At 38.4% G+C, this 72,089-nt stretch overlaps 2 protein-coding genes and 1 pseudogene across 3 annotated transcripts; all 3 read right to left on the bottom strand.

The window, feature by feature from the left end:
• Positions 1-4,023: 4,023 nt before the first annotated feature.
• On the bottom strand, positions 4,024-7,534 carry LOC113349746. Of its 2 annotated transcripts, none has more exons than XR_003360349.1 (2): positions 5,088-7,534; positions 4,024-4,910 (listed from the first exon to the last, which is right to left on the bottom strand). XR_003360349.1 is itself a non-coding variant. In XM_026593776.1 (2 exons), the coding sequence occupies exons 1-2, from the start codon at positions 5,182-5,184 to the stop codon at positions 4,253-4,255; spliced, it is 690 nt and encodes a 229-aa protein (XP_026449561.1). In that variant the 5' UTR covers positions 5,185-7,534; the 3' UTR covers positions 4,024-4,252. The 2 variants fall into 2 exon arrangements, 1 of the variants encoding a protein (XP_026449561.1); XM_026593776.1 differs by having other exon boundaries at positions 4,024-4,845.
• A 16,982-nt stretch (positions 7,535-24,516) lies between these two features.
• Positions 24,517-26,208, bottom strand: LOC113352408. Its single transcript, XM_026596228.1, has 5 exons — positions 26,192-26,208; positions 25,871-26,087; positions 25,401-25,770; positions 24,667-25,019; positions 24,517-24,540 (listed from the first exon to the last, which is right to left on the bottom strand). Exons 1-5 carry the CDS (start codon positions 26,206-26,208, stop codon positions 24,517-24,519), a joined length of 981 nt encoding a protein of 326 aa, XP_026452013.1.
• A 1,511-nt stretch (positions 26,209-27,719) lies between these two features.
• On the bottom strand, positions 27,720-41,592 carry LOC113349745 (annotated as a pseudogene).
• Between the last annotated feature and the right edge of the window lie 30,497 nt (positions 41,593-72,089).

Here is a 72,089-nt window from a genome sequence, read left to right as displayed (position 1 = left end):
CCCAGGAGTTGAAGCTGAGGCAGACCGCTCTTAAGAACATGAAAGACGCTTTTGCCAAGAAGGACGAGTTTTTTTTTGGACGATTTCCCTTGAATAATTTATGCTTTCTCCTTTATCTTTAGTTGTCTTTGAGTGATGTGAGGAATTCCTTTCATGGTTTGATTTTTTCGGTTTTGAATTTAGCAAGTGATTGCTTTCTTTATGAGAATATTTGAATTTGATTTTTAGGATAATTCATTGAGTAGCTTTTTTGAAAGGAATTATGCTTGGATCGACTACTCAGACTGAAAATCTAATTTTTGAATGCAAGAAATGCAACCTAGAGAAATTGTGCACGTTGCATGAAAATTGCAAACGTTGCATGAAAAAGGAAAACATGCAGAGGAATATATAACATGGAGATTGAGAATGATATTGACTTCATTCTAAAAATGGGACGCGTGTGTCGAGTCCCCAGAAAATTTCCAAAAGATTTCTCGTACAAATAATTGTTTAACGAGACTTACTTGTTGACGAGGTCCTAGAGAACGAAATTGGGCTCTCCCAGACAATTGCTTAAAGTCCAAGTTGCGACCTGAGTTACTGTAACACGCCTCTGCTAATGACCTCTGCTAATGAAAAGTACCCAGCTGATTCGATCTATCTTATGAAACTACGCACGTTGGCTTGTGGAGAGAGGAAAGATTCCCAGTTCATAGGCGCAGCTCCCCTAAATTAATTTTCTCCCAGACAATGCGTTTCAGGCCGTTGCATTCACTGGTGGGGTGATGGATGAATCTGTGCTAATGGCAATATCTTCGATCAGTCATCTCCTGATCAGTTTATGGACGCCATATAGGAGGTAGTTGAACTACTCCGTCTTGCACCCAAACTTCTAGTAGCTCCAGAACCTTCCTCATAGGAAATGGGAAATGCGGGTACCCCGGGTCTATCTTTTCTTGTGTTTGCAGCTGTTGTCGTGAGAACTCTTGCGGGATTTGATACGAGGCTCGTTTCGAGAACGGAGTTGAGGCGTGAGTATGTGTCGACATAGACGCATATCGCTTAGCTTGGCGGTTTTTCTAAAGTGCAACTTATCTCGAGGGCCCTGCATCGATGACCACAGCTCTGCGACGTGGTTGAACTGAGTATCGTTCATTAGTGAAGCTCTTGTCTCCATGGGGATCTTGGAAAATTTCCCCTTCTTCAGGCGCTTCTCTGCTTGGTAAAGTCAGGGCGGTCGTGGTTGCGGATTGTTGAACATCTCTCTGAACTTCCGCAAGTGTCTTGAGATATAAACTCTCCAACAGAGTTTCGTAAGCCGGTTCCCTGCCCTTATTCTGCGGATATTGTGATACTCCTGATGAGTTCTTTTCCTTATGAAACTACTTCGGCTCTTTTTTATCGGCTGGATTTTGTTGATCGTTTCCTTTCAGTTCATGTTCGATGCGATTACGTATTCCGTCTGCATCACTGTTGGCGGAAACACAGACTTCAGATAAAGATCCGGTGTCATCTTTATCGTTGATGGTATTCTCCGGGCGGACGCTTGCCGACTCCTTCCACAACCGGTTTACTATACTCCTTAAAATACATAGCATCTTGTCTTGCCGTCTTGCGATTTCAGCCTAGTTTGCGAGGACATCTTCTAATATCCTAGTTATGCCTTCCATGGTGATTGTGCTTCGATCGTTTACGGCTTTCGGATAATTTGGCTGGCGGAGATACATCACAGAGTGGAAGTTGAAATTCATGACTGAAATGAAATCATGTTAACGAATGTGTTTAGACCTAAGATCCTCCCTCTTGAATTCAAGAAAATTGAAATGAAATCGAAAATTGATCTCGCATCCGATAGATTAATCTCCCACTGTGGTCGCCAGTTGTTTTGGGGTAAAAACTGATTCTACTGGTTTTGGTAAATTTTAGGTGTTGATGAGAAACGAATTCAAACCCTAGAGAAATGCACTGCACAAGAGTACTTTTAGATTCGAGAGATCAATCTGTAAGACTCTGGCCTAAACCAAGAAATAGTCGTTCCATATTCAACTCGGTCGTAAGGTGAAGGAGAAGGGTTGATCTTAGGGAGGGGGGCGAAGAAGGTGTTTGAGATCAGAATGTTGAATTATGAAGGTGTGTCTGTTTATGACTTGTATCATAAAAATGGTTTTTGGCTACTTGTGTTCCGTCTGTCGAAATAGATTGAAAACCTATTTATACAAGTCATTGAGCGCACCTGATCTCATAGGAGGTGGAAGAAGTTAAGTAGTGGAGAATTGGGTTTGTGCGGAAAGTGGTGATCATCGTGTTTCCGTTATGAGGGAAGATTAATCACAAGTTCACCCACTATCTCATTGCTGTTAACCGTTTGTTCTTTCGATACATTTTCTCGTAATGGGCCCGTTGCACGCCGCACGTTGTAAACCGCCAGACCAATACCCCAGTGAGCATCCCCCAGTTTGTGACATGTTTGATGTCTCGAGTAAGTGGGTCGAGTCGTGGGACTCGTTGCTGAAAGCAGCACACAGTGATTTTGGTCAACTAATAAATTATTTGTGAAACCACTATTTATAAAGCATTGCTTATAATCAATGTATGTAAAGCATCGCTTTCGAATAAGCAGCTGAAAATAATCGATGTGTTAGATACATCGCTGTTTTTGAGCTCGATTGAATCAGTCACGGATTGAGCGTCTTAAAAGTAGCACGACCGGCCATCTTTGGGTGATCGTTTGAGGACCCTATGGGTGTGCTATGACTTGGTCGATCACTCCCTGTGGAGGAAGAGTGGCCAGCGATCACAATGTTGCTTTGTTAGTTTTATGAAAATAAATCTACACCGTCCGACTAGGCTGGCGAAGTTGGACGGTCGTGATTTATTTGCGGCAGTTGTATATTGTCGTTGATATAATTTAGGGTTTAAGGGTCGTGTGGCCCTCCCTATTTTGGCTAGTCGAATCAAAGCACTGGTGTTGATTCGAACAGGTCGATTGTCCATGTGTGAAGATGAGCAGCTAGAGAGTGCATTGACATCTCCTGGGTCATCTAAGGTCGGATCTTAGATACTTGATTCGGCTGGCGAAGATGAGTGGTCACGATCGATTTGCGATAGTAGCATACTGCCGCAAACATGAATTAGGGTTTAGAACAGCCGCGACTACTCTAGTTCAATCGAGCGATTCGATGCGTTATTGACTTCTCACGGGCAAGTCGATCGAATGGTAATGAAGTTGGACCGGTGGTGAACTCATGTCCACCTTCTTGATCGTCTGAAACACAATCTAAGCCGTCCCACTATGCTGGCTAAGTTGGACGGACACGACTGATTTTCGACAGTTGTATACTGCCACGACCTAATTAGGGTCTTTAGAATAACCCGTTTGCTCTAGTTTGGATAAACGTTTTGGCATTCTCTGGACCTGTTGTGGGCAGGTCGATCGACCAAGGGAGGAGTTGGGCCGCCACTGAACATGCCAATACTCATTTAGTCGTTTGTAGGAAAATCTAAGCCGTCCAACTAAGCTGGCGAAGTTGGACGGTCGTGATGTTTCTGAGACCATTTTGGTCGGTCTATCTCGTTTGATCTCTTTCCTTCAACAACGCGATCACCCATGTTTGGGTCAATCATTCAAAGCGCCGCGTATGTACTAGGTAGGATTCGATCAGCTAGGGCACTAATGGGCCCGCCGATGGTCACTACGGTGTTTGCCTAATTCCACAAAAAGCGATCTAGGTTTGCTGAATCGTACAACCAAATCATGTGGCCGTGATCACTCTTGAGACTGATATTGACAGTCTAGATCTTCCTTAAGGAATTTAAACATGTTTGACCGAGTTATCTTTTTAAAAGTGTGTCGATACAAAAATATCTTTATCAGAGGATGATGCAGCCTGTGTGAGTATTTTTGTGCAGATCTCAATACTGACACTTCGGGAGATTCACGCTACTCTGCTGAGAGTGAACATTTAATCGTCATGTCATGCCAATATTAAGAGTTCGGTTGAGAACATAACATAGGAAAATACTAGGCGTGCAATGTGTTAGCAAATAATGCCGGTAATAGATAAAATTCACAGAATATTTGGGATCGCTATTACACGCATCATTCTGATTGAATTACATATATATATCGGAATATATCGGGTTGCTCAATACATCCGTGAGCGAAGAGGTTTATGTACTCATCACCCTCATATGGCTTTCGTTCCTTTGCAAGATGACAGCGCATTAAATACAGGGTTTGACAATTTTGACCCTAAACTAAAAACCACCATCAACACCAGGTAACAGTAATGGCTAGTATCAGCCCAAAACCAAATGGAAGTGTATCAAATCTTTGATGAAGAATACCAAAACCAACTCCATCACCGGTAACTATATGTTGTAAGTATCCCAGTAGTTGCTGATCATAATGTTCAGTAACAGCAGGTAAGACTTGAGGGTTAATAGTGCGAAGAGTGAAATATAGTTTTGAGACACCAGTGCAGTTGCGTAGTAACAAAAGTTCACTCTGTGGGTCCTTCAACTTTTTTACGGAGTTCATCAGATGGACAGTTTTATTGGCTCTGAACTTGACCATATCGCTGCAAAATTGGATGTCAAGGCTAACAGGTCCTCCAAGAAGTTTAACCCCATTAGAGGGCTTACTAATGCTCACAAGGAAGACATATGCCATGAGGCTTCTTGGATCTACAGCAGGCCATGAAATCTCCATCTTCCTGATGTTCAAATGTAGCCCATGTGAAGCACCTTCTTTCTGAATGATCTTAGGAGCTTTAGACACCTCCATAGTATCTCCTATGATAGTGTCATCGTCGAGATACCACGCGTGCATATCCAAGGAGAAGTGCGTAGCAATTTTGCGAACTAGTGGATGTAGAACCAAAGAAAAAATAAGTGGTCCAAGGGGTCGCCTTGTTATACTCCTTGAGCTGATACAAGATTAAAGTCGTTATAATATAGTCTTGCAGGTTGAGCATAACAGAACTCAACCCACCTGTCTATACTAAGACATTTAGCCCTCACCTCTTTAATTAAGGTTGTCATATCCACTAAGTTAAAGGAATTTGTAAAGCCCACAAGCATCATAGTGATAGTATTTTGCGTACCTTTCAGTTTTAACATCCGATTGGCAGCGTGAAGAATGCTTTCACCACCACAAGGGATCCCAGCGCCAAATTGATGATCACCAAGATAATTGGCCATTTCACTTTCAACTGTGGTAGCTGCAATTTTAGAATAAAGTCGCCTCCAAATTATCCCTACTGCGGTAGGACTGAGTTCACCATCAGGCTTAAGCAATGGGGTTAAAGGTGCATTGGAAATGTATGGCCCTAAAACAGCAGGACAAACTCTAGATAACCACAAATTAACAACACCAACAATTGAGGTGAGCAGTTCTTCAGAAACTGCCGCTCCAGGACCACTCAATGCGTCCAATAGTGTTGAGCACGGAGACCATCTCTCCTGCAAGAGGTACCTTTAGAAAAACTCCGAATATCCTTCAAAACTTTTGACTACCCACAACAACAGATGCAGTCGTAATAGTGTCTATAGGGATAGTAGGGAGGGTGCATGAGGGTGTTTCTGTTGCGGTTGGTATAGGGTGTCTGGGTTATCATGTGCAACACCGTTAGAGGATAAGATCCTAATAGCCGCAGTATAGTGACCATGACTGAGCTTCTTTTTGCAAGCCTCGGCATTGGTTTTCCGTTTCTGTTTACCCTGTTTCCTGCTCTTTTGAACCTCTCCATGTTCTTGCAGAACTTGTTGTAACAAAGCAATACAACCCTCTGGTTCCTTCCATCTGGCTAGGGCCTGATTCACTGAAGCAGTTTGAAGTCTTTTCCTGTTGCCAGACTCTCCTCTTTGGAAATTTTAGGAAAATAAAGGTTTAGGGTGCAGTTAGGCAATAGGAGCAACTGAAGCCATGAACATAAATCCTTGGGGTGGGCTAAAACTTTATCTAGAGAGGATTTTAGGGTTCTAGAGAAATTAAGCCTGCATTGTGTAGGGATGCTGGAGATTATTGTTATCTGTTTCTGGTAAACCAGGTTGAGAATCTCCACTGATATACCCAAAGAAGAATCTTCAAGGGTTGAACCGACAGGAATGTTATTGTCACTTACAGGTCTGGCTTGCACAAGAGATGCATGAATTTGTGGTGCGGGTTTATCAACACTGTAGATGAGAAAATCTGCACCTCTGCCATTAAAAGGACCAAAAATAGCCTCACCAGCATGATCTTTGCAGGGTTTTTTCCAAGAATAAACCTGCATGCATGGAACACACAACCACATATGCAATTGACGCAAAATCCTTTCCCAAGCTATGTATACAATTACCACTGTGTGTATTCTATCCTGACAGACAGAACTGTATTTGGTGCTTGGGTTGTGTCAATCATGTATATGCCTGAGGATGGAGTTTTTTACGTAACCCCTTCCCCCTACACCATCATGGCAGTCATCGAAGTGCTTGAAAGGACAATGGCAGTATACGTCATCATCAGGATCATTATCTGTGCCGGTTGATGGAGATTGAGAATTGGTAGAAGATTCAACCTGCACTGCACTAGATGAACCCACAAGATATTGTGAAGATAGAGGACTTGATCTTGTTCTTGGTTGTGAAGATACAGATCTTGATCTTTTACACGACATCTTCACAAGATGATGATGAAATAACTGACCTAACCTTTACTTCAACTGTCGCAACCCAAGAATAAATCGCAACTTAAAAATAAAAATTAGAGTTTAGTGTATGGGAATTTAAGGTTTCAACATCACTGAAAACTCAAATTACCATACAACAAAACACTAATTACACCTTCACAGAGGATGGTAAAACAATCCACAAAGCAAGCTCTTCAGAAACTATAGAATCTCCTAAAAAATCACTCAGAAACTCCTTTCCAGATTCCTAAAAACAAAATTGCATCTTCAATCACATACAAAAGAACAACCCCATTCAGAATCCTAGTTCACAAAATACAACACCACTGATTTTGCTTCTTGAAACTCACATAAAAGAAAAACCCACAACTTCAGAACAAACACGGAATCCCTACTTACAATTCTTCCAAATTCCTCAAAGAAACCCCCCAATTCAATTTTCCGCAAACACACACTAAAGAAAAACCCACAGATGCAGAACAATCACAGATCCCCTACTTCCAATTCTTCCAAATTGCTCAAAGAAAACCACCAATTCAATTTACCCAAATCCTAAAACTGCGTTGTCAATTACACCGAAAAAAAAAACTAGGGTTTATGTGCTAAGAAAGCACAAAAATTTACAGAGAAAGTAGGGAAAAAAGACCTAATCACAAAATCATAGAAACAAATTACTACAACACTGATTCTGAAACAACAATCACTCACGGTTACAAAAAACCCTCTACCAATTGAGAAAAACAGGATTTCAGAACCCTGAATGAACAAACGGAACCCTAACTCTAATCGACGAAATCCCCTCTACAATCAACACCAAAAACGCTGAAAAATCGAATAAAGCTAACCTTGATTTTGTTGCTTCAATCCACACGGAGAAAATTGCTGGTGAAGAACGGGAGAGAGAGAAAAACAAATTATTATTTTTATTAATATTAATATTAATACTATAAAAAGGATGCCGCCAAAGGCTTTTATTGAAAAACAAATAATGTTATTTACACGTGAATGGGTAGGGGTATGATCGATTGCTAAAAATATTATAATTTTCATCGTTATAATTTTTTTATAATTATATTTATCATTTAATAAATAATTATATGATTATGGTTTGCTTCAAAAAAAAAATGTTATTATTTGTTGTTAAAAATAATAAATAATGTTATTATTTATTCTACGGGTAAGATTTGTCTTTATCATAAAATAATAAAGTTAAAATAGAGAATCATTTAAATCAAATCACGTCATGCTTCAAAAAAAAATATTCAAATCATGTGGGTCCACGGCTTCTGCTTTCATCTTTTAAAAGCTAGTGCTGAGTAGCTTTTAAAAGCATGCCTAAAACGGAAGTGCTTTTCTCCAAAAGCACTTTGAAATTCTTTTACCAAAAACAATTTTAGGTAAAAGTTTGCTGCAAGTTTGTTACAAAGAGCTTTTGATAGGAAAAAAAATCCCAAACGGGGCTTAACTTTATAGTATGGGAAAATGCTTAAGGATCTTCAAGATGAAGGTTTGGATTTGCAAGTGTTGGTGGCTAATCCTAACGTTACCGTATATGAAGTTTATAGCGAAAGGACTCATATAAAGTTGTTGATGATGGTTTTTAGTTTAGGACGAAAACTGTAAAACTCTATTTTTGTGCCTTTAAAGAATTTGAGCAACGTGTAAAAACCTAGTGAGTGGCTATGCCTCTCTTGCTACACGTAAGTGACTATATTTATGAACTTCATCTGGATGATTCAGAAAATATACGTATGCATGTACAAATTATATTTATAACTCAATACCTACGTGTATGAAAATTATTAGAATAATACTGGTGCATGTTGCAACATTCCCAGGTATTCTATAGTTTTACTATATTAAAACTCAAGTTCCTAGTTGAATTGTTCACTAATGTGGAGCATGTTGAGTATCTATGCAATGCTATGTTCCAAACTGAACTCTTAATACTGACATTAAATTCATGTTCATTCTCAGCTGAATAACATGAATTTCCTGGAATGTCTGAATTGAGATATGCATAAAAGGCACAGCAAGTCGTGCCAAGGTGTGCTACATGTAAGAGCAGCCAAAAAATTAATGATTTTGTTAAACGTGCAAAACCCATCTAATTTACTCAATTTTGTGCCAATACACAAAATTTAAATATTTAACCTAATTTTGCGTCAACTCGCAAATTTTGATTTTTTTCCTTAAAAATGGAGCATGTAGGATCTTGATTCCTATTGGTCCAAATCAAACCTAAGCAAGATAGGAATTATCCTATCACAAGGCCGGTAAAATGAAAATCCTAATGGAAGTTGGAAAACAAAATTAAAAGAAAACCATAATTGAGTGCACGACCAAGCCACTTGGCCGGTCAATTCAACTCACGCCTCCTTTGGCCGACTGAACATGCTCCATGTCATCTACCCTATGCTCCTCTTATTAACAAACCAATCAGATCGCTCCTAGCCTACATGCTCCGTCCTAAATCGTTGACCAAAGTAGATTGGTTGAGCTGCTTAATTTCTTAAGGATTAAATCTTGGCCGCCCAAGTTAGTCTGAAACTAATCACGACTATCCAACTTGGAAGTTTGATTTAGCTAACCTAAATCTCTACATGCTCCGCTCTGGCCAATCACATCCTTTATAGCCTACATGCTTCCATTCTGACCAATCACATCTCTTTAACTTGGTCGGACGATATCCAGAAGATTGGCCGAACATATGGAAAAAATTCGTAAAGAATTTAAGTATGAGTTGTATGCCAAAATTTTAGTATGGATGTCTAGTATAATATACTAAAAAATCACATCAATCGGATTAACGAGCTAAAAGATACAGCTTAAAGAACGATCTAGGTCATGGCTGAAAACTGACAGAATTCCTCCTGAATTTTACTGTCACGCTGTTTTCGCCTCCTAAACGACCTCAAAACTTAAATATTCCCTCGTTGGAAGATAGGAAATTCTTTTATGATAAAAATGGAGGGGTCAACCATCAAAATTTGAGTTCGTACTAAGATTCTACAGCAGTTTCAGTAAAAGGTCTCACATCTGAATTTTTTAACTACGAAATTTCACGAATTTCTTCATGCATTAACATAAACTTCCAAGAGGTAGGTTAATGTGATTATGAGACCATATTTCATGCTACATATGCGTGACTACTTCCATACTCAGATATCTTTTTCTCCACTCTTTTATAACCACCCATCACCTCTCATTGATATCATGAGTGCTTGACTTTCCACTCATGACTCACATGTAGCATAACTCACACGTGATTGGTTCATTCCTTACATGCATGATCAACACCACATATTTAGTTGGTTAAACAATCACGCCTAGTTATCGGCATCTCAAAACTACTCCTCAGTCAAGGATAGGTGTAAGGATAACCACGTTCCATACAACACAACTTTTCGACCTAGTCATATAAGTCAGTCTAGTCATGCATGACAAGCTAGTCATGCATGACAAGCTAGTCATGTAAGATGACTTCTTTCATATTTTACCCAAGACATCAATAATGTCACAAATAGGGGATGTTCATCAGGATATCGGTCTGGCGACCTACAACATGCAGTGTACAATACACCTATTATAAGAAAGTGACTGGAAGAGCGGGAAGTTAACGAGTAGAGGAGAAGTGGGTACACAACCATCTAGTCCTACCTTCACAATAGGGGTACGGTTTCTACCACCTTCACACGATCTCCACCACATCACTACTCCACAACTCCCACTTCATATGAGATCAGGGTGTTCGACTATGACTTGATATAAATAGATTATTAATCTATTTTTTTCAACAACTAACGCAAGTATCCAGAAAACATAGAGAACTTACAGCTTACCATTCTTGCAAGCAAGTTCCATCTTCTGAGATAAGTTATAAACAACCACACCTCACGGAGTCTATCTATCTGATCTCAACACCTTCTATGCTTCCCTCCCTAAGATCAACTCTTATCCTTCATTTTATGACCGAAGCAAGACTGGAAAGATTGTTTCCTGGTTTAGGCCAGAATTGTACAAATCGATCTCTCGAATCTAAAGTACTCCTGTGCAGTACATTTGTTTAGTGTCCAGAATCGTTTCTCATCAACCTACCCATTATAACTCTTTTCTCCAGAATCAGTTTTTACCCTACTATAAATGTGGACCTTAAGCACTGTACTTGCACATGTCAGAGTTTTCTTCTTCTTCTTCTTCTTCTTCTTTTGTGTTTTTTTTGTCATGCTAACATAGCACACTCATGTTTTTCATTTGGATTCACCTCTGCTAATTGCCATTAGCGTATAACTAACTCTGTTCTGCATATGAGAAACATCGAAACTGAGATTTATCCTGAGATTTTTGTTTTTTCTTTAGATGTTGCGTTGTCATTGGAAACGAGCTGACCACCGATTTTGCGACCTTTTTTTCGCGGGGTGATTTCTCTTTTTATTTTGATAGTGGGATGAGGTAGGCTGGTAGTGACTCTTTTGACTCTCTCGGGGTTTCGTACAATACCGCGCTTGCATGTATGCTTCTTATGGCCTAAAAGAAGTGTATTTGAGAAACGGACATCACGGCAGTCATCATTGCGTTCTACTGTTTGAAGGCGAAGATCAACCGAAGCTTTTGGAGAACTTCTTCAACAAAAGGTAAGTGAATACTGAACCACTTATTTCTCAAGTTATATTCATCTTTCTATCTTCGATGACGCATAACTAATTAGACTATCATAAGCATATCAAGAATTTCGAGTCGAGTTTATCTTGGTAATTAATTCTCGAAATATGACTAAGCTTAATGAACATTTTTCATACTTGATGAATTTTGGTTAAGGACAATTTATTATTCATAATCAAAATTATGATTTAAGTTTTATCATTCGAAAATAGTCTGGAATAATGATATGTGTTATTGATGTTATTCGGTAATGTTTGGAATTGGTGAGTTTCTTTATTAGTATTTAATTTGATGGAGAGTAAAGGAAACATTGAAAATTGATAAGGGAAAATTAGGCTAAGGCCAAATCCATGGATAACCCATAATATGAGGCCCTTGATTAAAAGAAGTTTAAATCTAGACTCTGAGCTATTAAAAGACATTCATGCCCTTTTATATATTGTCAAACCCCAAATTAAATAAAATTTAAATTTAAGCCCAAAATTATTAAATCTAGGCCCAAAATTATTAAAATATAGTTGAATGTGTAAACAGAAGTTACACATGCATATTCCATGTGTATCCAAAAGTTACACATCCTTATGACATGTGTAATGCAAAGTTACATATCAAAAAATAGACATCAAAAAGAATGCATAAAAAAATACACGTATTACTTTAATATTCATTTATAATAATTTCTTAGCATGTGTAACTACACGCATCTGTCCAGTGTAATTGAGAGTTACATATGCATCTATCCAATGTAATTGAGAGTAAAACATGCGTCTGTCTTGTGTGTTCAGCGTCAACTCCAGTTCCAGCGAGACCAATACCACAAATAACCTCTATAAGCTTCAGGAGGCATAAATAGCACCATAAATAACCGAATCATTAACACCATCTTTCTCCCCATCTTGTAGTACCCTGCTAATACCACCACTAGGTCCATACCAACACATCCTCTCTGAAATTAACAGAACTACCACCATCAGCTTCTTCAGTAACTATACAGACACAAGCACTGAATGTCATATTCAACAATTAGTCACCAAAATCTTTAAATGTAAAACAAATAAACTCCTATTTCTAATATGAGTTTTAATAGAGGTCTAGAAATATCACAAAATCTTAACTAGTATACATTACTCAGAAATGCAGTTTCGGTAATTAGTTAGAGAAACATAATATGCTAACAATGAACGGCCTGTAATGTGAATGATGCACCAACTAAATACGTTCATTGTAGTATGTGTAAGTAGGAGTTACACATATTTCTGTCTAGTGTAATCAGAAGTTACACATGCGTCTGCCATGTGTAACTAAGAATTACACTTGCATATAACGTGTAATTAGAGATGCAAGATAAGTATCTACAAGTTAACCTAGATGAAACAATTTCAAAACCAGATTGTACTGGTTAATTATCAAAATATCATACAAGTAGCTATATATATTCTGTAATTATATAGCCAATACAGGTATACAATTTCACTATATATTTTGTTAGTTAGAATTCATAGCAAGAAAAAATAGAAGCTACCTTACACTCAGAAAGTTCTCCCTAACAAATGAAATAAACTCGAAATATGATCGAATCAACAATCTTCCATGAGAAATATCATACGAAACAGATTAGCCGCATTCTATCGAAATATGATCGAATCAACAATTCACCACATAGCTTAAACAACTTATGTAAGACCTCATCGACTATAACATGATTATCCGACCATTATAATGCTTAAAACATATATATAATCCATAAACTAGAGAAAATGTACCGACCTTGAAGTTGAAAAAGCTCCTCTTCTGACATGTACTGGAGACATCAAACTTAATATATTAACAATCGAACTATTTAACACTTAAAACAGAAAAATTACCAAGAAATTGGATAACCAAATTGTATTTTTTTCTCCCAACAACCGCTTCCAGCCACCACCACTGCCTCCTCATCCTCCTCCAAAACCTGCACCTCCATCACCACAAATAAGCCACCAACTTTTATGAAGTTATCTGCAACCTGAAGAATAACAACAAACAAACATATTTTATGAGATTAAAAGAAATACATACAAAACAATACATAATCACTTTCAAAAGCATGTGACTAGTATAATTAGGAGTTACACATACATATAAGGTTAAATGTACTTAGATTCAGAAATGCAAAATCAATTGATGCAAAAAACAATTTTGTTATTCATTTTTAGCATGTGTAACTAGGACTTACACATGGATATGGGTAGTGTGACTGAGAGTTACACATGCCTGTTGTATGTGTAATTAGGAGTTATACATGCATAGCGACATGTGTAACCAGTAGTTACACATATATAGTGGCATGTAAACCTGAAATCTCTTTGTACATATAAAGAAAACACACTAAATATTTAGCCATCATCACTTTCCTAAGCACCTTGAAGAGCATACATTTCCAGTCCTAACATACATAAATTACTGCACATAATGGACATGACTTTTAACACAAAATGAACAAAGTAATTGTTGCACAACTCAACTTTTTCGCAAAACGTACCAGGTTTCAGATCTCTGTGTAAACACTCCGTGTCACGAGCAATATCAAGTGAATAACCTATGTCTACACGACGTCCAAGTTTTTTTGGTCAGATTCCGAGTAAGTACTTCCATAGAGACATCCCAAGCAAAAGATTTGTAGATATCACCACAATAGGATCCTTACAAGCTCCAATAAACTACAAGAACAATAATCCCATATCATAAGCAACACAAAATGAAAATTTCAACTCAAACACGAAAACTGGCACCACAAAATCAACTAGAGAACTATTACGTACCTTAACAAGGTTGGCATGTTTAAATCTAGACACCACAAAAGATTTGACTATCTAACATCCGCGAAGTATCGGAAAAACTCTATTGGACTATAACATAATGCAATGAGAGATTAACTAGAATCATATTAAATTTCCACTATACAAAGAACCTTGTTTTCCATAACAACAAATGACTCCATTATAAAATCATCATTTAGTGTTTATTAAGTCAGAAGCTAGCACGGGCCTTAGAATGGGCAGACATTTCCATTTCACTAGTCTGACTGTCTAATGGTCATACAGACATACATGATCATATAATACGTAACTACGGAAAATAGGTAAAACGAGAGAGAACAAAGCACCGGAAGATACCAATATCGTTGAAATGTTCACATTAATCCGCTTTCTATAAATATATCATATGAGACATACATGATCTAGGATATTCCTAACATATACCACTTGACTGCCAATTATAATGTAGTATTAGGAAGCTCACACCGAAAAATCCAACTTCAGTGCATAATACTGTTCATTTCTGCTCCACAAATGTTGTGAAATGATAAAATGGTTAACTAACCTTAAAATCAAAATCAAAGTCCCATTCTCAGTTTCAGGTCATCATTTAATATAAGCATAAACATTTCATAAGTCATATCATTTCTAATAGGACATGACCTATCTATACCAACCAGTTATAAATCTGGTATCTTAAAAACTAAGTCAAACAAAAATGTATGCACCGCCACTACCTATCCAGTTCATGTATCTTCTTTAAATGACACGACCTCAAATAGAATAAAAAATGTTAGCTAACTAGCATGTTTTCATTCGAATACCGGTAGTAAAGTTTTGTCCCCTCTAACAGCAAATCTATAAGCAAATAAAGGTATAATATGAGAGGCATAGGAATTCTAGATGGCATCTTCCACACTCCAAATAGAAAACGACACTAGTTCCAAAATTTAAATTACCTGCAATAGCATATCGTCTGCAACAAATGACTACAATCTGGTGGTGTCCTGGATTAAAATTGAACAAATTAAATAATTGGAAACTTTCACCCTAGATTTCAGATACCTCTATATAGTATAAAAATAACAAAAACAACAAATCATACCTTGCTCTGAAAAGCAACAAGGGACTATGCAGCATTCTCATCTTAAACAGCAACAAGTTCAACATCATCTATTCATCTCTCTACAGTGCAACTCAAGCAACCAATCTACAAATTCTTCTAAACCCTAGACATCAAACCAGAGTAGATCAACTCCCATAACAAACAAAAACTAAATCGAAAGAAATAGATTAACAATCAGAAGAAAAGTAATACCTGTTATTCCTATCTTGAATCTTCAAAGATGAAATAAATGGCCACGATTTCATTTCTGCTACTGTTAAAGATCTTCTTCATTCCCATTATTGAACCTGCACAACAAGTAATTAAGGTTAAAACTACGTTGAACATGTTAGATTAATTCAAGAAAAATCAAATTGTTCTTCTTCTCAGATCTGAATCGAGTCTATCAAAAAATAAATAATCATAACCTAATTGAACTAAGAAAAGCAATAATGGCTAAAAAATAACCTGATGCAGCTTCGAATCAGCTTCAAAACAATTCAAATTCTTCAGAAAACAAACCATTTCAACGAACAAAAACCTAGCCTAATGCAGCTTAGAACCAGTTGATACCTAGATTCAAATGAAATTGATTGAATAATTGATTCAGATTTGCAGATTAACTGATTATCAGATGTAAAATCTATTGAATCAAATCGATTCTTGTTCTTCTTCATTGATCTGAATTCATGGAGACGAGAGCCGAGAGAGAAAGAGAACGGAGAAGAGAGAGAAAGACAATAGAGAAATGAAAATATATTTTGTTACTCCTGTGTTGGTATAAATACAAAAAGGTAGTTTCGTCATTATCAAAATTGATAACAATTAATTATGGGCCAGATCTGAAGAAAATTTGATATTTTGGACCTAGTAATATCAATTTCTGAAAGTATGGAATTGACAATGTATGATCCATATATTGAACCCATATAGAAGGGGGTTCTAGTATTTTTCACAATTGATAAACCTTAGTAAGGGATATTACCTCTACTCTGGTCCGACGGATTTTTAACTCTGCACTCGTAATAAGTCGGATGTGCCGTATCGGGTGACAAATGCTCACCCGACTACTTATTTGGATGCCCTATTCCCCACTATTATATACAGTCGGCTATTGCCGATGAGTCATGATTTAGCAGCATTCGCTCGCACTATATACGGTCGGCCTATTGCTATTGCTATTGCTGATGAGTCATGACTATGAGCCATGATTCAGCAGCATTCGCTCGCACTGGGATGTGATTATTTCCCCTCTATATGACAACGACACGAGAAACAGAAAGTTGTCGTATTTTCTTTTGAAGAAGCAGAAAATTGGTGTGACCTAAATGGAGGAAATTTTTGAACTCATGTTTATATCTCCATTTTATTTTGGAAAATTTGTTGTTTGGTCCTAAGCCCATTAAGTTAGTTATAGTAGGGTCCAACCAAGTTTTAGACTTATAATTAGGTTCATAGTTATTTGAAACAAGCAAAATGACCGGTTTACCCTAGAACTAAACACGTGTGAAATCAACCACCTTCTTGCGGTTTTTCTTTCCCGTACAACCACCTTCTTGGGGTTTTTAGACTTCACATTCAGAGATTTTCAAAGAGAAAATATTTTCTCTTCACACAGAGAATAGAAACCCAAAATTCATTTAGAGAATAGTTTCCCTACAAGAAAATTCATTCAGAGAATAGTTTGCAAACAACGATTCTGATTCACAAGAATAGAGAAAAACCCTAAAACCTATATTCTCTTCCGATAATGGTTAAAACAAGAAAAATCACAAGAACAATCCAAGAAGAAGAAACAATAATGGATGATAGCACTGCTCCTAGAACATCAGAAGACAATTCAAGAATTTCAAGACGAAAATCAAAGAGGAAAAAGAGTAAAAAGATTGAAACACCGAAATCGAAGAAAAAAACTTCAAAAAGTTCATCGGACGATGAATATATAGATGTACTAAAAAGAAAACGAAGAAAACTGAGTAACAACGCACCAATTCAGAAAAAAGGTACTATTTCTAACACTTTCAGTATATTTTTTGTTTCTGGGACATAGATCCACCAGTACATATTAGAAGTACTGATTAAAAATTTATGAAAACCTATCAGAGTTTACATGCAACTTCTACTTTGTGTTTCTAGCACTTAGAATTGGCAGTACATAACTATAAAACTGTAGAATAAGAATCAAAAGTGATATGTAATGTGTTTCATTTTATTTCTGATACATAGAGCCAGCAGTACATATATCAAATACTGAGGTTTTTTCTTAATTAGGTTGTTTTTTGGCAGTACATAAGTCCAGTAGTGAATGGGTAACATTGTTTATGTGTCTATTTACCATTGTTTGTGTTTCTGGCACATAATTGGCAGTAATAACTAAAAAACTGAGACATTGTAGTGTTTATGTACTCTAAATTCATCAGTTTCTTTGTTTATGTGATAATGAGCTTTGGATATGAAGTACATAAGGCCAATAGTGATTGATTGTGTTTCTGAGATGATGAATGTGTAGTCCATAAATGTTGTACTGAAATAAAACCAATTAAATTTTGCAGGTAAGGTTGTGCCAAAATCTGTTAGGAAGTTGTATAGGTCTGGTTTCCAGCATTACATAGCCTGGTTGCCAGAATGAAGGCGAGTAAATATACTTTGAGTGAAGCCACATTGGAAAAGATAGCCGAATCTTCTTATGAACAGATGTTTTTGATGTTCTGGCACACTAAGTACTCAGAAAGTCATTGGGAAAAGTTGGAAGGTGCAGTGAAAAAGTACTTGAAGTGTTACAAAAGGGGTCGAGTCAAGAATGAGCTCACATTTGAGTTTGTTAGAAGAGGTGAAACACACATTATCACGTCGACACCAGAAAAAATGGGTGTAATGTTTGGAATGCCAAGAATGGAAGGAAGAAGAACTGATGACACCTTTTTGATGGGAGGTGGTGGATGGAGGCAGAAACCATTCTACATTAGACACTTTGGTGATAGCAACACGGTTACAAGACCAATGCTACAAGATGCCATCTTGAAACTGCTCAAGTGTACTGGAATCAAGAATTGTAAATCTGAAGGTGGCGAAGACAGTGATGATGACAATGATGAACAAGTACCCGATAGTGAAGATGATGAAGATATGGAGTACAGGATACCAAGAGTAGAAACTGAACAAACAATTGAAGATATGGTTAAGCTATTATGCCTGTTTATGTGTATTACTTTGTTTTTTACAACAAAAGATGCTCATAAACTCAAAGAAAAGTACTTTGGTTTAGTTGATGATCTTGAGAAGTCAAATAATGTATCTTGGCCTGACCTGATACATAGTTTCTTAGAGAAGAAAATCAATCAGAACTACAACACTCCCGAGGACATCACTGATTGTGTCGTCTATTTGTTGGTATTGATCATCTAGTACAAGCTTTTTTTTCTTCCAAGTACATATTTACTCTACTGTAATTTAAGTTTCTATATTTGATTCTATTGATGTTATTTTTGTCATAGTTGTTGTATGCGGAGCATACTCACTTGGTGAAACCAGTGACGTTACCAGATGATCGATACCTTCCAAGAGCGGCAAGGTGGAACATCAAAGAAATATCTGTTGATTTTCTAAAGGATGTGGAGGCTTCGCAATACACAGTAAGTCCCTAAGAAAAACAATATATATTACTAGGATAAGTTTTATTTCATTATGTTTCTTGTAGTTTTGGTTTAGGAAACAATGATGCACCAGTACATATCTAAAAAACTGATTAAAGTTGATGAATTTAAGTATAATTATTTATGTTTTCATAAATAATTATACTTAAATGATTTGTTTTAGGTAGGACACTATCAGAAAAGCAGTTTTCTGATTGACCAAAATGATTGTGTGTGTCATATGCACTATTTATTTGAGTACATATATGTTATACTGATACAAAAACTGGTTATATGTGTGCGTTATATGTACTTTTCCAGTTCTCTAAAGAATTTAAGGATGAATATACTATGTATGAAAAAGAAATGTTGAATGAAATTGCTCAAAGGCTTCCAGTTGAAGACGTGCCATTGACAGTAGATTGGCAAGAAAATTCGAGGATTTGGAAGTAAAGAATGAAGATTTGAGGCTGACAATTGCAGAAAAATGGTGTGAGTTACAGAGCAGGAAAGAGGACGGCCTCCCCATTGATGTGAGTATCCTAGAAGAGCTTTTGAATGATATATATCACAGAGCTTACCCACCTCCACAACCAAACTCGGAGAAGAAGAATCTAGCAGTAGCTCTGAAGAAGGGCATGATGATTTGGATGACACCGTTCCATCAGCAACTACTCCCTTGGTAACAGAGGCTGAACAGGAAATTCCAGATGATACCCAAGAAAAGTCGAATGAACAGGGAAATGCTACTCCAACAATGCCTGTTATGGGGGGCTCTGAAGAAAATCTCACAAGTTCGATATTGAAGTTTCACAGTTTAAAATTTGGGCTAGATCTGATTTGGAGCGAAAGGTGAAAGAGCTGCAAGAGGAAAAGAGCATGCCAGAACCATCACAGGTAAGTTATATTCTTTCTAGTATTAGTTTAGTTTGTAAAAAACTAAAACTTGTCAGTACATATCTACTATACTGAAAAAACATACAAGTACATATCTGCAATACTGATTAAAAACATATCACCTTATGTTGAATAACAGACTGAAAAGGCTGAACTCCAACAAACAGCAGCGACACAAGTTCTGGGTAATATTGAAGTGGAAATTGGTTCTCTTAGAGATAGACAGGTGAGCGAATTGAACGTTACACTAGTTAGTTCAATTTTATACTTTGTCATCCTATAAAATAATACGGTTTGGCATTGCATTTATGTAGGGTGCATCGCTTGAAGAAATGTTGCCGAATATGCAGTTTATGCCTTTGGTTTGTGAGCTGCCGAGTCTCAAAGAACTGCATACCGTGCCGATGGAGAAACTGATTGACCTGGCCATCCATGGGAAGGGTATTTATACGATGAGTACTCAAAATATCTACAAGCTGAAATTATGGGAGATCCTTATCCATCCTTAGGAATTCTTAGTCTGGAGTACCCATCGACTGGTAGTTTACCAAGCTTGGAAAAAATGGAATCTTCTCAAATCTTCGACAAATTTTATGCTAAAGATCTGGATCCTCCATCACAAGTTTCAAGACCAACTTTTGACTTGGGTTTAGGACCAAGTGATCAAAATGGAGAAGAGGTGCAGCAGCCTGCAATTGATCTAGGTGCACCTGATCCACCTCAAATCCATCTTGCAGCTGCGCCTGCGCATAATGAAGCTCCAGTTGCTAGAGGAGCATCAGATCAAGCTCAAACGGATCCCTCGGATGAGCAAGCTCAAATCGATACTGCACCTACACTTAATGAAGCCTCTGCAATTGTTTTAGCTGCAGCTGAACAAGCTCGTTTGAAAGCTGATCTTCAGCAACCTGAACAAGAAGTATGAACATGTTATAAACCTAGTACATATATCCTTCTGATACATATAACCAGCAGTACGTATATCAATTTTTGGTCAAATAGTTCGTAGTCTGATTTGTTTCAAATGCAGGGAACAAGAAACCTTGGGATCCCATTCCATTCAATGAAGTAAAGGAAGAAGAAAATGAAGAATGACAGAAAGCAACAGCCTACTAAACAATTAGAGAGTCTTGTAAGTACCTAAATCTACTTCTGTTTAATGAATTTATGTTTTGTTTTTAATGATGCTTTTAGCATATGTACTAATGCTGCCGATTCTCAAACAGAAGTATCCAGTTTTAGATGCTGAAAAGGCAGAGGAAGCTCGACTGAAGAAGAATATGAGCGCCGAAAAAGCTAATGCATATGCTGAGACTCTCCAACTTCTTTCTGAGCTACAGAAGGTAATTATAATTACCAAAAAAGTGAAAAGTAACAACTTTATCAATACTTAATGGACCACTTATGTTACATATGTTCAGTAACATGGGAAAACCCAACAGTACATATGTTATGTACTCAGTGAAACTAAAAGTACATAACTTCTGTACTGAAAAGAATCCGACAATACATATGTTCTATTTGTTCATTTTTTTTTTTGCTTTTTTAGTCTCTCATTTGTTTTTTTTACGTTTATGGTATATTGAAGGATAACGAACTTGGAGTTAGTCAAACATCAGAGGAAGATGACGTAACACTTGCCAAGAGACTCGAAGATAGGCTGGCTACAAAGAGTAATGAAGTCAAACCAATAGCGAAGTCGACTACATCAGTCATGGACAAGGAGAAGAAAAAGCCGACTATCTCAGCCAAGGAGAAGAAACTTACTCCAAAAATCACATACACCCCTCAGAAGCCAGTAACTCGGAGCCACCCGCAGAAAAGAGTTGATCCTGAGTTTGCTAGTGGCAAAGGACTGTCGGGACCTAAAATGCGAAAAACAAAGTCCAGAACTGAAAACCCAGTTGAAAAAGATTGCCCAACAGAGAAAGTTCAGAAAAAGGATGGCGAGAATGTGAGAAAGAGAAAAGCTAAAGGTGATCCAAATCTGCAAGAACTTACTAAAAAAGTGAAGAATGCACGCAAGTTGTTGAGCCTAAGGAAATCTCCGTTCTATAAGGATTTGAGTTCACAACAAAGAGCGCTTCTCTCTCTTTTTTTGACAAAGCTACCTCAATGTGAGTCTCTCTTGGATAGGTCCCTTTCATTTTAACAAAACTTTATGTACTTCGTTTAGAATCAAACTTATAATTGATTTGGATTATTTGAATTTGCAGCAACAGTGCTTGGAAAGCTCCTGCTGTGATTGGTCATCACATATTATCTGCAGAGACATTTGAAGATCTGCTACATAACAGGGCTTTAGAGGGAGATCTTATAAATTACTGGCAATACCAACTGAAAAAAGCATATCATAATGAGCAACCGGTGAATGGACAGAGAAAGTACATTCCAGTACTCCACATTGATCCAACAGGCTGGGTATGTTTTCCAATTTATCTCGATAAACAACATGCATCATGTCTTTGTAAAGTGCAGTGCATATCTCTGATACTGTTTTACATTGAATCCGAATTCATGCTTATTTGTTTTATATATTGAGAATTTGAATAGCATATCTGCGAAACTAAAACGAAACAATTTTTTTTTGATGTTGTAACAAATATTATGCTTTCATATATGTGTTTTACACTATAATTTTCAGTACATATTTACTACACTGATAAATTTAATTTTTTTCAGTTTTATTTAAGTGACCCAGTACATCAAGTAGCAGCAAACACTGCTGTTCTTACCCATCAGGAATATGGAGGAAGGAACCAGGAAGATTATTATTCCAATGTCACACCAAAACGTGCATTGGACGCTTCTTGTGTATGAATGCGAGAAAGGCGAATTCTTCCACTACAACACTTGGGAAGCTGTATCCAAAAACGAGTGTCTCGATAATGCTAATCTTATGGCAGAATACTGCTTGTTAGCAATTAATGAACGCTTGTCGAGCCTGCGCCTTCCACTTGTAAACAGAGTAAAGATGATTAGTTACCCAACACCTCAACAGGGAGACTATCCAGATTGTGCAATATATATCATGCACATCATGAAGAAAGTTGCAAAGGAGGAAGTAATTGATGGAGTGCGAATGAGCTTGGGAGACCCAGAAGAACTAAAGGACAAAATACATAAGAAGAGGATCTCTTTAGCATGCGACATACTCTCAGCAACATCTCCTCCTGAGGAGAGCTGGAATATTCATGCTCCAAAAGGTTTTTAAGACAGTGCTTATATGAATTAGGACTGCATAGTAGAAGTTATCATAGAGAACATATTCAGAGTTTGCTAGTTTGTTTTAGACAATATCAAAGTTTAGTAATTATTCTTATTTATTTTGATAACAATTGTTCTCGAAACTATGGTGTTTGTGTTTAATCTATGTACAGTTTGGCTTTATAAAAATGTTGACATGTTGGATGGTAAAAGTCCATAGTATGAAGTGTTTTGGTGTGTCTTATGTAACATAGACCAGCTATTAGATTCAATTGAAGAATATGACTCTCTAAATTTGTTAATCATGATGGGGAGAACATGAATCTCAGAGCTGGTCTCTTTGTTTGGTGTGTCTTAATTGAACACACAGTACATATAGTTGTGCTCAGAAAGTCTTGAACAACCAGCCATAATGGCCTAGAAGAACTTAGGGTACATAATAGATGTACTCCAAAAATCCTGAACACCACAATGACCTGGAAGAAACACATAGTACATACTCACTGTAATATTTATGTAGTACATAGGTGTGACATATTGTAACATTTTTCAGAGTGCACCTTGAAAAAAATTTCATCCAGATAGTTGTTCATTACAAAGTAGATAACAAATCACTATTAAAACAAACTTGGAAATCAACCTGAAAAACCAATAATATTGAAAGTGGATAATGCAGTACAAAGTACCATTAAAAGAGTCTTAAATGAGCACAAAGTACCTTGTCCCAGAAAGATATCAAACAGTACATAATTTCAGCACTCTAAAAAAAGCGAACAAAAGTGTTTAAAATGATGCGCAAAACAGAATCTGCATTGTGACCAATAGAACTAATAAGGGAGAACTGAAAATCTAAAACTCATGGGTATGAAGGAATGACAGTGCACGTTGCCTTGTTGTGGTGAGTTTTCTTCTTGCAGTTGGAACAACGGACGGACTTCCTAGCTTTCTCCCATGCATTCTTGATACGATTTCCCTTTGGCCTACCTGGTGGAACTCGTGGATGGGGTGGAAAAATAGTATCCTCTGGCAGATACTGCTCTGGCCTGTTGTAGTTGGGGATTGGTCTGATAGCAATTGAATACAGCTGCTGAAAATTTGTAACTTTGAAGTAGTCTTCGATATAATCTACGTATCGATCACCCTTGGCAGAGAAATGCTGCTGTAGCATGAGAGCATGGAAAACCATAAACACGCCATCTTTGGCAGGTGCAAGTCTTGTTCAGCAGATCAACAGTGTGAGACCTGCAGATGCGTAAAAAGCTTTTCAGCACAAATAACTTAAAAGCAGTACATATATGCAGCACTGCAAACAAATACAAAAAAACAAAACATATGATTCACTCCTACATGTATGCTATAGTACAGTAAAAGTTGTTTTATGGGATAAAGCTAACCTAGGTGAATGAATCTCATAATCATACGCAGATGACTGAGTAACATTCCAAACTCGACCAATTTGAATATGTTCTTTAAGTAACGCCTCGTAGGTAGGAGTGAGCTTCTCTGGGTCCATCAAAAGACTCATTTCGCGACGTTCATTCATCAACTCCATAACGCGTAACCTATGAATGGAACAAAAAGAACACCTGTAATAAATTTTGAACAAAAAAAAAAAGAACCAAAAACAAAGAAAACACCAACAACAAAATAACACACACAAACCTGATCATGTCAACGAGGGCACAGGTAGGCAACCTCTTGTATTTCCGAACCCAATTATTGAAGGACTCAGCAACCCCAGGCCTTCCCATTAACTCCATTTCTATTAGTGCTTCTTCATATCTTGCTGGTGTGAGAGCATAAGTTGCTTTTTTGAAACAAGCCATAACTTCTTTGTACTTCTCGTCCGATTTCCTGATTGGTAAGTTTCCTTGCAAGTGGTAGTAACAATAGCCATGATGGGAAGTAGGAAAGTGTTTAGGAATAGCCCTCAACAATCCTTCATGACGATCAGACATAAAGGTGATAGGACGGTCATCGACAATGTTGCTAAGATTGCACATAAACCAATCCCAATTGTCAACATCCTCTCCTGGGACCAATGCAAAGGCTAGCGGATAAAAACCTGCAAAAAACAAACAGTACATATATTATATACTGTCACTAAATATGTTGCTATATTAATAGATGTAACATATATTATGTACTGGAAAATAGACTAAGAATTTCCAGTACATAATAGACATATTGTACTCAAAAAAGGTCTTATGCTTACATATATGAATTAGTGTGTTAGACACAATAACTTTTCAGTACATAAATGGTATACTCAAAAAGTTCCAACGGTTTAAAAGCAGTGAATAACTTGTAAACATAACAATTAAAACGTAACAAAGAGCACTTGCCTTGATTCCCATTCAGACAAGTAGCAGCCATAAGGGTACCTCTAAATCTCCCGGTCAGAAAAGTTGCATCAACAAAATCATCGGTCGACAAAGTCTATAACCTTCAATACAAGCGCCTATTGCAATGAATAACCTTTCAAATGTCTGAGTTGCATGGTTAAACTGAAAATCCACATAAGAGCCAGGATTTGTTTCTTTCAATGAATTCACCCACCAAACCAGATCAGAATAAGACTTTACATCATTCCCAAAAATTTCATGATGTGACCGCTCCAAACCATGATATGCATGGTGATATTTGATATTAACACCAGCACCAACTTTTATATAATCTTCAATTTCGCGAGGCTTGATAAGTGGGTTGTGCATCACACGATCATGAATAAGGTTGTTGTACCAGCTTCTTCGATACTTTAGACTTCTCAACTTCACACCAGCTCCACAAGTGTGCCTCCCAACATACTTTTTATCCTAAAAAATCGCAAGTAGAATCAATAGAAACTGCATGGATCATCCAAGTGCATGGGACTTTACTGCATTTCATTGTGAACCTTTCACGATCATTCTTCACCTTTGTTACGCGATACCCAGTCTTCAAACAATACTTTTGACAGGCCAACCGAACAGCATAAACACCACCACGAAAAAGCTTGTTCGGATCATCAAAAACATTCTCCCACCCATCGGACAGAAGAGGTTTAACAATTTCTTTTCCATCAGTTTCATAACTATCTCTATCTGCCCTAATCAGTTCTGAATTGTTGTCGACGTCGCTGAATGTAGAGGAACTACATCCACCAGCAGAAAGAAAATCCACATGCAGCTCAAAGAACGGCGATTTCTTTGAAAAATGCAAGGCAGCGAGACCATGAAGTTGAAAGTCAGAAATCACAGGCACTTTGACACCATTCTCAACATAAGTGATGATAATCTCAGAAGGGTTCAAGGTTCTCCAGTTTTCACAAATAAGAAATTTCAGGTCATCAATACTAGACTTAAAAGTAACCAGGTGAGCAAAATGATGATGATTATAATAAATGTATACATAGCAGTAGGTATTTGGATTGGAACACTCTGCATAGACATGTTTTGAACCTGCAAATGTGACAAAGATGTAACAGTATTAAAATACAGTATTTCACATACGTACCGATGGGTCAAACTAAAAAAAGTGAGAGATCTATGCAAGAAACAGATTCTAAGAGCAGTTTCTATGAGTATGCCATATATGTACTGCAGATTCATGAACTACAAAATCATCTGCATGACAAAGAATAATTAAGAATCTAGGAGAAACAGCAGAATCGAAGCACGTAATACGGTATTTCACATACGTATTGATGGGTCAAACTAAAAAAAGTGAGAGATCTATGCAAGAAACAGAATCCAAGAGCATAAACAATGAGTATGTCATATATGTACTGCTGGATAATACGATTTGAAAGTGAAAACAAACCTGATTTTGAAAAGAAAACAGAAATATAATCAAATCGAAAGCTAAAATAAGCTAAAAACTTAACAATCTAACCAAATAACTGAATAAATACGAACAAGATTCATAAAAAACAAACAGAACACAACCGATCTCCATGATCCAAAATTCAAATCTTAAACATGATTCAAAAACTGTAGCAGAAACAATGAGTATGTCATATATGTACTGCTGGATAATACGATCTGAAAGTGAAAACAAACATGATTTTGAAAAGAAAACAGAAATATAATCAAATCGAAAGCTAAAATAAGCTAAAAACTTAACAATCTAACCAAATAACTAAATAAATACGAACAAGATTCATAAAAAACAAACATAACACAACCGATCTCCATGATCCAAAATTCAAATCTTAAACATGATTCAAAAACTGTAGCAGAAACAATGAGTATGTCATATATGTACTGCTGGATAATACGATCTGAAAGTGAAAACAAACATGATTTTGAAAAGAAAACAGAAATATAATCAAATCGAGAGCTAAAATAAGCTAAAAACTTAACAATCTAACCAAATAACTGAATAAATACGAACAAGATTCATAAAAAACAAAAAGAACACAACCGATCTCCATGAAACTGTAGCAGAAAGAAGAAAATAGAAAAGATTAAGCAACATACCTACTAAAATCACTAAAGAAATCTTCAGAAACCCTAGTCCAAACGCGAGAAGAAAAAAGAGAGCAGAAACCCGGATGTGAATTCGCTGGTATCTTTTTTTAGAAACTTTGAAATAGACTGCTTAAATATGGGATTGGAAGGGTAGTTTAGGTATTTGAAAATTTCACATGATTTGTCCCGCACGTGTACAGGACCTGGAATTAAAAAATTGGGTCCATTTTTATGTTTTCTTTTTATTATGGACCTCTAGTTACCGGGCTTTAGTGGGTGGACCTGCCACTAACTAGTATCACTATAACAGTACCTATTGGTGATTCCTAGTTTTATTTTATATATACCTGTAGATACCAATATTCATAGATACAAAAAATATAATTTGGAAGCTCAATCAGCTGAGCTGAACATATTAGGGAGAGCCGGTTAGCTTTCTTTTTGAGATACACGTTATAACTACAGAGAATGTGAGCTTGTAAGCTAAAGAACTATTAGCCAAAAGCTAACAGAAGTTGTACATGAGTTGACTTATCGACCTAATGAAGTTAGGAAGGGTGACTTTCTCGGTGTTGGATTGTTCTCATCTGTCCTTGAACCTACCGGTGATGATTGTTGCTTTAGCTCAGATAGTCGAACTTGCTCACTTGTTATCCTACTCTGTTAGCATAATTAAAAAAAATGTGGCACAATACTGTTAGTTTCACAATCTGCAAATTGAATTGAATAATCTTGTAACCAACCAAAAGAAAAAATAAGTAAAAGAAAAAGAAAAAATAAATCCTCCAATGTTTTCAGTATCACCTTAAATTCAATATCTTTTACTTGTCTCTCTAAGGAAGACACCCGATTCTTTAGCTGCTCGAGTGCATCTTCTGCTCCTGAGAGACTTATATCAGATACAGGCCTTGTTATTCCTGCTGCCTTTAAAATACTTGTACACAAGCACAATAACTTCTGTGCCAATTGAAGCCTCTCCTCTTCGGTTTCCTGCATCAATAAAATATATGAGCATTCCAGACAGAAGAACTCACCCTTTCACCCCAGCAGTTAGACTGATAAAATCATTTAGGCCAAAAATTATGCGAAGGAAGTATTTCCATCTAGTCAGATTGCCAACCTTGAGTTTCTTGTGTAATCTTTGTTCCTCGTCAAACTTGATAAAGGGGCTCCTTCCTTCAGAAGCACGATAACGAGCAAGTTCTTCCTTGACCCGTGATAAGATTATCTCGGATCGTCGTAACTTGGCACTTAGGTCTTCATTATGAGCCTTTAGTACATTATTTTCCTCCTATTGAATTGAAAGGTGTAAGGATTGTGTTCTTTAGTGCAGAATAAAAAGGGAGGAACACCAATATTTCAAAACTACTATTAAGGAAACCGGATCGAATGTTTCAAGTGACCAATAAGTTGTCCCTAATTTTGATGTTAACTCCTTGAGGTGAATTGAAGATCGAAAAGTCCATACCTTGATTTTTGCATGATGATGTATACGCTGCTGCAGATTTTGCTGTCCTGACAACTTTTTCGCTTCATCTTCAAGATCCATCACCTTCTTCTTATGGTTCACATTCTCAATCTACAAGTTTCAAAAAGGAAAATCAAAAACCAAAGGAATCTACCTACACTGCAAAACTGTTGGCAATACAAAGATATGGTAGGCAAACCTTCAACATTTCGTTTTCCGTTGTGAGAAACTGATCACGTTGCCGAAGCTTTTCGCAAGCAACTTGTAGAGCCACCATTTCTGCATGTCTTTGGTTTATTTCCTCCAGCCATCTAATGAAAGACTCATCAACTTAGAATAACTGAGTAATAAACAGAATACAAAAAAAAGTCAAAAACCTTGATACTTTGAGTTACTCACCCTTGTCTCTCTTCAATAAACGCATTCAACTGCTGCTTCAGTTTTACAACCTCGGGATCCTGTAGAATACATTTATTTTTAGAACATAAATGTATGCGGCATCAAAAAGAATGTAAATGTATAGTAAGTAAGGCTTAGTTTAACCTTTCCAGAGGATTCATCAGTCTCATGCTGACCCTTGTCCATAACCTTAAGCGCTTGTTGATGATCCACTAGTGACTAACATTATATCAAAGAAGAGACGGTAAGAAATTGAAGAGATTTAAAAACAAAGAATAGAAGAAAAAAAAGGTACGCTTGCTTCTATTAATGGAGCTATTATTATGTTGTTGGAGCTATACATAAAAAAGTGACATCCCCCCAACCTATGTAGCAAGAAAAACTCCAAACAGGAGAAAGAGTAGACACAAGATAAAAATAAGCAAGCTACAACTCATAGATTAATATCTTACAGCATAGTTGGTCATATCTAGCTTCACTCCAAGTAAATCCCGAATAACATCATGAGTCATGCTCTCTGCGGCAGCAAGTCTAGCATTCAGCATAAATATCTGCGAAAAACTAAGCTTATTAACGAGAATGGTAAATGAATTATGAGATTTTTCTGTATCTGAACAAAAACAAAAGTGAAACCTGTGGGTTAACGCTCATACCTCTTTCTGTCGATTTACAGCCAAGGCTTCAAGCTCCTCAATTCGAATCCTCCCGGCAGTAAGTTCCTCGTCTTTTTCAGACTTTATTTGCTGAGTCAAGCCCAGTCCAATGCATTTAAAGGGGGAACCAGAACCTCTAGACTTCACTGCATACTTCTCCGGTTTTGTGGACATTGAGTTTGTAGTATGGGAAGAAACAGGCTCAGGTTTGACATGTTCGGCCATGGCTTCCAATGTTTTGAACTGGTTTCAGTATATAGTAAATAAAATCAGAAGATGCGGACTCCACTTTAATAGTTAGTACTGAAGCAACAGGGAATATAATAAAGATTTACATGACGTAAGTAACCTTTTGCTTGTATTCACATGCCTGTGCCTCTGCATGTAAATTTAACTCTGAGATATGAGCTATGCACCGAGAAATCTGATATGCGCAAAACAAAAACAACAAAAATCGCAAGCTTGAATGCACATTCAAATTAATGTTTCAGGAATCCATTTGAAATTATTTATGAACGAAGGTTGTATTGAGCCAGCATTTTTGAAATAATGAATCTTGTAAAGGATAAACAAGCACAAAAATTACATACCTCTGCATCTTTCTCAGCCATATTCTTTTCAAGATCTTTAATTTGTTTTCTGGCTTCTTGCAAGTCGCTTTCTTTATTTTGAAGATGCCTGTGGAAAGATAAAAAAAAAAGATATTTGATTTCATCATTGTGGACAATTAAGATTAGAATCCATATTCAAACTTTTTCAATCGGGGCAAACAAATCATGAAGTATCTCAAACCTCTGCAAGTCAGCATCTTCATTCATAATGTTTTGCATTTCTAACTTCATGTTCACACCAGATGTTTGTACAGCCAGCATCTGATTTCTTATTGAGTGAAGCTCCATTTCTAGATCCTCTCTCTGCAACCTTTGTCTTTCAGCCTCCCCTCTGACAATGTCCGACTAGCATAGAGGAAATTTAAGCACATCAGACGCATGTGTCGTGGCTTAACTCTATGTTGGGGAGAGAGAGGGAGAGAGAGAGAGAGAGAGAGAGAGAGGAGGGGGGGGGGGGGGGGGGGGGGGGTAAGGGGTGGGCGGGGGTACATCAACAGTACCTGGTTTTGCAGTACATCAACAGTACTTTCTAGCTCTTCAACGGACCTCTCCAACAACTTCACCTCCTCTTCCTTCTCTTCTGCGTATGCCTTTGTTGACTCAGCAATCTAAACACACAACCGATCACAGATCAAGAACCATGAAACAAAAGACAGTTAGGAACCACAGAGGCAGGTAAGCATGTCAGCATCAACAAAGAAAAGGAAATTAGCAATTACATAACTACCTGCCGAGCTTCGGCAGAGATTGCTTCATTTTCTTCAGCCAAAGCTCGCATCGCTTCGAACTTCTCTTTCCAATCAAAGACCTCGGAATTGAGATGATCCCTCTCACTAGTGACTTTGTTCAAATCATTCTTCAATCCCTCGAGCAAAGCATTCATTTGACCAAGGGTGTTTTCCATTTGAAAGAGTTCCTCTTCTAAACTTTCCTGCAGCTTGCCTCTCTCCTTCAATTCCTCCTCAATGGAAGTGTTTGCTACTTGGACATCCTCTAGTTGAGCTCTCAGATCAACATTCTCATTCTGAATAATTTTATGCGACTTACGCTCTGTTGATAGATCCATCTCAAGTTTTGAGCAGAAGTTGGTTTTCTCCTTAAATTGAGCTTCCAGCACTTGCCTTTGCTCAATAGCTTCTTCAACTCTACAGGTAAGATCATCTTTTAATGATTTCATAGCAGTAACTATTTCTTCGAATTCATCATGTTGATCTTTGGCATTAGACGCTGTTTCTTGCAACGTATTTAACTCAAACAACAAGCCTTTCAGGACTTCATCTTTCCTTGCCAACTCAGTCTGGAGAGACGAATTATCAGACATCAATTCTTTAACAGAGTTCTCCAAGCATTCAAGCTCCCCAATGAACCTAGAGAACATTTCATCATTTACACGGATATCATTCAACATTTTCTCTACCAGCACAATATATTTGCCATCGAAAACTTGAAGAATGTCACCCGCAATATTTACAGATTGGAGCAAATCAGAAAAGCTCTTAGTTTTCAAAGCGAGCAAGCTAAACACACCGTCCTTACTTTTCTCAGTAGCAATAAGCTTGTTTCTCAAAGAACAATTTTCCGCCTTCAAGGAATTTAATAGGCTGGACTGGATTTCTAGATCCTGGCTTTTTAACTTGAGCTCTTCCACCAAATTTGATTGCAAACTCTGAAGCTTATCTAGTTCTTCATCTCTCATGACACACTCAGTATTTAAGCTAGAAATGCAAGTTTCCAACGAGCATATTTTTTCCTGCAATTTACTGTTTTCTTGTTCTATGACATGTGCACGACAATTAGAAGACTCAGTTTCAGATTTCTTCTCTTGAAAATCTTCAAGAACTCTGCAGTAGTTCGCCTTCAGTTCCTTTGCACCACTTTGCAATGTCACGTTCTCTTCCTCTACAGACCTCAGCCTTTGTAACTCTGCTTCTCTACTTTCCATTTCTATTTGCATGCTGCAATGAGAACTCTCCAGAGCTGCATCCCTTGCCGCCAACTCTTTAACCAACCGTTCATTCTGAATCTCAAGAACCTGAATTTCAGATGATATACTCTCCTTGATTGCCATGGCATCGCCAAGTTCAGCTTTTAATTTCTCATTTATGAAAGCAACTTCCCTCAATGATTGAGTATCTCGTTCGAGGATCTTGTTTATTTCATATGTTTCTGCAAGTTCTGAGAGGCACTCTTTCAGCTTGCATGAGACAGCATCTTTGCTGGAAACTGTTTCTTCCACCACATTTTTTAAAACAGCAGCATCAGCTTCTACAGCCATGCATACTTGCTTTTCCAGCTCAACATCTACCTGAAGAAAGATAATCTCTTTAATTAAAGTTTCAAAAATTGCTCTATATGCTTCTGTCTCTCTCTCAGAACCAGCCTTATCCACCGCCAGTTGTTTCATCTCTGTTGCTAGAATAAGTGATTCAAAACCTTTAGATGCTGAATCCAACATCATTAGATCCTCTTTGTCTCCAAACAACTTCTGCTGATCCAACAGGGCTGTCAAAGCACTCACATTAGTCGCGTCTAAATCTTTCATCAATAAGGAAAGCTCAGAACCCATAGAATCTGACCTAGCCAACAGTTCCTTTTCTAGGAGTTGCAAATCCAGTATTTTCTTCTCAAAGGCACTTAGCATACAGCTTAACTTATCAGTCTCCTCTTCTTTTCTTGAAACTTGATCAAAGATGTTTCTTCTTGCTCTCAAGTTATGCTCCTTCAAATCAGCCATCAACGTGGTTGACTCACACACACCATGGTGAAGCAACCCATTTTCTGCATTCAACCCAATCACAGCTTCCAACAGAACACACACGTGACAGAGGTGTAACACCGATACAGCACAATCCTTGGCAATTATCTCCGACCAGATGTCCTCCAACCATGACCTTGTTAAGCTTGTAGACTGAACAACCTTGGACTTCAAGCAGTTGAACTCACAAACTATTGAGGTGAAATTCTCCATGCATGCAGTTTGGGTTTGTGTAATAATATCCTCCAAGGCTAGAACTACACTCCTTGTTTCTGAAAGATCCGAATAGAGCTGTCTCTCCAGGTTGTCATATTTTTGATCCTTCTGATCACTAGAATTTTGAATGCTTGCATTTCATGGATTAAGGAGTCTCTTTCATGGGTGATGTGTCCTCCAAATTCTTCAGCCTCTAATTTCAAGTTTAGCCATTTATTTCATTCCATCACTGCAAGTTTCGCAATTTCGGATTCTTTCATTGTGTCTTGTGCTTCACCAAGTTTAACAAGTAAACCAGAAGCCTCAACCGTTTTCTGTGCTGCAGTCATCTTTGCAGCACGCAAATCGAATTCAAGCACCTACATAAAACCATTACAAAAGGGTATCATAAGACATAAATATATATGAAGGAACACTCAAATCCTCTACTAATTATTTGTCTAATTATCGATAAAGCTGAACAGATGCTTGATGACATTCATGGAGGAAGCAAACAGCATCATAGCCCATAATAGGTGTTAAACTCACAATGACTGAAAAAAATGAATATTACCTCTTTCTTTTGAATCCAATAAGATTTAGTTTCCTTCACCCTTTTCTCAAATGTCAAAAGCTTTTGCTCCAACTCATTTAGCTTGAGATCAAATTGTTTCCCTGTAGCATCTGTTTCTGTTTGAAAGTTAAGGACTTGAGCAGTGACACCCTCCATGTTTATTCGACAACGTATCTCCGACTTCTTAATCTCATCTTTCTCTTTGAGTAGTTTGGCCATCTGTGCCTGTACTTCCCTTAAGCTACCAAGAGCTAACTCAACCTCCTTTTTCAAAAGGACAATGGTTGTGTCTCCATCAGATGCATCTTTGCAAGGCCTCCCAACATAATCTGGCTCTTTCTTGCGGATGCTTGGACATGTCTCAATATCAGCCTGGGAAATTTTAAGAATGCATTGTACAACCAAAGTTATGTGCATATTATGATTATCACAACATCATTAGCAAGGTTTCACTGTTTTGGAGTTTTATCAATTTGAAAGAAAAGTGAACTTACCGAATAACTCTTCTCACATGGCAAAGCATGCAATTCTTGAGTGGTTACTGTGTGAGGTTCTCCTTCTAGTTCAGCGTATTCATTCATGTATGTACTGAGAGTGGAAACATGGAATCTAAACTCATCCAGTTTCTCCTTTGTTTCCAGTATACTGTGACTTTGAATCTCACTCAGCTTCCTTTCCAGTGCATGAACAACTTCTTGCTCTTCAGCAAGTTTAATCTTCAGATTAGTACAGATTTCTTCAGAGCACTCGGATTCCAATCTCAAAGCTTTGATTTGTTGTTCTGCATCCCTAAGGGCAGAAACCTGATACTTGCAAAGTGCATCCTTCTCCATTCCCTCTGCACGGGTCTCATTAAGCTGGATCTCTTTGTGCTTCAAAGTTTCTAAAAGATCAGAATTTCTCTCGGACAGTCTATTCACAATTACAAAGCCAGCTGTTGCACAAATTTCAGTTTTACTGATATGGTTTCCCCATAACTTGACCTTAGTCTCTATCTCCGTTATCGTACACTGTTTTGCACGCAACGCTGAAGTTAGAGCTAGAACTTCTTTCTCCTTTTCACACTTTTCGTTTTGCTGCTGTTCAGTGATAGCCAGTGCTGCCCCTCTTAAAGACCTAACCTTCAATTCCATATCAGACCTTAGCTTCTCTGCATCCTCCAGGCCACTTCTTAACTCATCAATCAAAAGATCTTTTTCACAGATGGTACTTACCATCCTCCCGACCTGCTCACTGATCCTAATTCTCTGAGAAAATGAACGTGAAATTAAGTCCACCTCATCAGAAGCATCTCTCAATGAGTCATGACCATCAGCAATAACCTCTTCGATTTCAAAAGCTAACCTTTCCCATTCATCGGTTAAGGCATTCAGTTCCTCATCTTTCCCCTGAATTAGTTCATGTAACCTTTCGTTGTCATCTGTCATCAGTAATAGCTTCTCCCGGAGATCCTCTTTTTCTGCTTCCAGCATCAGTAAGCTCTCTTTAGTTACTACATCATTTGCATTGCGTTCCACAACTTGCTGGTGAAGACTTATAAGCTCTTCTCGGATGTGTTTATTGTCGTCAGTCATCGTAGTTAGCTTTTTCAGAAGATCTGCTTTCTCAGTTTCTTGCATCATCAAACTCTCTTTAGCTTCTACCTCTTTCACATGCAACTCCATGACCTGCTGTTGTAGAGCCATAAGCTCTTCTTCGAGGCATACAATAACCTCCGCTGTTTCTGCCTCAACCTGTCCACGAACTTCTTCTGTTTCTTGTTCATTTGATGCCTGAAATGCCCGATCACTTTTGTACCACAGATTCAATCTTTTGGCTTTTTCAAGAGAGTTGATTACTCCTTTCAACCTGTCCTGCAAGGAGAGATCTTCAATCTTTGAAAGCTTAAGAACGGGAAGATTTCTTAGTTCGAGGCTGCGTATTTGTTCCTGTAAAATGGATATGTCATGATCCTTTTTACTTAGAAGCTCCAAATAACCGTCACCCCACTTCAGATCCTCCAACTCACTCATGGAAAGAATTTGTGATTCGAGTGCTTCAATTACAGACCTTGCATCTTTCAACTCTCTGTGGGCGTCTTCTAATTGCTTGCTCATCTGCAAATACCTCTCTTTTGCCATCTCAAGATCATTTCCCAAAGACGAAGCATTTTCCTCTATACTGATACGAGATGATCTCTCTTCTTGGATAATGTTTTTTAGTATATCCAACTCCAGTTCTAAATTCATAACTTCTTCTGTGTGTTTCAGTATGATTTCATGCTTCAGAATCTCCTTCTTTTTCTCAACTGAATCATGCAAATGATTGTTGAATGCTTGATCTACCATTGAAGCTTCCTGAAAGATAATATCCACGCGCTAATAGTTCAGCAAACTTTGAAGAGTTATGTGAAATAATTTGAACAAAAGTGTCACTAATCAAATTAACCTCGGAGGACTTGAAAAGGAAATCCTTATCATCATGGAAAGATCTATAGCTGTTTAATTGAGAATGCAGTTCTTCTATTTCCCTGCAAACAAAAGGAATGGGAAGCATAGCATGACAAAGCTGAAGTAGAAAGGAAGACGAGAAAGCAGCTGACCTAAAAGTGAGATTAAACACGGTTGATTTGAACTGCTAGTACTGAACTCCACTGACCTGGTAAGTTTTGCATTTGTCTCCAAACAAGAATTTAAGTTATTCCTGCAGTTTTCTAACTCATTCTGAGTTTTTGTTAACTGAGAGAGGAAAGGAGAGGAATGTCAGATATACCAGAGAAAACTACCATATATAGTTTAAACAATGAGTTGGGTAGTATAATTGAACCTCTAACTGGTCTGAATTATGCTCTCTGACAACAGCCTCCTGTGGAAATATGTGCCATGGTAAGGGAATCAAGAGGAACCAATAATATAACACATGGATGAATTAAAACACATAGGAAGATGTTTGCAAAGACATAAACTAACTGACCTGTGGTGGCACAGTAACATTTTGATTGCTATACATTTTGCTATTCTCTTCAAGGAATTGAAGTAGCTGTAAAAAATTGTAATTAGTATACCAAATAAATTAACAAACCGAAATTAAAACTGTGAGCCTAAAATGAAGAAAGACCTGATCGCGCAGTTCGGATACTTCTGTCATTAGCAGTTCTCTCTCTCCTTCTTCATAAAAGTCCTGAAACCTACAAGCTCAAAACGTAAGTATGACTAACAAAGCAATTTGGAAATATGTATGATGGTGCTAGGAGAGCTACAGGGGATTACTTTCTAATTTTCTCCAAAAGCCTGATGTTCTCAAGTGCAAAACGGGTTACTTCTGGGTTCCTATCAGCCCTAACTTGAAGTAACTTAAGCTCTTCAGAGAGAGCATTTGTCTCCTCCAATAAGTAGGCATCAGAAGGTATCAAACCACCGACCAGTGACTCCATTCTCTGAATCTTGTCCTCCCGAAACTTCAGCATCATTTTGGTGCACTGAGTGTCCTCCTCTCGTTGGCGAACCTGCAATATGAAAGTTCAAATAACTGGTTGAGATAATTTTGATCCACAAAAGCAAAACGTAGATTACTTTATCAAATGATAATAAGTTACCAAACGATTCAGTTGTGCGATTTCAGCTTCCAGCTGCTTCATTGAAGTATCTGCCATCTGTTCTCTTCTCAATGCACCGGTCAGGGTGGTTTCCAGAGATTGCATCTAATGTAAGTGTAATAAAACATCATAGTTCTCATCATAACCAGATAAATCCTAATAAGGTATTTAAAGAAGAACCCATTTGATAATTGCAGCCACCATCATCAGTGGGTGTTTTTCAAGATTCATCATATAATAAAACCCAAAGCACTGCTGCATTACCTGTTTAGTAGACAATCGCACAATACCCAAAGAGGCAGACCCTTGGGAGCCGTCAACACTTTCAAGAACCATATCAGGTGTCTCTTCATCATGTGGACCATCAGAACTTTTTCTGTCGGCATCACCAAAGATTGCCGAACGATATGAGAGGGACCTAGATACATTCTGCCGCTTGAGAACAGCAAGTTCCTCCTGTGTCAAAATTTTCAGTCAACTACAGCCTAAATAGCAATGATGCGCCAAAACCAACAAATACAGTTTGAATCATATCAATTACCTTCAATAGGTGTATCTGGTGCCGCAACGCCATTACGTTCCCCGATGCATCTTCGTTGACAATAGCCTTGAATTTGCAAATGAAAGAGATGTTTTTAGGTGACAGAGGAGAAATGAGCCCTTATACTCTATTAGGCATGTTGGTTAATCATACAAGCATAATTGATGTGGAAAAGAAAATAATTACTGGCAATGATGACTTAAAGTAAGTATTACATTGTTTTGAATTAATTTAGCCCGTTGTGCAAACTTGAGAGTGCTTAGGGTTTCGGCAGCAGAACTACAAACATAGTATAGAAGGTCAATCAGAAACCGTATCCCAAAGTTGAAAATTATATTAAAAAGAAAGGACGAACACATACCAGATTGAAGGGCTAACATTAGCAATTATCATAGTTTTTGAGTTTCCACCCAGCGAATCCTGCATAGCTAACAGTACAACTAAGGCCATGCCTAGATAAGAAAAGTGAGCCCTATGTTTAGAACCTTTTACGTTTAGAATTTGACCTGGAGAAGAAAAGTGAGCCTTGAATCTCTATATGGAATATGTCGCTGCTTCCCTTGTGCCACATCCACTAGAACCATTATTACATGACTGCATATGCAAGTAAACAACGACAAGAAATGAGGCTTCACTATAATGTAAGTAGCAAATCAAGGGAAGAATTGCACTAGAAGTTTATACAGAAGCAAGTACCCTAACGTAGATAGTGATTTGTTAATACTCGCTGCTTCCTTTAGTCGCTCACCCTCAGCTCCAGATGCTTTCTGCCTGTTTGAAAAATGTTAGAGATGTGCGAGCTATGTTTGCCAAGCCTAAGTATGATTTTATATTCAGCAACGGTCATCAAGCTCATTACCTTTCTGAACCAGCAAGATCTACAAGGTTTAATCGCGCAAACCGTAAGTTAGTGGTGGAGTCTTTTTCCCACCTACTCTCAATCACACATGTAAAGACACAATGTGAACGACTGCTCTCTCTGTTCATATTTGTCGCTGCCACCTTCCTATTTGCAGCACCCTGTCGAGAGCCGAGAAGCATCAATGTGAGTAAAACAACCAGAGATAGAGACAGAGAGAGACTCTGACGGAAAGAATTAAAGGTATATCACCCGAGTAAGAAGGCAAAGAATGTCATTCACTGTGTTAACTTCAAATTCGGTTAGATTCTCAACATACACGCCTGTTTTCATATCCTCCCTCAGCTGTAAGTAAATAAAGATGAAGAGAGTAAAGGAAGAATTAAAGACTAAAGGCGTTAATTTGTATATAAACTCAACTCTTAAGCTTACACAAAGAATAACTTACTAGCAAATTAGTACATGAAGGATCTAGGAGGTCCGTTATCTGTTCATTGTAAATCTCTAAGAAGGAACACTTGCAATTGTATGTTAATTTCTCATCCCTTCGGATTTCCTCTTCCTGCAAATAGAAGATGGAAGAACAATCAGCCAATTGAATTATAAGTGTACAAGGTGCACATTGAAATTAACTAGAGAAACGGAAATTACAGCTCTTATCCTTGCAAACAAAAATTCGAAGATACGTGGTGTCATCCCACGCTCTGCACTGGGATTGACATCCAAGTCGGCAATTTCACCAAGCATTGTATGTGTCTTCCCGCTCCCAGTCTGTTGAAGAGATTATCAATGCACAATTTACAATATACCAAAACCAGTTAAAACAGTACGTGTCAAAACAGGCAAAATGGAAACTATTCACAATATCTACTTGATCATCAAAATGTTGTGGCTATAATCTTCGTACCTAAGAAGTCTTCCAAAGATATGGAAGTCGCAACATACATGAAAGTTAGCCAATCGTAACAATAGAACCCAAGAAAACAAATGTAGAAAGTACCTGGCCATATGCAAACATACAGCTATTGTATCCAGACAGACAATTCTCTACCATTGGTAGACCTGCCACTCTAAAAAGCATTTCCTGCAGAAAATCCGTTTTCAAACAAACCTCAAAAGGCTGGACACATCAAATACTAAAATAAAACCGTATAATGTATTGTGTAAATATAGACCTGGCTAGTTGTTTCACATGCCACGTGATCAAATGTGAAACGAGCTTCCTGTTGCCCAACCCAAGAAATGCTTTGTGCATTCTCTTGCTTTAAGCACCGGTTATAACCTTGTTGTACCCGCTCCATGTTATTCAATGGACGGACACGTATTAAAACCTGAAAAGGAATACATAGCCCCCATCAACTCATCTGTAGGCTAACTAAAGCCTTAACCCAACTTTTTATGCGGGTAAAATTACTCTTCCCCTAAATTAGCCAATTGCACAAAAAGTAATTCCAAAACAAATGAAGTAAATTAATTTCAAAAGGGTGAAGAATATGACTTGTTTTACCTGTACATTGTGATCCATCCAGAATGAAGGGTCCTCTTTAAGCTCGAAATCAGGCACTTGGACCGTATTTACAACAGAAGTTGAAGAGTAGGGAATTCCTTTAGAAAGTGCACCAGGGTTTCCAAAGCGAGCACCAATGCTCATTGGAGGTCTGGCCCCATTAAGTGCAGTAAACCCAGAAGCCGTCGGTTTAGTGACACTCTTTGTTGGTGTACTGAAGGTCGAAATCGAACTAGATTCAGAATAATTTGTTGTAGACCTTCCCGTTGTCCTAACAGAACGAGGAGTCACATTGGGCAAACCCCCATTGGCATTACTACTCCCACGGCTCGACACTGGAAACTGATGCAAATTATGAGTTGCATCACCATCATCAGCACCATTCTTACTCGCCCATCCAAACTTACTCCTCAGGGAAAACCCTTGCTTTTCCGGCGTACGAACTGCCGATCCAGAACTCTTCCCCCTTTTAGAAGGAGTAGTATTTCTATCAATCTTACTTTTACTATAACCAGATTCTTGTTCTAACACAATTTGTGTTGGTTCTGGTATAGTATGTAAAGGAGCCCTAATTCCATCAACAAAATTAGGATTTATTATAGAATCTTTAGGGTTTACTGGTACATTCTCAATCTCTTCACTAGATTTCTTTCGCTTGTAAGATCTCAAATCTTTCAACATTCTGCCAAAATTTAAACATCCAAAATCAAAACAAAAAAATAAATAAAATGTATGCAAAAATCAGGAAGAAATTGGAAATTCAAAACTATATTAGAACAAAAATCTAGAAGAAATCAGATAATTTAAATAAAAAAATAAAAAAAGGGCGCTACCTGAAAGAGGAATTGAGAAACAGGATAAGAAGTCCTGAAATCTTCTGGGACAAACAAAGTTAAGTATAAATCTGGACTAAATCTAGTTAATATTTTTCCACGAAAATAAAATCATTTCTTCTTCTTTTCCCACACTCTAAGCTGAGACTGAGAGAGAGAGGGTGGAGGCTGTCTGAGAGTGAGAGTCTTGAAGATCTTGTTTCGAGAAAACTCTTCGATCTTTGTATACCCGAGATTTTAAAAACAACAGTTAGGATTTGATATATATCTTGATAATTTAGAATCTCCATGTATTCGCCGCGAGAGTGGATTTTGAATTTCAAGGGGGTTTTTCAAAATAATAAAATACTCGGTTGACATGGGTGTAGATAACTCGACGTTTTGATTGGCCGCGTAATTGGACGGAAACATCAATAGTTTGGCAAATTATGTAACGTGAAAAATACTAGAACCACCCTACTATATGGGTTCAATATTTAGAAGCCCCACAAAATGGATCCTCCACTATCAACTCCATACTTTAGGAAAATGATATTGCTAGGCCCGAAATATCAAATTCTCTTCAGATCTGGCCCATAATTTTATTTAATGTATTTTGTTATTGACAAAACTACCCTTTGTAATAAATACAAGAGGAATGTCGGTAGATATTTTCGTTTTCCAAATTTCTTTCTCTCTCATTTTATCTCTCTCGTTTGCAGAGAAAAAAATATTCTAGGGTTCTTATGAGATTCATTTTCATCTTCTTCTTTTAGATCTTCTACTGCAACAAAGATGAAGTAGTTTTAGGTTTTTTTCACTGTTTTTTCATCTTCTCCATCGATTCCTCTGTAGTCTCAATTGTTACGAAGGTCAACCACATCTGATATAGAGAGATCATATGGAAGATGAAGAAGATCAACTGCACCTGAAGGTTCATCTACAGAATCAAATCGACATGCAGATAAGTTTCATTTGTTGTTACGAATTTTATACTTCGATTTTCGAAGCGATTCAAGCAAATATCTACCTGTATATGTTCTTGAAAGTTTGATTTCCAGAGTAATCATGTTATAATCTCACCTTAATCATAGTTTTGAGAGAAAATCACTAACAAATTTCAAGAAAAATTATAAGAATTTTTTAGGGTTCTTGAAAAAAGTTCGATTTATATCTTAGTCTCTTATCTCGATCGAAATTTGGTTTTCAGATTCAAAATCAGTGAATTATTATCTCTGTTACCCATCTATTTGATACGAATTTTATTTACTTTGATTTTCAAATTGAGCTCATGCCTAGCGTTATCTGTTATTGATTGATTGTTTTAAGTTCGATCCAGATTTGTTTTATATGATATCTCTAAGTTGAATATTATATAATGCTATCTCACAATCTCGCAGATACTATATGTTATCTCTAAGTTGAAACTGATACATAATGCTCATTTCAAAATGAAACTTATCAAGTCTTTGATTAATAGGGTGAAGGAGGAGCAGATGTTGCTGAAGCTAGGTTTTGTAGTTGCAAGTGAAAACAACTCTGATTTGGAGAAACAATTAAAATTCAATGATTTTAACTCTATTGCGGAGATAAATGTATGTGTACAACTTCCTAAATTCCTTTGTGTTATATCAATTGGATAATATTATAATTATCATCTTTGTGTTTAGGCTAGTTCAAGTGCCTAATGTTGTTATTATGTGATACAGTGAACTTTTCTTCTTGGAGCTGTAGCAAAATCAGGAGCGTATGTGGTGACTTACCCTCTTCTAGGCTTTGATGGTAATTATTCATATTAACATGTGAACACATTGTGTGGAATGATAAATTCTTGTCTCCGTGGAAAAACATGGCAGTTTTTAGTTTGACTTAGTAGTAAATACCCATTGTCTAATGTACATCATTGATTCATGAGTTACCCGTCGTGTTGGTTAAAGTCTTGTTTCACCTAATAAATTAAGTTGCGCAGAATTTAAAAGAAGTTGCACTAGCATCTGCTAGTTATATACGTTATAGTATGCCGCACTTCAGTTGATCAAGTGCTATTTGATCTTATTTATTGAGTAGTCTTCACTGTTTAAGAATCGCAAGTAGCTCTATTTGATCCCTATTTCTAACGCTGATGAAGATAACATATATGCTCTGAGTACACAAGGCATATACATGTGTAACTGCTGATTACACAAGCCATATGGATGTGTAACTGCAGGTTACACAAGCCATATAGATGTGTAACTGCAGGTTACACAATCCATATGCATGTGTAACTGCTGTTTACACAAGCTATATAAGTCAGGCTTCTGCTCTTTGCTCTGCGTATATAGTGTCTGAAGCTCGGTAATAACAAGTAAATTTGTTCAGTACCATGGTTGTTCTTGAAACACAAGTGGTATTCTAGTTGGTGTGTTTTCATAGTGTTGTAATAGATGTAGTAGCATAAAATTTCATGTTTGAGCTTATGTTGGTTGGATAAGTAGTAGCTTTTAGAGTCTCTAGATTACATGGGTTATTTTCATAGTGTTGTAATGCTTAGTTTTTTTTCTTTGTCACTGGTCTTGCTGAGCTTGTATTTCAGTAGTTATATGGATGTGTAACTAGTAGTTACACAAGCTATATGGATGTGTAACTGCTAGTTACACATGCTGTAAAACCACATATATTACTCAAGAAAACTTGAAAGATGGAGTTTATGTTTCTTCCACTTGCTAGATGGTTTTATCCTTTGTTCAGTCCCATAGCTTCGTGCAAGTACATTCTTTTGGAAGTTTGTTATGTCGTATTCTGCGAAACTTGTATGACATGAAATGAGAAAATATAACTATTACATATTATGCATTAGACGAGCAAAAATGATATCATGAGGTTGCATAGGATATTTCAGTTTAATGATTTTATTATGTTTAATGTTTCAGCAGTTTCTAATGCAGAAAAGCGACTCTGGAGCATAGTCAAGTCCAGATCATTAGACTCCAATGCTTAATGAGAAGGAGAAAGCTAAAGCTGAGATACATCATATGTTGTAAGTGTCATTTATCTTATTTATTGAGCAACTCTATGTGATATCCCTGTTTCTAGCGCTGATGAAGATAATTTATATGCTCTGAGTACACAAGCATATGGATGTGTAACTGGAGATTACACAAGCCATATGCAAGTGTAACTGCCGTTTACATAAGCCATTACATGTGTACCTGCTAAGCACCATGAAACCCAACTGTTTCAGTTAGCGTGTTCATCTTGAGTAGCATTATTGTGTTAGTGAAATTCTTTGTATGAAGGATCTCCTCTGGCTAATAAGTGGCGGTGGTGGTATATGTGCAGGTTTTGGAGCCGGTGGTGGTGGTGGTGTTGTAGTTGGAGCTAAGGTGAGGATATGCCTTTGTTATATACTTTTTGCTGTTAAATTTTGATGGATAATATGCCGCCAAGAGTTTCTGGTGCGCATTATATGTTGCATACATGTTTTGATTTCCATTTGCGAGATTGATGAATATGTTTCTTGTGCTGAATTGCTTTTAGATTCGGATATTGATTTTGGTTTTCACTTTGAAAATTTTAGGGATCTTGTATTGTCTGGTACTGACTACTGTGCTGCAATTTTCAGGGTGATGAATTGTTTCATAAGAAGCATGGGATTCATATATCTGGGAATAGTGTGTCGTTGCCACCTCAGAGGTAAAAGCTCAACCCTGTTGACTTAATCATTTGTCCTTCATATGAGATGATAATTCTTGAAAACCACATTTTAGATCTCAATTACATGCCTCAAACAATGTATAATAATGATGCATTATCTCCAGATTACAGAATGGTAGGATATACTGATTATTAGACTGATTAGATACATGTGTAACTCTTAGTTACACAAGTGAGATGCATGTGTAACTATTAGTTACACATGCTAATTAGATGTGTAGCTACCAGTTACACATGCAAATTAGATGTGTAGTTTCTAATTACACTTGCTAATTGATGGGATATAAAGGTTATGAAGGTGTAACTCTCATTATACCAGTCAGACGCATGTGTAACTCCTAGTTACACTAATGATACAATGTGTAACTCCAAGTTACACTAGTCATATAAATGTGTAACTCCTAATTCCTCTACTTGTAGTTGTTCTATAATATTATTTCATTCTTTTTGTTCATCCAATCTAATTTCATGGATGTTTATTTTGTTACAGATATGGAAGCATTTTGTAATGAGGAAGACAAGAAAGGAAGGAACAATCTCAATTAAAGGATTTTGTGGCTCATTTCTAAGATTTCGTCTTACATATTTAGTGTTTAAAGTCGTTTATTGAATTCAATAACAGCCAATTAATAGATAAACAAAAAAATTATTATAAATGAATATTAAAGCAATACATATTTTTTTTTGTATATTTTTTTTCGTGATGTGTAACTGTGTCATATGCATGTGTAACTAGTGGATACACATGTCATATGCGTGTGTAACTTCTTATTACACATGCCATGTGTAACTTTGGGATACACGTGCCATATGCATGTGTAACTTCTAGTTACACACTTTTGAATACATAATAATTTTTATGCATGTGTAACTTCCGGATACACTTGCAATATGCATGTGGTCGGAGGTGGTGGTGGTGGTGGTCGGTGGCGGGGGTAGTTGGTCGGTGGTGGTTGTCAGCGGTGGTCGAAGGTGGTCGGCGGCGGTGGTGGTCAGAGGTGGTTGGTGGTGGCGGTGGTCGGAGGCAGTGGTGGTCAGAGGTGGTTGGTGGCGGTGGTGGTCGGAGGTAATTGGTGGTGGTAGGAGGTGGTCGTAGGTGGTTGGTGACGGTGGTTGTCGGAGGTGGTTGGCGGTGGTTGTGGTGGTCGGAGGTGGTGGGAATATCATCAAACTATATTTTAACAATTTTGGGCCTAAATTTAAATTTTATTTAATAACTCGGGGCCTAGATTTAAAAGGGTACGAATGTCCTTTAATAATTCGGGGTCTAGATTTAAACTTCTTTTAATTAAGGGCCTCATATTATGGTTTATCCATGGGTCGGGCCTGAGCCTAATTTTCCCTAATGTAATTGGACGTAATTGGTCGTTACCACCCTTGTTAAACACTATACGAACCTACCTGCTTTTATAACGGCTAGCGAATTTTGGCCTTTTCTTCTTTTAATTTTCTTTTCTTAAATTTTGAATTTAATGCAGGAGCGACTAATCCACCCCGCTGACCATGTCGTGGGTATGAGATTCATTTTACAAAAATTCTTCATGGCCGTCCAAATGAACTAACAGGGGTGTATTGGATTTGTTGAAGGAGAAATACAGAAAAGAAAGAGATCTTATTCATGAGATATCAATGTAGTATTATATAGAAATAAGCCTATATTTAAAGGATAAATATAGGCCAAGTCTTATGGGCTAGATTGAGCTATTAGATTGGCAGTTAAGTATTGCAATTCAAAAAATAAGTGTGGTCTAAAAGTTAACACTAGTTCTCTCTCCTAGCATGTGCTCGCAGTTCAACTAGCAGCGAGATTGAATGATTCAACGCTGAAAAAGTGACCTTAGCGCTGAACGGTTCAGCGCTCACAAAAATCACGCGTATCACAAAAATCAATAAATTCAATCTGATGGCTGAAATTTAAAGTGTTGAACCAAACAGGGCTGAAAAAGTAACCTTAGCGCTGAACGGATCACAAAAATCACAAAAATCACACGGATCACAAAAATCACAAGATTCGATCTGGCGGCTGAAATTTAAAGCGCTGAACCAAACAGCGCTGGGTCATGGTCTCAACTGACGTGAACTGCTAATCTAGCTGCTAGATTAACACTCTGATGGGACTTAGGAGGTTGTCCTAGCCGACATGGACTGCTAATCTAGCTGCTAGATTAGAAGACCATAGGACTTAGCCTTATAGGCTATACTAGAGTGTCAACCCTGGTTATATATAGATGGGTCGCACACATGGGCCAAAGGCCCTACAACCCTCCCCCTTGTGCGGTCCAATAGTAGTGCTTCGTATGTAGTGTTTCACATATAATGCTTCCTATGTAGCGCTTCAGATATAGTTCTTCAGATCTAGTTTCTCTCCACGATGACCACTGTATCTAAGTGCATTGCCTCATTAAAACCTCGCCAGGATAACCCAGAGGGACAAAACCTGAACTAAGAGAAAAGAGTATAATATTAAGAAAACATAAAACAGAGTTGAACTCGCATAAGTTGTCTCGTTAAAACCTTGACAAGGGAAAAACCCAATGTGATAAAACCTTGAGAAGGGAAAAGAGTACAACGCGATAAGTCCGAAAGTATGCCTTTCTTGAATACCCATACATAACATCTTATCTATGCTTACAGATGATTGATGAACACCTAATATTGATACGTAATGGTATTATCAATACTACTAGTTGACTTGTGCCAATAATTGTTGCGGTGTAATCCTTTCTTTGTTGTGTTGATTCTGGCAGTGGTTTCACTTGACAAACTATCGAGTTTCCTTTCTTTGATTCTGATATTGTTGAACAATCATATCAATTTAATTTGCATGTCTTCATCATTTATCATGTAGTTGGTGTAGTTATTGTTGCCTCACTAAAAACCTTGCCGAGTAATAAAAACCTTTTGGAAAAAACTAATCTTGATCGAAGGGAAAAATAGTACAACACAGCTTCGCATTTCGGAGTTAAATATGTCGACATCATATCCTTGGATCCTCCCCCTGATATCGGCATCTCCCCCTAATTCCATTCAGAGGAGTTTCCAAATAATTTCTTTAGTCATATACTTTCCAAAAGTGAATATAGGAAGACTTAGTAAATAAGTCAGTCATGTCTCTCCCTGATTACTTTCATGAGAGAAGAGATCATTATTCCTTTATAATCAACAACTTTTGGATCGCAATTCCATTAGCGGTCCTCTTTATGTCTTTGTATGGACAAAACAAACTCATGTCAATGGCTCCTTTTAAGTATAAGGTTACATTCGTTATACCATTCTAAAGACGTTACGTCGGCGCTAAGCTATATCTAGCTAACAAGTTCACCGAGGATGAAATTTTTGGTCGAGTACATTATGTTAAGTACAACAATGCGTCTATTGCACTTAGATACTGGAATTTCATCTCTGAACACATCTTCGTCACCTTTCTTTAGACGAAATGGTCATTTACTTACATTTGTACCTCAAATAATCATGTGAGTGCTAGCAGGATGCATGTCTTTGTTAAATTTCCTAACAACTTTGGACATATGCAAACTTGTGGAATAATATACCACAAGCTCGGTGTTCGATCGAGCTTTTCTCATATTTTCATCTCAAATTCAAATTTCAAATAGCTTGTATAATATCTTATTTCATTTAGAGTACATACCATGTCCATATCATTTACATAGATAACTACAATTCCAATTCAGGAACTTTCTTTATGATTACGCAAGGCATAATACCTTACTTTTTTAACCCTTCCCATTCAAATAATCACTTAGACGGGTATACCAAATCCGCCTGATTGTTTTAATTCTTAAGTGAGCGTTCCATTCTAATTTCAAATGCACTTCGTGGTTTAGAGTCTTTTGATTTGGGAAACAAAATGCTATCATGCACTTTTGTAAACATAACATCCATTAATCCTTGTAGAGATATGCATTAACCACATAAAAAATGTTGCATTTCAAATCGTTTTGAAACTACCAAGCTACCTAAGTAGCAAAATGCTATAATGTTCATTACAACACAGTAAACAATTCCAAGGAGAGTCTTTATACCATTACGACTTCATTTCTCACTACGCTTTGTGGCAAATAATCATGTATGTCCACAGGCTTTACACTTGGTTGGTTAGCACTACCACACCAAATACCTATATATTTTTCAAAGAATCAAATTCTACCTGGATTGTGTAGGCCAAATACGCTCTTTGTTGATATTCAAATAATAAGAAGCACGGTTCGATATCATCGTGCTCAATTTCCTTGAGTAACTGTATATGAAAATAATAATCATTAATATGCTCGCATGATCTTTCCATTGACTCGTCTGTGTTCTCACAATCCTTTAGGATTTCATTTTTCTCTAGAATCATTAAACTTCGGAGTGTCCTCCAGTTTGATTCATGGAAATAATCAAAGACGATATAATGAGATGATTTAATTAATGATACAAATTAGGTTGTGCCTTTTTCACCTACTTCCTTTCTAGGTGAGCATTGATCGAACCTGGTTGTCTCTCCGTTTTCCTTTATGGAGCCACGGCCTTAACAACACTTCCACCAAGTGTAGTTGGATCACCTAAGTCTATGGTATACCCCATACCGAGGAATTCTAACCTTGCAGGCACATTTGCAGCTGGTATGTATGATCTTGTCATGTTACCGATATCAGTGCACTTTCTGAAAAAATGATTGTTCTTTTCACTTCACATTTACATTTGTGGAGTACAAGAATAAATATGAGACAGAGTGGGAGCACATCACGACAATTATTATCGTTCCCTTACAAAATCCTTTTTCGTATCTCCCCTAGCAATGGGAAGACTGTCTCATCAAAGTGACGATCCACAAATATAGCTGTTAAGATATCGCATGTCAAAGTTTTCAAAATGCAGATAATTGTTGGGAATTCATATCCAACATAATTACTTAATCGTTTTGATGACCAACTATAGCACGATGTGGAGTCGCAGTGGAACATAAATAGCACAACCAAAAATGCGTAAGAATACAAATGTCATGCTTATATCCAGTTACCAACTGGTACGTAAAAATGGTTGACTAACTGTGGGTTTTAAAACGAACAAGTGAATATGTGTCCAATATTGCGTATACCCCAAGTATTTGTAGGAAGGTTGTTACGCATAACTTATCCTTAGACATCATCTACGACCTTTGATGGTAGTCTGTACGATACCATGGGGTGAGAATATTCTACATTGATCATATTAAACATGCAATATTCATCAAGTCCTTTTGATGTAAATATCCAGCATTGACAAGGTTGGTGAGCCCTTAAATTGTATAAAATGTGCTAGTATTGTTTCAAAAGCGCATAATTTCTCATGAACAATAATTAATTCAACACTTTGAATCATCCACCAGAGCCATAAATCACTTGAATGGTCAGCATTCTGCATGGATATGTCCACAAATATCACCTTGTTTTTTTTGTAAAAATGGGTTGTTTACCACTTTTAGTTTCATTATTTGATCCTAAACTATTGTTTACATGATATTTGACCGATATTATATTAGCTAAAATAAAGAATTATTTTTTACGAAGAATTATATCCATTGTATGCTCTTATGGATATTACCGAGCGAAGAAATACTCAATCTTTGTTGCCTAATTGGTATAAAGATTAAAAGTCATGAGCTCTATAAGAACTAAGATCTAATCATACTTTGTTAAGTTTCTACGAAGTCTGAAGATGATGTAATTTTCATCATGATGTACTCATCACAGAATTACTTCAATGGAAGGTATCCAATTTTCTTCTATTTCTGAAGAGGTATGTAATTGGTTAGAAAGAGATATTGAGGAGGAATAATGTATTGTTGGTGCTATTAAAATGTTAGGTCAATTCAAGGCTCAAGGGCCAGATGGATTCCCAGTGAGATTCTATCTTATTTGCTGGGATATTCTTAAAGATGATTTTCTTAAGGTTGTAAGAGAGTTGTAGCAGAAAGATTTCTTACATTTGAGGCTTAAGAATACTTTTATTGCCCTTGTACCCAAAAAAGATAACCTTAAGGAGATTAAGTACTTAAGGCCAATTAGTCTTATTCATGGTGCTTATAAAATTGTCTCTAAGCTTTTGGCTGAAAGGTTTAAGACAACTTTACCAACAATCATTTCTCAGCAACAGTCTGCTTTTTAAAAAAAAAAAAAAAAGACAAATCTTAGATGGGGTCTTAACTGCTAATGAGTTAATTGATTCAAGATTAAGAAGTGGCAAACCTGGCTTGCTTTGTAAGTTGATTTTGGAAAAGCTTTTGATCATGTGAATTGGGATTTTCTGGGTGATATGTTTAGATTGATGGGTTTTGGAGAAAAATGGAGGAAATGGATTCATTGTTGTGTGGAGTATGCTACATTTTCAGTGCTTGTGAATGGGAGTGAAACTGGTTATTTCAAGAGTAACAAAGGTATAAGACAAGGTGATCCCATTTCACCTTTCTTGTTTCTTTTGGTAGGAGAAGCTCTTACTTTCATGATCTCTAAGGCTCAAGATGAAGGTTTGTTATATGGCTTTCATGTCAAGGATTGTGGTATGAAATTGAGTCATCTGCAATTTGCAGATGATACTCTAATTTTTTTTGATGCTGATGAAGGCCAAGTTAGAAATCTCAGGATTATTCTTATATATTTTGAGATGCTCACAGGGTTGAAAATTAATTTTTCCAAAATCAAAATCCTTGGAGTTGGTTATGATGGGGATTTATCTGTTTTCTTTTCTCTTTTGGGTTGCTACAGTGGTGTGCTTCTGATGTAATTTTGTAGTGGTAAGTAAAGTGTTCGTTTCTTGGACTTGTTGAGACTGATTTCATATTTAAAAATAGAAAATAATAAAAATAAAGAAAATATATGCACAAGGTTTGACACAATGTCGAGAGATTACTGAGACTCAGGATTCCACCAAACCTCATATCATGTGGTTCAAAAATCAATTCTTAGACAATTATTGCTCTTGTTTATTGACTCTAATTCTTTGCCAGGGTAGATTTTAAAAAGATTAACTGTAAATCACTAGCATGATGCATCAAAAGCACTTAGACCAAGCATACATCATCATACGACTTCACAACTAATTAAGAAAAATCATAAAACGATTAAATCAATGCAAAAAGTCATAAAAAGAATTAAATATAATTACCACACGCATGAAATATGGCTTTCTCCGTCATCCCGGTGTTGGGGTTTAGCTCCTCATATTAATCACTTGCTCAAAATACATGTTTGTTGCTCAAAAGTTGATTAAAAGAGTGAAAGGTGTAAAGCAGCTGATTTGCAACAGCGTAAAAGTGTTACAGATCTCTGATACAAAGAGGAACAATGATTAACTGTTGTATATAAACGTTACTGCTTTTCTGCTGTTGAACAACTACACTGTTCTGCGACTGTTTTCCGTGCGTCCTCTTCGTGTTCTTGAGCTGTGCAGCAACAGCAGCAGTAGAAACAGAGTTTGATAAAACTCTGATTTCTTCTTTTCTGTCCCTCCTCAGGTCCCTAAACTCCAGACACCCCTTCTTGGAACTCGTATCTGTCTATTTATACACAACAAAGTTAATTAATATTCACGAAATCTTTTGTTTCCTTCCTTGAAAGTTACGGTATTCTCTTCTTATTTTTCTTTATTTCCTATGCGACTGCTGAGATTCCTTGTATACTCAAACTTCCCTCTGATTGAGAAAAATCTTGCAGAAAAGATATTCTTCTCTTAACTCCCACGCAACTTCCATATTTGACTTAAAACTTCCCGGAATGACTCTTGTCTATGTTTCGTGAAATCTTTTTTTTTCTTACGATTCTTTCAAACATACCATGCCTGTCTTGATTTAACATGTTAATCCTTAATGGATTCCGAGAAGAACTCTCACAAAATCCCGACTAAAACTCTGCTCTAAAAACCCGAGAAAACTAGTATTCCTTCGTGTGTTGAGAATCAGTTATCCATCCCATTTTGCTTCGTTAAATTACTTAGGCCAGCCCTGTTTACGCCTTTAGAGTCCAGCCCAATTAAATATGGTGATTGAATTTGTCCAGAGATAACCCAAAAATCGAAGCCAAATTCTGTTCGTAACTGAAATATTTTCCCGCCAAATTTGATTTGAGTTGGTGAAGAAAGGGTGTCCCTTATCCAGCGCTGGACTCCATTTATCCACTGGGTGTAAATAGCACATCTGGGGTGCAAATAACAGTGGAGTGCCCCTTAACAGTTGTGTGCCCCTTATCCAAATTGGGGTGCCTTTAGTGATTTTCTCCCACAAGCGCAAATACCACTTTTTGAGCCAATTTCATCGCAAATGTTTATTCCTTCAAAAACACCTACAAAGACATAAAAAACCATAATAAATACAAAATTGAGCATTAAAAATACATAGAATTGAGATCATATCAGACACGAAAATGTGTCTATCAAATACCCCCAAACTTATTATTTGCTCGTCCTCGAGTAAATCAAAAATAAAATCCTAACTCACTGTCGCAGGCATCGTCGATTGCATTTAGCGTATGCAATAATCCTTTAAACCCCTAGGTGTCCCTAATGGCCGAGTTATCGTCTCGGGAGGGCTTACAAGAGATATACCCACAAAAACTTTACTCCAGATCCCAGCTATCTACGCAAAATCTTGGAAGGCACTAAAGAATCTCCTTGGTTGGCATACTTATTGACTACAGGAGGAAGTATCCTGATGCGAAATTCCAATTGTTGTACACGAGTTTGCACTCAAGCATACTAAAATTCATATATAAGTGACAGAGCTCTACTCAGATAGTCGCACTATGGACATCAATATCCGGAGTCAAAACTAATCACATGGATAGATCAAGAAGATGGATATAGAAAAACATAGATGGTTTTGATGTTTACTAGGTGAACGATGTTTCTCATATCTGTCTGAAGGCCTCCGCTAAAATGAACCTATCCTAATGGATTGAGATACTAGTCTGACTAATATCAACACACTGGCATATACAACGGTACCAGTGGTCGATAATCCTAACTCTAGGTCAACACAACTTGCATATACAAGGGTTCCAGTGGTCGACTTTATTGAATTTATTCCAGTTGGTCTGATGGTCTGGTCTCAATTTCTCTTTTTTTCTCTTGTTTTTTTTTTCAACTTTTCTTTTGTATCTCAATCACTCTAATTCACCCTAGCATTGATAACAACTTGAATCGTGAGCCCCACCTAATCACTTAGAGAAACATAGTTTAAAAACAAAACAAAATAAAAACAGAAGTGAAAAGGACTCAACGAGAGATGGTGAAACTATCATGTTGTTTCTAACACCTGAGCTCTGTGCTTTTATGAATAGACTCTTTAAATTTTGCCATCTAGTCAGATTGGTTCCTCAACTCCTACAACCAAAATGCTTCCATCCACTTAGATTGGTTAGTGTCATCCTTAATAGGCATAAATTTCTAGGCTCTGGAGTTTAATTATGCAACTAAAAAGTTTCTCCTATACCCCCAAACTTAAACCTAACATTGTACTCAATGTTCCAAAGGTGAAATTAAAAGCATGAACAAAGAGAAACTGTTACCATTTGAAGCAAAAGAGATAAGGAAAGATATTACCGTGTTGCATGAGAATGGGTTACCTCCCAAGAAGTGCTAAGTTTAAAGTCTTCAGCCAGACTAAGAAAGGATTAGTCACCTCATAAAATCATAAAATAATAGACAAAATATCTGTGAGTCATCAAAACCAAATAGAGCTATCACAAGTAAAATGAATCTCCAACATGCCAAGAAAATAAACAAATAAAGCACACCCTTGTCTAGTTTCCTGTTTAAGACAACTACATCTAGTTGTGGTTCAGGTTCAGGATCTATAACTAGGTCCAAATAAAATATTTTCATAGGTTGCATTTCCTCATAGGTTAGATCCAAATGTTCAGGTTCTAGAGTTTGGAAAAACTCAAATAAAAACTTAGAAGTACATAATAATAACCTGAATAATTAAGGATCCTCTAAGTCAATCAGATTTGACTTACACAGCTGACCTACAATGATAGTGGTGATCTTCCTTAAACAAGTATGTCGACCCTAATCTCCTAAAGTAATTAGGTTTAGTCTCAAAACTTAATATTCGACACATTTGAAAATCAAACATTCCCATATTTGGAAGAAAAATATTTGGTGGGAAAACAAAGTCAATCTGGGTATCATAGCCTGGGTAAACTACATCAACCAGAGGATGGGTTTCTAATAACTGAAATTTCTTGTGGACATCACTAGGTTCAGGAAAACGTGTATGAAGATAATCTTGTAAAATGGTTGAGGCACATATGTCAAGTCCCAAGTGAGGGACCTTTCTAAGAGTTAGATCACATGGAGAATGATAATCACCCCCAAACTTAGAGTTTTCAGTGTCTCTAGAAATACTACTCACAACTTCCCTAATTTCAAGGTCATCTAATTCATGAAAATGGTCAATTGATTCTTCTAAGTCGGGTACATCCTCACTCATCTCGACGAGTTCATTTTCTTTTTCTAAGTCTATTGTTTCTAAATCGCTAGACTCAAAATATACTCGTTCCTCTAAACCATTATTAGCTTCGTAATCAAAAGGAAATACTACATCGTCTAAAACGGGGGTATCTCTAGTCAAATCCTCGTCCTTTTGAATAGGTGAATAATTATTAAAATTATTTGGATTTGAACTAGAAATAATATTATTATTAAGCTCAGTTGGAGTAGCAAATTCCTGATCACTATGCCTATTTATTTCAAATTCTTCATCAACACTATCCTCATCATAATCATTATAATAACATGAAAATGGTTGAACCTCATCTAAACAACAAGTAGTGTTACCAATTATATCCTCGTCATCTTGATTATGCAAATAATTATCCTCATTTTCAAGGGTACTATTGGAAACACTATATTGGAAATTAAGACTATCTTGAGCAGTTCTTTCCTGGGCCTCTAATAACATTTTCTGAGTCGACTCACATGACTTCCTGATTTTATCTAGGAAAGAAGGTCCACACGTTGCATTGCTTTTATTCATAACTAAGTTATTCATCTCAGATGAACTATGTGTCGACTCAAGTAACTTTTGTGTCGACTCAGCTAACTTACATGCGGACTCTTGTAGAGAAGAATCGTACGACCGGTGGGCGTATGGATAGTAATTGGGCTCACCATGGTATGGACCATAACCTTCAAAAGGCTGATGTTCCCAAACACTATTCATACTATGGTCAAAGTAGTAACGTCCATTTTGAAACTCAGTCGGATATTCGTTGTACTGGCTATTGTAATACCAGTTCGACATTCTACTGCAGGGGTGTGAGTTGTCACACAAAATAAAACCCACTGATAGGGGATTCGTGGGTGGATAGAGTCTTACCACCTGTACCAGACGGGCTATGAACCATTGAAGTCGACTCAGGCCACCGACTCCAATGTCAGTGTACGAACCCGAGGGGCCGAGACAGTATCGTAACTATCGTCCTTCCCTGCAAACAGTTTATATTTAATTTTTAACCCTTCCTTAGGTTTCAAAGTAATAATAATGTCCAGTCCAAAAATAAAGTCCAAAAATAAAAATGTCCAAAAAGGAAAAGAAAAATTACAAAAATAAAATCCTATTTACAGTTTCTAAAAATAAACAAAATAACTATATACAAAATCTTCTTCTTCACTCCTTTCGGATTCCTCTTTTCTTTCCTTCTTTGGCGATGCTTTCCTTTTATAGCAATTTTTCTTTCCTTGTAGCTTCGCTCCAAATCTGAAAAGAATCGAAAAATACCAAAACGCGTAAAAAAGAACAAAAAATAATAAAAATAAACCTAAAAAAAATCTAAATACAATCCGCGTCGGCGGCGCCAAAAATTGATGTAATTTTGTAGTGGTAAGTAAAGTGTTCGTTTCTCGGACTTGTTGAGACTGATTTCATATTTAAAAATAGAAAACAATAAAAATAAAGAAAATATATACACAAGGTTTGTCACAATGTCGAGAGATTACTGAGACTCAGGATTCCACCAAACCTCATATCATGTGGTTCAAAAATCAATTCTTAGACAATTATAGCTCTTGTTTATTGACTCTAATTCTTTGCCAGGGTAGATTTTAAAAAGATTAACTGTAAATCACTAGCATGATGCATCAAAATCACTTAGACCAAGCATACATCATCATACGACTTCACAACTAATTAAGAAAAATCATAAAACGATTAAATTAATGCAAAAAGTCATAAAAAGAATTAAATATAATTACCACACGCATGAAATATGGCTTTCTCCGTCATCTCAGTGTTGGGGTTTAGCTCCTCATATTAATCACTTGCTAAAAATACATGTTTGTTGCTCAAAATTTGATTAAAAGAGTGAAAGGTGTAAAGCAGCTGATTTGCAAGAGCGTAAAAGTGTTACAGATCTCTGATACAAAGAGGAACAATGATTAACTGTTGTATATAAACGTTACTGCTCTTCTGCTGTTGAACAATGACACTGTTCTGCGACTGTTTTCCGTGCGCCAATGTTCTTCGTGTTCTTGAGCTGTGCAGCAACAGCAGCAGCAGAAACAGAGTTTGATAAAACTCTGATTTCTTCTTTTCTGGCCCTCCTCAGGTCCCCAAACTCCATACACCCTTTCCTGGAACTCGTATCTCTCTATTTATACACAACAGAGTTAATTAATATTCACGAAATCTTTTGTTTCCTTCCTTGAAAGTTACGGTATTCTCTTCTTATTTTTCTTTATTTCTTATGTGACTGTTGAGATTCCTTGTATACTCAAACTTCCCTCTGATTGAGACAAATCTTGCAGAAAAGATATTCTTCTCTTAACTCCCACGCAACTTCCATATTTGACTTAAAACTTCCCGGAATGACTCTTGTCTATGTTTCGTGAAATCTTTTTTTTTTTACGATTCTTTCAAACATACCATGCCTGTCTTGATTTAACATGTTAATCCTTAATGGATTCCGAGAAAAACTCTCACAAAATCCCGACTAAAACTCTGCTCTAAAAACCCGAGAAAACTAGTATTCCTTCGTGTGTTGAGAATCAGTTATCCATCCCATTTTGCTTCGTTAAATTACTTAGGCCAGCCCTGTTTACGCCTTTAGAGTCCAGCCCAATTAAATATGGTGATTGAATTTGTCCAGAGATAACCCAAAAATCGAAGCCAAATTCTGTTCGTAACTGAAATATTTTCCCGCCAAATTTGATTTGAGTTGGTGAAGAAAGGGTGTCCCTTATCCAGCGCTGGACTCCATTTAGCCACTGGGTGTAAATAGCACATCTGGGGTGCAAATAACAGTGGAGTGCCCCTTAACAGTTGTGTGCTCCTTATCCAAATTGGGGTTCCTTTAGTCATTTTCTCCCACGAGCGCAAATGCCACTTTTCGAGCCAATTTCACCGCAAATGCTTATTCCTTCAAAAACACCTACAAAGACATAAAAAACCATAATAAATACAAAATTGAGCATTAAAAATACATAAAATTGAGATCATATCAGACATGAAAATGTGTCTATAAGCTTCCAACAACTTATCTAGGTTTGCCTCTTGGTGACAGGTGTGGGGGTATTGCTAAGTGGGATAAGATTATTGAGAAGTTTATTGCTTAGCAGGTTGGAAAAAGGCACTTTTGTCAAGAGCAGGTAAAATCACTCTCACTAACAGTGTGCTAGCTAGTCTCCCAATTTATTATATGTCCCTTTTTGAAATGCCACCTTCTGTCATTAAAAAGATATAAAAAATCATGAGAGACTTTTTATGGAATGACAATAAAGGTAAGAAGAAAATTCATTTGGTAAAATGGAGGGCTTTATCTAGAAGAAAGAATTTGGGTGGTCTTGGTATCAAAAAACTGAAGAAGGTCAATCAGGCTTTGTATCAAAATGGTGTTGGAGAATGCTACGGAGGAAAATGCTTTATGGAAGAAGCTGGTGTTTGAGAAGTATGGTTGTGATGAAGTTCGGTGGCTTTCAAATACTCCTAAGGGTACTTATGGGAAGTCAGTCTGAAAAGCTATAATGAAGACAAAATCCATATTTTTGAAGTTTGTAGGTTTAAAGGGGAACAAATTGAGATTCTGGGATGACAAATGGCTTTATGATGATTCTATCAAATCTTGTTTCCCAAGTTTATATGCTTTATCCAGGGCTAAAAATGCTTCAATAGCTGAGATGTGTACTTTGCTTGATGGTAGTGAAGTTTGGAATCTTAATGTACCAAGAAGACTCAATGCAGCTGACATAATGGAACTGCAAATTCTCAATTCTGATCTTGCCAATGTCAAGTTCAATCTGGAGTTAGAGGATGGGATTTTTTGGTCCCTAACTAAAAGTAAGATATTTTGCATCAAGTCCACTTATGATGCTATTTCTGAAGAGAATGGACTGATTCAACATAGTTCTATCTTTACTTTTGTTTGGAATTTAAAATGCCCATCAAAAGTGGGGTTTTTTCTGTGGCTCATTGCTCACAACAGTTTACCTACTAGAGATTTACTTAGAAGAAGGGGTGTGGAGGTTCCAGATGGATGTTTATTCTTCAATTGCAATGAATCAGTTTCTCATCTCATGTTACATTGTTCTTTTGCAAGAGAAGTTTGGGTGGAGTTCTCTCTAAGTTAAGTTGGTTTTTCTGCACTCCTGGAGATGTTATAACTTCTTTGCAAGCTTGGCATTTAACTCAGCATGATTCAGCAAGTACTGTAGTCTGGAATTTGGTTTCAGTGGCAATCATTTGGTCTATCTGGAAGGAGAGGAATGCAAGGGTTTTTAAAGACAAGAGAAGCGATGCAAAGGCTGTTGTGGATAAGGTAATTTACTGCTTATTTTTTTGGGAACTGGCCATTAAAAACTTTAGTGAAGTAGGCTCTTCTGATGTTATGAGAGATTGGTGTAAAATTTATTTTAGTCCTCCTTGAGCTGGTGTTGATGGTGGTTTTTAGCTTAGGGTTAAAATCGTAAAACTGTACAAGTGACATGATATCACTATGACCATTAGCACATTTATTGAATCGATCATCATGCTTACGTAATAATTACCAGGGTATCTTTTTTTTATGTGTCATGTTCCACGGCAAAACCCTTAACATTGACCGACATCATCTATGCCAAACCCTAATTCTCATGCTACCGCGCCAAGGCATGCCAACCATGCCAGCCGCACCACTGTGCCAACGGCAAACCATGCCAGCCACATCACCGCGCCAAGGCATGCCAGCCGCACCACTGTGTCAATGGCAAACCATGCCAGCTACATATCCGCGCCAAGGCATGCCAACCATGCCAGCGGCACCACTTTGCCAATGGAAAACCATGCCATCCACATCTCCGCGCCAAGGCATGCCAACCATGCGATCTGCACCACCGTGCCAATGGCAAACCATGCCAGTCACATCTCCGCGCCAAGGCATGCCAACCATGCCAGCCGCACCACTGTGCCAATGGAAAACCATGCCATCCACATCTCCACGCCAAGGCATGCCAACCATGCCATCCACATCTCCGCGCCAAGGCGTGCCAACCATGCCATCCGCACCACCGTGCCAATGGAGAACCATGCCAGCCACGTCTACCGTGCCAAGGCATGCCAACCATGCTAGCCGCACCATGCGCCAATGACATGCCAAACCCTTGGCCCCACCATGTCAATCCAACCGCACCTTGCCTTTGCCCCAACCATGCTAGCCGCACCATGCGCCAATGGCATGCCAAACCTTTGGCCCAAAACCCTAGTTTTGGCCACGCCAAACCGCGCCAAAGCACGTCATGCCATATGTGCCAATGGCATGCCAACCACCTTGTCGTGCCAAGGAATGCCAACCATGCCAGCCGCATCGCTGTGCCAATGGAAAACTATGCCAGCCACATCTCTGTGCCAAGGCATGCCAACCATGCCAGCGCACCACTGTGCCAATGGCAAACCATGCCAGCCACGTCTAACGCGCCAAGGCATGCCAACCATGCTAGCCGCACCATGCGCCAATGACATGCAAAACCCTTGGCCCCACCATGCCAAGCCAACCACACCTTGCCTTGGCCCAACCATGCTAGCCGCACCATGCGCCAATGGCATGCCAAACCTTTGGCTTAAAACCCTAGTTTTGGCCACGCCAAAACGCGCCAAGGCATGCCATGCCACATGTGCCAGTGACATGCCAACCACCTTGTCGCGCCATACCATGCCGTCCTTCCCCATGTGGCTGCCAAAACGAAGGCGTGCGACGATCAACGGCCACCCTTCCATCCTAGCCGTCCAAGGTCGCCAAACAATGCATGGTAACCTTTGGCCTAAAACCCTAGTTTTGGCCATGCCAAACCGCGCCAAGGCATACCATGCCACATGTGCCAATGGCATACCAATCACCTTGCCGCGCCATACCATGCCGGCCTTCCCCATGCGGCTACCAAAACGAAGGCGTGCGATGATCAACGGCCACCCTTCCATCCTGGATGCAAATACTAGCCGTCCAAGGTCGCCAAACAATGCATGGTAACCTTTGGCCCAAAACCCTAGTTTTGGCCACGCCAAACCGCGCCAAGGCATGCCATGCCTCATGTGCCAATGGCATGCCAACCACCTTGTCGCACCATACCATGTCGGCCTTCCCCATGCGGCTACCAAAACGAAGGCGTGCGACGATTAATGGCTACCCTTCCATCCTAGATGCAAATCCTAGTCGTCCAAGGTCGCCAAACAATGCATGGTAACCTTTGGCCCAAAACCCTAGTTTTGGCAACGCCAAACCTCACCAAGGCATGCCATGCCACATGTGCCAATGGCATGGCAACCACCTTGCCGCGCCATACCATGCCGGCCTTTTCCATGCGGCTACCAAAACAAAGGCGTACGACGATCAACGACCACCCTTCCATCCTAGATGCAAATCCTAGCCATCCAAGGTCGCCAAACAAAGCATGGTAACCTTTGGCCCAAAACCCTAGTTTTGGCCACGCCAAACCGCGCCAAAGCATGCCATGCCACATGTGTCAATGGCATGCCAACCACCTTGCCGCGCCATACCATGCCGGCCTTCCCTATGCGGCTACCAAAACGAAGGCATGCAACAATCAACAGCCACTTTTTAATCTAAGATGCAGATCTTAGCCGTCCAAGGTTACCAGCTAACATATGACAACCTTTGGCCCTAGTTTGGTCACGCCTAAACAAATCCAAAACCCTAACTTTTGTTTGTGCCTAAACTGGGCCATATTAAAGCCATACTGATCATACTTTCATGCCACTGTCTACCAAACGAAAGGTTGCAATAATCGACGGTTACCTTCCTATTAAGATGCAAAATCTCGACCGTTGAAGGTCACCACCGAGCCGGCAAGTCTCCCAAGCTCAACTTGCCAGACAACAACAACATGCTACATGTTTTCCACGAAAACACTCGAGACATCAACACATGTCACAAACTGGGGGATGCTCATTGGGTATTGGTTTGGCGGTTTACAGCGTGCGACGTACATTACGCTCGTTATAAGAAAGTGTCATAAGGATGAGGCGGTTAGTAAATACAGGGTGTAATGGTGAAACACTTTCTTATATGGAACATCAATTCCAAGCGTTACCGGTTACCACCTTCTCCCATTTACTCACCCCTTTTCCATTTCTTAATGAGACCAGAGTACGTTTCACTTTGACTGGTATAAATAGGCATTACTTATTTCCACCGAACAACAAGTTCTGGTCAGGAGCATACAACACTCAGAAAACGTTTGCTAGCTTTCCCATCTGTTAGCTTCCTACTTTCTGATACAAGTCACAAAACAACTACTCTTCCAGAATCAACTATTCTGGTCTCAACACTCTCTTTGTTTCCCTCCCCAAAACCAACCCTTCTCCTCCTCTTTGTGACCGAAGCAAGTCTGGAACGACCATTTCTTGGTTTAGGCCGGATTTATACAGATTGATCTCTCGAATATAAAGTACTCCCTTGTAGTACATTGTTTAGGGTTTAGACTCGTTTCTCACCCACACGCCCGAAATTACCGAAATCAGCAGAAACCGTTTTCACCCTCAAACAATTGGCGACTACAGTGGGAGATTGATCTTTCGGTTACAATGTCAATTTTCGACCATCGATCTCATTCTTCGATCCAGACATCAAGGCGGTAGAAGCAGGCGATCCGCTCAGGGATCGACGACTCAGTTACCAAACGACCCGATTATCAGTCTTGAACGGCGAGGGATGACTGGGGACTTCCTAGAGGGTTAAAAGCGAACGATCCAACCAGGGATCGACGACTCGATTATCAGATGAGACGACTGGGGACTTTCCGCAATCACGGTGGTGCCTCCCATAAAACTCGGTCTTACACCCGGAAGGTTCCCTTTTCATCAGGAGACCTGAAAAACCGAGTAAGTCTTACCTAGACAAAATATATGGTTTGCTATTTCAAGTTTTCACGGTAATGATAAAACCGATAGCCATGTTATGTTTCACCCCATGTCATCTACCGACACGCAACGCTCACGGTTCCATGGTTTTCCTGGGATGTTTGCGTCGCTTGCAATCGTAACCAAGACAACATCATTCCCAAAACAATCCATTCCAAAAGAATAATCCAATACCCTCAAGGTAACATTTGTCTATCAACCCAAAATTCCAGGAAATCAAAACCATAAACTAGGCGTTTCATTTGCCTTTTAAAAAAAAAACTAAAAATAAGAAGTTCAAAAGATAGAAATACATTCAAGGAAAGTTTTTAAACAATGCTTGCTCTTCTTAGCAAGAGCCTCCTTCGTGCTTTGGAGAGCCGCACTCTTCAACTTCAGCTTCTTGGACAATTTTTCGACTTCCGCTTCCTGCTTCTTCACCATATCCGTAGAAGGACCTTCGACTGTTTCGACCAGCAACTTTTCAACCTCAGAGAAACCTTCAACGAACCAAGGAACATTAAACTCGAAGTTTACACACATGTCACGATGGAACCTCCAGCTCGAGATTACATCCTCAGAAACAGTATTACCAGTCACGTTGCACATGTCGTAAATCGAAGACAAAGCTTCCTCCACACGCTTAACCAACGAAAATCGACTAGTAACCTTCTTGGTCGTGGCGATATGTCCGTAGATTTCCCATATCTTGGTGTATAGCGCCGCATGTTTGGCTGGCACGCTAAATCCCCCGATCAACACATGATCCAGATAAGGAACAAGGTATGAAGGGTTGAAAGTGGTGCCCGCGTATACATCAGCAACCGATAAGGGATTCCTAACGACAATTACACCTGCAGCCACTGGAGTACTCTCCATTGTCTGAGTCACAACGACGTTTTCATCTCGATCAACATCCATTTCAAGGTCGCCCGGTGCGGATGTCACAATTGGAGACAAAGCTGTATCACCACCAGTCTCCGTCTCAGGGCCATCTTCATAAACGGTTTCCACCTATGAAATCACGGATTAGATATTTTCCAAAGAGAAAGAAAAAAAAACACATGCAGGAGACTCACTGATTCGCTTTCAGACTGGCTAGAGGAAGATTCAGCACTGATGTCGAAAGAACTACTCTCGCCATCACTGAACTCTGAGCTTTCATCCTTCTCGGGTTCCCCATCGCCACGGATAGGCTCAGCACCGCCACCCTCCGTCTCGTGCAGGGATGTTTTCTGACTACTTGCAAGTTTGGTAAAAGCGTTCACGCTGCTGATACCCTAGGCAAGATACAAATACGGATACTCAGGAAAGAAACAAGGATATACACGATCCAACTAAAGTCAAGAGGAAAATCACACGTACCCGCATATTGGACAAACTGAAAGTCGGTAGGGCTGTCGAAACTGACTGGGAACCATCTGCACGGATTTTAGATCTTCGCTCCTTCACTTGGGGACTATCTGCATTCGGGCTAACAGATTTTCGCTTGGGCGAAGAAGGATCCCTCAACAGTGGATGCTCCGCTAAAACCGCAGGAGAAGGCTTACCGCGACGGTTTTCTACCACATCATTCACGAATCTATGGAAAACGATAAACTCATCCTGCCAAAATATGTTATATTTGGAGGTTGTTAATGGATTTCATTCCGCAAGCAGGAAAGGGTGACTTTTACCCGCCACAAGAACAGTAGCATCGAGAACAGTTGGCAACGAGACTTTTGGAACAACCGGCTGACGAACAAGTGGGATCCCTTGGTCAAAACCCATATGCTGAGCCGCCCTATTGATATTGTAGGAGACTGCTTTGCAAGATCCTCGAAAGAAAGACGGCACATAACCGGGTGTGCTGCTTCGCATGAACACCATCTCTCCAACACTCATATCCTCTTTATCAGAAGACAAAGACATGCTCGGAGCAGGATCAAAGGTACTGATCTGAGTTATGGACGCATGCACCGGATCCCATGGACGAAAATTGACCATGTGCAAGTTTTCAAGGAATCCAACCAGGTTCGAACCAATCTTTGGGCGCCTATTCAACCATCGCAGTATCCTAGAGCCACCCCAAGACTCGAGAAGTACGACCAACGGTTTTGGAGCATACATTTTGAAGTGCTCCCATAGCCACGCTTGGATAAAGGCGGCATGAATATACGAATCCACTTTCATGTAACCATTTGAAGCGCACATGTCCGCGACCAGCTGATCCAAGTGTGTGTACAGAGAACCAAGAAACAAGCCGCCAATAGGGAGAACGACATCTTTTGCCAATTTTATGGCAAACTTGATAAGTTCCAGTCTTATCTCCTTCTTACCCGAGTCGTCATCGAGAATATCTCTGGATGACCAAAGAGCCAAGAACGCCGCGACATGAGGCGTACTATTCTTCTGATTCGGCTCCAGCCCATCGGGAAACCACCGAGACACCCACCATCCATAGAAGCACCTCGTCTCGTTTTCTTTACGAACGAATCCTTTTGATTTCGCAACCTGAGCGGCGCACATTTCTTCTTCATCTGCAGACAATTTGACATCGAGGTTTCCTATTACAGGAAGGTTCAGCAACATGACCATGCTATCTAAGGAGATAGTCATTTCACCCCACCTACATATGGCCGTGTGAGTGTCTGGACACCATATGGAAATAAAATCAACCAAGCTTGGAATATCTTTCCTAATTTGAAGCACTGCGGAAGCCGCGACAACATCAATGATCTGCGCCTTGGTCAAACTGGCTTTTACACATTCCTGACTCATCATGAATCGCATCCATTTCTCAAAGGGACGCAACGGACTCATAGAGATTTTAAAGTCAATAGGAGAAGCATGATACTCTTTCCTCTGAAGACAAAACCTTATTACACCTCCTGGCCGAACCGACCGGGCCTCTCCTTCACTTTCCGGACCAGTCAGAAGAATCGACACATACTTGGGATGATTTCTTCTAATCTTGGCGGATGTTGTAAAGAACTCATTATATATGTTTGGCTTGGAATTGCCAACATCTTTCGGTACGGCGGAACTTTTCTCAAATGACATCCTAACGAAATTTCTCTCACGCTACTTCCACCTTCGAAATAACTACAATGGAACAATACGAAGAGAAATTATTACGGAAAGTGCATGGAAATTATTTTATCAGACACGGGAGATCTATCCTGGATGTAAGCCAAATTGTTTCAAAGTCATAATGTGCATAGGCAAAGAAACGGGGACTGACAGACCCTGCATCACCTCCTCATGCCAAGACCGTACCCTGCAGCGGGAAATTTGCGCCCGACCGAGGAGGCGTGCCCCACCACGGGAACCATACACACGGTCACACCAGGAAAAAGGAGTAAACCCTAAAAGCTAGGTTTTAGCGGGAATGGAATGACAATTACCAGCTCATGCATGCCTACTTTGCACGGTAATTGAGGTGGCCAACATCACTACGGTATTCACGCCTAAATATTACTACAAGTTCGTGAAAAGCATACCTACGGCTAGGATTCATACCAACGCAGAAGGATAACATTTCTACAAGTTCATGAAAAGGTACGCCTACAGCTAGGGTTTGCACTAACACAAAAAAAACAATAAGAAAAGAAAGTTAAAGAGGAAGTGTTGGAAGACATACCTGGGATTCTCTCGTCCGCTTTACTGTTACCACACGGCCAGAATAAAAAAATATATATAGGTGTGAAGTAAAAGGAAAGGCCGAACCTCCTTTTATAGGCGTGATACTTGGAGGTGTGAATAAGGAAAGGACTTCCTATTGGAGTCAAGTAAGGAAGAGATGCAACCGGGCCCACAAAGACCAATCACCATGCCAAGACCATCCGCGCCATTGCCTTGGCCTCACCACGCCAAGCCGTCCGCCATGAGGACCGCACCATGCCTTGGACCCACATGCCAAGCCGTCCGCGCATGCTTTGCCTCACCAAACTGCTCCATTACCTTGGCCCCACCACGCCAAGCCGTCCACCATGCTTTCCTCGCCAGGACCGCGCCATGCCTTGGCCCCACATGCCAAGCCGTCCGCGCATGCTTTACCTCACCAAACGGCGTCATTGCCTTGGCCCCACCATGCCAAGCCATCTGCGCCATGACTTGCCGCACCAATACCGACAACTCGCCAAGCCAACGTCATGATGTTCCCTAACCCAGCCAAGGTGATGCATAGCCATACTAAGACGACGATCTTCATCTCACCACTTCACAGTCTACGCCGCGAATAGAATCTATGCAAGGCCTCGAAAAACGATGATCATGGACTCTCCTTACCTCTCAAAAAAGGTTAGTCGGATCTTCCTGACCATCTTTTTCTGACTGCCACTTCGATTTTGTCCTTGTTTGTCACCATCTTATGCTTACCTCGCAACAATGCTCCAATTCCGAGCTAAGCAGGGGACTTAATGTTGATGGTGGTTTTAGCTTAGGGTTAAAATCATAAAACTGTACAACTGACATGACGTCACTATGACCATTAGCATATTTATTGAATCGGTCAGCATGCCTACGTAAGAATTACCAGGGTACCTTTTTTTTTTATGTATCATGTTCCATGGCAGAACCCTTTACATTGACCGACATCATCTATGCCAAACCCTAATTCTCATGCTACCGCGCCAAGGCATGCCAACCATGACAGCTGCACCACTGTGCCAATGGCAAACCACGCCAGCCACATCTCCGCACCAAGGCATGCCAACCATGCCAGCCGCACCACTGTGCCAATAGCAAACCATGCAAGCCACATCTCCGCACCAAGGCATGCCAACCATGCCATCCGCACCACTGTGCCAATGGCAAACCATGCCATCCACATCTCCACGCCAAGGCATGCCAACTGATAGGATCCGGAGATACCTAAATGTAAATAACCGCAATCGCACGGCGTCTAACTAGTAGACAACGACAAGTACGGGTCGAACCCACAGGGAGCGGTGGAAATACTCTAATCAATATCTCTAATGAACTAACCAGAAATGAGTTTTTGGATTTTTAGAATGAGAAATGTAAAACGAAATAATAAAATTAAACTAAACTAATAAAAGAAATCCAATTGGAGAGTCGGTAACCAGAGTTTATAGTATCCACCACTATTTCTATTTAATTACTGAAATGAAACACAACTCATGAATTTATGTCTATTGTTCGTTCTATCGACATCACCTATTATATATATTAGAGTCACAAATATCACTGGGACGCCCTAAGCATGGCACATCAAAAGACTAAACCGAAGCATGCACCATCAAATTGCATTAGCAAGAAAGTTATACGAAACTAAATATAGGTTCACAAATTCTATATGGCTTTTCTAAGCATAACCCATCAAAGTTTTTAACGAAGCATGGATTACCAAATAATAAGACACACATATTTGTAAAACTAATTCATTAAGCACACAGGTTTTGAAACCGGTGACGCAACAACTAATTTTCAATCAATCAATAAACAATATTCAAGAACTGATTTATTCAAATCATAATGGTCTTTGCTCAATTATTCAAATCAAATAGCCTAATACCCCAAGTAGTTTCCACCATAAACCCTAGTTACATAAAAGTTTAGCAAGACATGAATATGGATTTATCAAAACCCATTAAAATGAATTAAAAGAGAAAAAAATAAATTAAACCGTTATTGTCGTCGGCAATCTTCTTCTTCCCTTGTTTCGTCTTCTCAAGCTCTCTGGTCGTTGCCTAGCGGCTCTCTGTCCAGTAGCCGATCTCCCTTTTCACTTTATGTTCATTTCCTTCATATAGGTGGTGCCTATAGTCGAACGTAAGAACTAGCAACATTTTCCAAGGCCAGTACATCCGGGTCCATTACCAGCTCCGATTGACAGATCCAAACACATAACCACAACCAACTTCTTAAGATTCCGAGTCACGTCACCACTCGTCATTTAAGCACCGTCAATCCCTCTCGGATCAAATCAGTCATCATACTTATCACCCAACACCATGAATATTCATCACTCAGCAGCAAAACCGAACTTCGCTGAGTCCATCTTCACTTACATCTCAAAACTGCTCGACTGCAAACCAGCAACACCCTTCCAAACTACAGTCGACACACATCTCCAGCACTCTGACCCTATTATCACCTTCCTCCACCAGTTCGACCAATTTCCATACATGTCAAGAACCCTCGATTTCAGTCCATATACACTGCCACCATTTCTATTGCTCGACTTCTCCACTGTTCGACTAAGTCTCTGCATACATTGGCTTGCTCACAGCCATCAGATGGACCTTTGCCTATACATTGGCTTGCTCACACATAACAAACCTCATTTATTTGTTATGTGTTACATACTGTTCTCCTTAAACCACTGTAAAAATTTCATAAAGATCCAACCATGGGAAATACTCCAAAGCACATGATATTTCCAGTTATGTCCACAAAAATGTTAATTGGAATAGTCATACGACATCTTAAATATATTTTTATATGGTCGTTGGATTTTCTTGAAATTTGATTATGTTTGGCGAAACATTGTAATGAATAAACTGTAAAAATTTAATCATGATTGGACTAAGATGCATTTGACCGTCGATCAGAACAGTTGAAAGAAGAATTTTTCAATTTTTAGGGTCAACGATATGTTTTAGGATCATATGCTAATAGTTTCAAAATTATTATCAATGGGTCTGAATACTTCATATATAATGGACCATATATGTTTATATTCATTAACCATGACCTTGTCAACCCAATGGACCGGGTCTTGACCAAATAGTTGACGAGACTTTGACTAAACCAATTCAACTCTAATTTGACTTTTTGGGCTCAGAAGTACTTGAGTACCATTAAAGAGTCTATGATGTGGAAGTATGTGTGCACAAGTAAACTACTTTCGTCATAAAAATCTTCAACTTATGAAGATACACCGTTCAAATAGGAAGCCATACCTTCAACATTTCTAAGGCGACATATTGACTTCAGACGATGTAATGATTTGAAGGAAGTTTGTCGAAACATTCATTTTTCTCCCAAACTTGAATGTTCAGTGGGATGTAATCCACTTTTTAGACTATAATAAGTCAATAACTTCGATAATGATATGTTATAATTAAAAGCACACTTCACTTTTTATGGAAAGAAACTCACAAAAGTTTCCATGAGTCAGAGATGTAATTCTGGCTCCAGTAGTAATGATACAAAGTAAATGTATCTACCTATAATGGGACATAGATGTAATTATGACTCATATCAATGAGAATTTAAAATCTAGATATAAGCATTTTACTGATTATGGTACAAGCGTTGTAATGCAAGTATCACATATTAGTAGTCAACTATAAGAGATATAGGGATTTAAAGGAAAACGAACTCACTATGTTCTTGGAGAAGGTCATATCATAGCTACACGTCAACATTAATAGCAAGAAGAACTTTACCAAATTTTTCTTATTGTTTATCCTTATTCAATCGAATTCGTATGGTTTTTTTTTTAATCGGTAAAGAAAGAATATATTGATCAAAAAAAGAGGGGGTATAAAGGCAATACCACCCTCAACAAGGCTAAAAGAAAAAAAAAAAACAAGAGCTAATAATAGAATACCATCTGTTTGAGAGTGAAAACGGTTTCTGATGATTTCGGTAATTTCGGGCGTGTGGGTGAGAAACGAGTCTAAACCCTAAACAATGTATTGCAAGGGAGTACTTTAGATTCAAGAGATTAATCTGTACAAATCCAGCCTAAACCAAGAAATAGCCGTTCCAGACTTGCTTCGGTCACAAAGAGGAGGAGAACGGTTGGTTTTGGGGAGGGAAGCGAAGAGAGTGTTGAGACCAGAATAGTTGATTCTGGAAGAGTAGTTGTTTTGTGACTTGTATCAAAAAGTGGGAAGCTAACAGATGGGAAAGCTAGCAAACCTTTTCTAAGTGTTGTATGCTCCTGACCAGAACTTGTTGTTCGGTGGAAATAGGTAATGCCTATTTATACAAGTCGAAGTGAAACATACTCTGGTCTCATTAAGAAATGGAAAACGGGTGAGTAAATGGGAGGAGGTGGTAACCGGTAACGCCTGGAACTGATGTTCCATAAAAGAAAGTGTTTCACCATTACACCCTGTATTTACTAACCGCCTCATCCTTATAACACTTTCTCATAACGAGCGTAGTGTACGTCGCACGCTGTAAATCTCCAAACCAATACCCAATGAGCATCCCCCAGTTTGTGACATGTGTTGATGTCTCGAGTGTTTTCGTGGAAAACATGTAGCATGTTGTTGTTGTCTGGCAAGTTGAGATTCGGAGACTTGCCGGCTCGGTGGTGACCTTCAACGGTCGAGATTTTGCATCTTAAGAGGAAGGTAGCCGTCGATTATTGCAACCTTTCGTTTGGTAGCCAGTGGCATGAAAGTATGATCAATATGGATTTTATATGGACCAGTTTAGGCGCGGCCAAAAGTTAGGGTTTTGGCTTTGTTTAGGTGCGACCAAACTAGGTCCAAAGTTTGCCATGTGTTAGCTGGTAACCTGCTAAGATCTGCATCTTAGATGAAAAAGTTGTCGTTGATTGTTGCAGGCCTTCGTTTTGGTAACCGCATATGGAAGGCCGACATGGTATGTCGCGGCAAGGTGGTTGGCATGCCATTGGCACATGTGGCATGGCATGCCTTGGCGCGGTTTAGCGTGGCCAAAACTAGGATTTTGGCCCAAAGGTTACCATGCGTT

The sequence above is a fragment of the Papaver somniferum genome, chromosome 2 (assembly GCF_003573695.1).
Source record: "Papaver somniferum cultivar HN1 chromosome 2, ASM357369v1, whole genome shotgun sequence".
Taxonomy (NCBI): Eukaryota; Viridiplantae; Streptophyta; class Magnoliopsida; order Ranunculales; family Papaveraceae; genus Papaver; species Papaver somniferum.
The sequence above is the reverse complement of the archived record's forward strand: the minus strand, read 5'-3'. Positions and strand labels throughout refer to the sequence as shown.

Coding starts and splice junctions, on each gene's coding strand:
- LOC113349746 (XM_026593776.1), bottom strand. CDS start 5,184: ATGGCCAATTATCTTGGTGATCATCAATTTGGCGCTGGGATCCCTTGT. Junction 4,846..5,087: donor TCGGATGTTAAAACTGAAAG/GTACGCAAAATA, acceptor TACATCCACTAG/TTCGCAAAATTGCTACGCAC.
- LOC113352408 (XM_026596228.1), bottom strand. Junction 25,771..25,870: donor CTGGGTATCGCGTAACAAAG/GTGAAGAATGAT, acceptor GCGATTTTTTAG/GATAAAAAGTATGTTGGGAG. Junction 24,541..24,666: donor CTGAGTCCTTCAATAATTGG/GTTCGGAAATAC, acceptor AATTTATTACAG/GTGTTCTTTTTGTTCCATTC.